The following is a 72,089-nucleotide window of genomic DNA, read 5'->3' on the forward strand; positions in this document are numbered from 1 at the left end:
ACAGAACATGTCAGCCTAGATTGAAAATAATTTAAATTTTTGACCCCACACTTTCAATCAACAGGTTACTATCCTCACTATGATTATTCAGAAGCAAGTTCCACCACGATCGAGATCAAAAAGTCTGTTTGGCTTGCACTCGCTGCACCAAATCAGCTTATTATGCCTAGCCATGTTACCGTAACACACAGTGACACGTACATCCGCAGACATCAGGCAAAAAACACCAAGACAATAGGTAACTGTACAAAGCACATACGCACCTGCAAATCTAAGCCTTCTCTAAAAGATGGCCATAAAATAAGACTCTGTTCCCAATACAAGCAGCTGCACACATTCCCTTGGCCAACCAGCTGTATAAGAAAGCTGCTTTGTTGGTTCCAGTGAATTTTCCTCACACCTTGATTTTGGCAGATTTCAGTTGCATCACTTGCATGGCAAAAATATGTGGACAGCCAAAGGGGTTGCCAAATGGAGCATCATACATGAAGTTGGGTTTCAAGTGACGACCTATACTGCTTCGTGCAGGTATGAACCGGGTGTCTGTGTTGATTATTGCTACAATTTTCTGTCAATTCTAGAGATACAATTTTTTTGATGGGGTGCTACTGCTTTCAGGATAAAGCTGAATAACTCCAATCCTCAGCGTTGTTTTGCAAACTGGGAGCTTAATGACTTCACCAAGTCTTCTGCTGATGCAAATGTTTTGAAGGATTGGGAATGGCTCTGGGTCTGCTTCTATTTAAGCCAACTGAAGATTTGCAAATGACTTCACTGGGGAGAATTTGCTCTAAGAAATTAAAATGGTCTGTTTCAATTTGTGCTGTAACAGTTTTGGAAAGAAACACACTTCCTCATCAAAGCGTGATGGTAGGTTTTACAATGTTTGCATGCTAATATTTAACTGAGAGCCACTATGGTGTAGTGGTTAGAGTGCTGAACTTTGATCTGGAAGACCAAGGTACCTCACTCCACCATGGAAGTTTTCTGGATGTCCTTGGGCCAGTCACATGCTCTCAGCCTAAGAATTTATTTATTTATTAGATTTCTGCCTTTCCCGACCAGGGTTATGTCACAGGGTTGTTGTGGAGATAAAATGGAGAAGGGAAGAATTTGTAAGCCATTTTGAGCCCTCATTGAGGAGAAAAGGATGGTATAAATAAAATAAAGCAATAAATAATACATAAGAGAGCCCCATCACAGGTGACTATATCAGTCTTTAAAATTCTGGACAGAAGCAGCTAGATTTGAGTCCAGTAACACCTTAGAGGCCAACAAGAGTTGGGGTATAAGCTTTCGAGAGTCAAAGCTCCCTTTGTCAGATAAACCGAAGCAAATTCTGGACAGAAACAGAAACTGAAATGCCAGTATGTGCTCTGAATTATTCTATAAAGTGGAGATTTTGTAAATTTTATCTTTACAACAGTCCATTTAGCTCCGCAGTGCATTAAAGGGACATAAAAATAAGAAAGGTCATCAGGTTACTCAAATATTTTGTACTTGTATCATGGATCGACTTCTTCAGATTACCTTGTACTGTGAAGAAAGTATCTCAGTAGTATAACGTCACAGTTTCTACGCAAGGACCCTGACAATCCTGTAGACACAGGAAAGAGGCCATACTATGAAAAGTGGTAAAAAGAGGAAGGTAAGAGCATTCAGTCTAGGGTTGCCAGGTCCCCCTTGGCCACCAGCAGGAAATGGGGTGGTAGGGCTCCCAGATCCAGGCTGGGAAACTCCTGGATATTTGAAGATGGAGACTGGGGAGGACAGAGACCTCAGTGGGGTACAATGCCACAAAGTCAAACCTGCAAAGCATCCATTTGCACCAGGGGAACAGATCTACGTAGTCTGGACATGAGCTGAAATTCCGGGGGATTCCCAAATCCCACCTGGAGGCTGGCAACCCTAATATGGACCAATACACACCCCACTTTTTTTCTCCACCCAGCACTCTCAGAACTGAGGTTATTCAGTTGTGTTGAACATTGCTATGTAAATAGCCATAGAGGCTGTCCTCCTACATGAGGGAAATGAGTGGGAACCTGTAACTTCCACAAAGACAACACTGTGCTGTGCTTATTTTGAGCAGGGAACACCAATAAACCTCCAAACCCTGCTAAGCTCCCACAGTGGATTGGCGGGGGGGAGGGGGAAGGAAAGAGAAAACAAATCCCCAAGTTTCGAACATCAAACCCCCCAAAGCAAACCAAGGATTCTGATCCATTCTTCCTTGCTGGAGTAAAGTCCCAGAGGGCATGCAGCAGCAGATGGTGTTCCCAGCATCTGGAAACAAGTTTTCATGACAGCTTTCCATGGAAAAATTATAGTTCTCCTAACAGGATTGTCTTTCCTGGCTTGAGCTCATGGTGGAACTGCACAGTTCCCAGCCCAATGTTTTCGTCATAATAACTGAAGGAGTGGGAGGCACTTGCAGAGGACAATTTGTGAAACGAAAGTGGTCCTTAATCCTTCCCCTGCCTACCAATTTCCTCCTGCTAATAACAACCAGACCATTTAAATCCCTCCCTTAACTAAGATAAAAAACTGGAAGTAAGCCCCGCTGAGGGAACTCTGGGAAGCCACTTCGTCAGTGGTTGTGGAAGGACCTAAACCTGCTATCTCCCCACAGATTTTCTTTCACAAATGTCTCCTCAGCCCTCATATTTATGTCTCATTCTTACTCTGGGGAAGCTGCATTTGCCAAGACTTGTAATTCCATCTTTAAATACTGGAAAACGTTCCAGGTGAGCATACATTCAGTGAAAGATGGGCTGGAGGTGAGGCCAAAGACAAGTAGCACAACACAGCCCTTGCATGCATACATTCTCCATCTCTTGAGCGGCCTTTCCAGCTAAAAATCTCAGATAACAAGTCTGATAACAGATAAAATCTCAGATAACAGGTAAAATCCTGACTGAGGCCTTGCTGTTAGAATAGACAGCACTGGGTAGGACAGTTCACAGGTCTGGCTCAGCTTCATAAATCCACATGGCCTGGCTCAGATTGAACACGGGATGCGACACTCTCAGTCATAATACTCCATTTCCATCACTGTTATGAAGCTTTGTCCACAGATATCCATTCTGTGCTCATGGAGGCAAGTTGTGTTCTACATCCCACAGAGGATTTCTGCTGATAGAAGTGAGATTTTTGCCAGTGTCTCCCCTCCTGCTACAGACCTCTGTCTCTCCCCTTATGCTGTTTTTTGGGGTGCTCTGTTCTCCAAAGATAGCATTTTGGGGAGCCTTTGGGCTACAGGAGAAGGGGAAAAGGTGTGGAAGTTGCATTCCACGGACAGAAACATAAATCATTCCATTGGCAAAAATGTGTGGTGGGATTTAAACCTATATACATTACTATATATTCTTGGTTAATGCTGCATAAAAACAGGTCCTATTGTGCTGCTAGATTCATAAACTTTGCCATAAATAAAACATTTTCTGTACAAGGAACATTCAATGGATATAGAGGAGAGAGATCATGCAAACCTCACTTTTACACTAGAGGAATGCAATAAATCATTCTCACAGTCCCACCTATGTGAATGTCAGGAGGAAATCAACAACAGGGAATGAAGGTACCCTTCAATTTAAAGAAGGTTTACTATGCTGAATTATGCAATTGCACAGTATTAATATTTTTATGATTACCAAGGAGCAAAAGGAGATTGCTGGCCAGTGGGGTAGAAGACCTCTAACAGAACTGTTTATTCAAGATGAGTCATCTCCATTATCAGGTCTCTCGATAAACATTGAAGGGAAGGCTGTATCTGAATTAGGTACCTATCAGAAGGAAGCAGGTTGGTTTGTTAAGATTTTAGAACAGGGCAAAGGACAGATAAGAGTCTGGCAAAGGAAAAAAACAAAAACACAGGCCAAAACTTCTATAGACTAATTTTTGTGTGAGTTTGGTTTGCTTCTACAGGAAATTATGGCTTATTATCACAGTTGAGGCAAAGGTTTCTCTTTTTTCATCTCCTATGATATTGTGCATCACTAATGGCACATTCCCAACAAGTAGTACACCTAAGTATGGCAGATTCCAGATTTTCACCATTCATATATTCATTACCTTTGTTAACAAATTGAAAATGTCCATATAAGTTGCTAGGACTGAACAAACGTACAGCAAATGTGCAAAGGGTTGCAAATCACTCTGATCCATAGTCGGGTCAAAGCGCAACAGATTCCTCCAGCGGTCTTTCTTGTTTCATGTGGTTTATTAATGACTATTAAAATCCTGAAGACCACACAAAGCTTGGCACAATATCACTAAGTAATACAAAATATTGTTTACATTCATTCCTACCCTCTGATTACAATCCATAGCTTAAGTGATTTGTTTCAAATATATTTAATACGTCGCTGATTGTTGTTTGTATAAATAATTCTAAGACAAGAGTTTTTGAGTTACCAGTCCAATCCTAATCATCCCACTTCATGGGAACATGTCATTCTGAAACCTATGGGATATCATAGGTTCAAATGTCATGATTAGGAATGGAAGGGGGGCTCCTGTTTTGCATAGGATTGCATCTATTGGTGTTGAATGGCCATAGTGATAGGATTGGAACACATCTCATACTCTCCTGGATGTTCAGAAAAAAACCCCTCTTGGAGTAAATATTGTGGCACAAATGCCAAAGCATGCCAAGGTGGTGAACATGTAACTAAGAGCTACCATCTTACATGTTACATTTATGTATGACGAGGAAACCCATTTCAATTATGGCACCCAATAGTTATCCAGCCAGCTTTTTAATGCAATTTCACCCATTTCCTCTCTATTCGACAGCCCCATCCCACATGCTCATGCAGGTCCCATGATACTAAGCATAGCCTTTTTGGTGATGACCCTTCCTTATTCATGACAGAAAAAGTTGGTTGGCTCCAACCCACTGTTCATTTAAGATCCTGTTTCACAGGAACTATGGGTTGGATTCATTGCAAGAGTTCACAGAAGGAGTTGGTGGAGGGGATCTTTTTCTCCCCCTCCCCCTAGACAGCCTGTTTGTCCTAAAACTCTTCTCTGAGGATGGGAAGGGCCTTGCAGCAAAATGTGCCATTGGATGGAATGTTGCAGGGATGATAGGGAATATGTCCACTTGCAGTTTGCATCAACAGAGGAGGAAGAGGGAAGAAATTTTACCTGATTCCCTCTAGTTACCACAGCAGCCTGTCCTGTGGGGCGTTGTGCTGATAAGGAAGGGAGTCTTGGGACAAATGACTGCTTAGGGAAAGGGAAGGCAGGGAAAGATCCACCCTGCCATCAATCATTTTCATGAACTCTTCTGCTGTATCAAACCCCATGCTTGTGTGTGTGTGTGTCTATATGTATGTGTGTGTGGCAGTGACAGGGATGAGTTGCTTTTTAAAATTTTTGATGAAGATTTCAAATCCCCTAAATCCTCCTTCCAAATTCTTTATAAAGAAATAGAAATAAAGAAGAAACCAGCATTAGATATAACTAAAGGAATATATGTTTAAAACATTGTTAAAAATTTCTAGGGTGACTGAGTCACGACATGCAGCCCTGAATAATATCTGGACTGAATATCCAGAGAGCCAGCATGGTGTAGTGGTTAAAAGCGGTGGTTTTGAGCAGTGGAGTCTGATCTGGACAACCGACCTTGATTCCCACTCCTCCACATGAGCGGCGGAGGCTAATCTGGTGAACTGGATTTGTTTCCCCACTCCTACACACAAAGCCAGCTGGGTGACCTTGGGCAAGTCACAGCTCTGTTAGAGCTCTCTCAGCCCCACCTACCTCACAGGGTGTCTGTTGTGGGGAGCGGAAGGTGATTGTAAGCCAGTTTGAGTCTCCCTTTAGTGGTAGAGAAATTCGGCATATAAAAACCAACTCTTCTTCTTCTTCTTCATTACATTGACCTAACAAAACCCATCAGCGATGAATTTCATTGTTAAGGCCCAGTTTGTAATATGTTGAACTCGTACTACGGAATCATCTGAAGCCGCTGTTTTCTCCAGGGGAAATGATTTAAGTCTGGAGATCAGTGTTAATTCTGGGAGTGGCCCCACCTGGAGGTCGGCCACTTTATCTGAGACAGTGTGTTTCAGGACAAGCAGATCAAATATAATTAGTATTTTATTTCTGGATACCTTGGGTATTGTTACCTAAGATATGGTGTTCAAAAATTCTACATGAAACCAGCTAGTTCTAACAGTGACTCTCACACACCAGTCTATTCCTGACCACCAAATTAAAGAGAATTCCTGACTCTCTTTAGATATTTTGTGCAATTTTAGTACAGAATGGCAAAGTCAAATCCGAAACTTTATATTTATAAAGCTTTGTGATCATTCCATCATGCTCAAGTTGTTTGGCAGGACACTGGAAAACTTAGGAGGCAATAAAAGGTTACCAGCAAGAATGCAGAGTGGCCTTCTATGGTAATAAAGTCTATGCTAGTACATATTTCAATTGTACAGTTTGCTTCTTGTATCTGAAGTTGGGCCTCCTTTGTATAGTTCTTACCATTTAAAAGACACTACAATGTAAATATTCCTTTAATAAGACAAAAATTGGTATTAAACAGCCATGAAAGAGAACAGTGAAGCCTATGGGCGGGAAAAGGTTTTGTATACTTAGTACATTCTTTGTAGATCTAAACTGTAGATCTAAATACTGGCTGGATATTAGGGGGAAATCTTTTACAGTAAGAATTGTTCAACAGTGGAATCGGCTACCTAGGGAGGTGGTGGTGAGCTCCCCCTCACTGGCAGTCTTTAAGCAGGGGCTGGAGAAACACTTGTCAGAGACTCTCCAGACCAGCGGTTCCCAAACTTTTTCAGTCATGGAGCCCTTTTCAGGAGAGAAATTCATCATGGAGCACTAATTTTCACCTAGCACCTATATACTAAACTGAATAACAGTAGTATTTTCTTTCCAGTCTCTTCACGGAGCACCAGGAGATGTTTCACTGAGCACCAAGTGCTCCGTGGAGCACAGTTTGGGAACTACGGCTCTAGGCTGATCTTGCTTTGAGCAGGGGGTTGGACTAGATGGCCTGTATGGCACCTCCCGACTCTATGATTCTAGGAAATTGTCCAAGACAAACTAGCTGTGGAGTGTGTGGTGTGGGGTGTAAGCCCTATTTAGTACTTTGACAGCCTTCCTTTCCCGTTTTACAGTTGGTTTGTGGTATACTTCCCTCCATTTTCCTCTGTGAAAGTGCCATGACAGTAGGTTGAGGGAGTCCTTGAAGTGGGAATTAATGCAGTGTCTAGGGTTGCCAGATATCCAGTTTTGAACGGAACAGTTCAGTATTTGCGTGTTCTGTTTGGGGCGTGGGGAATTGAAAAAATAACGCACATGTAAATGCCTGGTATTTTCTGGTTAAATGCCAGGCAGTTCCAGGAACAACAAGGCTGTACTTGCCCTGTGCATAAGCTCAAACTGGGAGAGCCCCACCACAGGTGTCTGTGACTCATGGAGCTTCCTCAGGCAGGTTTCCCTGCAGCGCTGCTGCTTCCCAGGAAGCATGGCAGGCAGAGGTGGGCTGGGAGGTGTGGAGAGCCAGACACTAGGGCCCTCCTCTCCAGCTGGCCCTTCCCTGCTCTGCCCTCCCTCCTTCCTGCTGCAGGCAAACTCTGCTGCACACAGCACGGAGGGACAACCTCCAGCGAGCGCTTGGTGGCACAATGGCCATTTCCAGGTGGGCGAATGGGCTCCCCACTCACTCGGAACAGCAATCCTACTTCGTACTTTCTTCGGTTTTCTAAACAAAGGCCTTCACTCTCTCTGGTAAACACAGGAGTGCTGTTAAACATTAGTGTACTCCGAGCATCCTTTATTTTAAAAGATAAGCTTTCCCCCAAAGATGTTTAATCTAACTGCACTGTTTAGCAGAATGAGGTTATTTTGAGGGCGGGAAGGTGGCATGGTTTGGTATAGCCCAATCTAGTCAGATCTCAGAAGCTTAGCAGGGTCAGTAGTCGTATGGGAGACCACTAAGGAAGGCTCTGCAGAGAAAGGCAATGGCAAACCACTTCTGCTTCTCACTTGCCTTGAAAGCCCCTTGCTGGGGTTGCCATAAGTTGGTTGCACCTTGATGACACATACATACATATAGAGGTTATTTTGAAGAACAGAAAGCTAGGGCTCAGGGTGCCAGGCCCAGACTATTAGAAGATTTTTGTACCTTTTAACAGTGACACAGATAGCAACTTTTGCCAGAGAATGCATTGCACCCCAGTTGTTAAGGATGCACACATATAAAAATCACTGCAAACAATGGCCATTATTTCTTTTTAATTGATTATATATTCCAAGAAACAGTGTTTTATGTGTAAGTATAAAGTGCTGTCAAGTCGCAGTCTCCCATCCAAGTATTAACTAGAGCCAACATGGTGATTTTTACCCATGGGTTTTTCTAAAGGGATGTTCAGCATGTGAGAGTTTCAATTCAGGCATCTGTACTCAAGTATAATAAATACTCCTCATTTATTAGTAATAGAAATAAAGGCTCAGATCACTGCCATGTGTATTGAATGAAGCTGTATAAATAACAGCATGCTTCAGAGGTGTTTCAAAAACTTAGAAGCAAGAGTAAGAGAAACTGCTCCTGTCCTTTGCAAAAAACCTACATGCCAGTCATTGGACCAAGTCCCAAGATATATCCTTTATCCTCTATTTCATACTCTCCTATTTCAAATTTGGTGCAAGGATTCCTTGAGTGAGGGTACCATTGCTGAGAATGTCATTTCAATTGTGCAAAGAATTTTTTTTTAAAAAAAATAGAGACCAAAATTTGTTTCTTATTCAAAAACACAAACATTTATGTGGCTGGAGTAGTATAGACTAGATTTGGGAGACCCAGTTTTGAATCACTACTCTGGATATAATCTTGCTGGGTGACCTTGGGCCAGTCACACACTCAACCTAACCTACCTCACAGGGTTGTTGTGAGGATAAAATGGAGGAGAGAATGTGGTAAGCCACCTTGGGCCCCTCCTGAAGAAAGAATGGTATAAATGAAGTAAACCAATAGAATATTCTTGGGAGGGCTGTAATATTAGTTTCTAAAATTTGGGGGAAAAACAGAAACATGAAAGGTAGTTTGCCTAAGCCAGTTGCTAATGAGCTGTGTGGGCAGGGTGAGGTGCTCCATTGGTGCTGGGTAGCATTCCCCCAAATCCTTGCTACTGTACAGCCTGGGGCAGGGAGGATTGGTGGGGCTGAGCACCTCTCACCCCAATTCAGTGCAGAAACTTTGTTTTAATATTTTTTTTTTCTAATTTCAAAAAAATGTAGCATTTCAGAACATGTGACTAAAACCAAAATTTTATGTACACCTCACCACTATTTATCCCATAACTGCTAGTGTTTCGTCAATGGAGACTTACTATGGAAAAGTGGAAAGCACATATGCAGTCATTTCAAAAAAACAAACCAGAAAACAAAACAAGATTTCACAGGGTTTCCACGAGAATTCTGTGGCTTGGGGGCACAACCCCAAAATTTCTGCATGTGTAAAAGAACACACTTCCCTCAAGAAAAACTTGCTGCATGCACACAAGATTGTCATAGTGGGTGTGTGAAACATTTGTCCTGTTTATAAAGGAAAATTGGGGATCACCCTCTGCACATGTATTGGAACTTCTAAAAAATGGCCATGGATTTATGCCATCAATATGGCATGATCATTTAATACTTAAATACTTGATTTGTATGAGGAGATAAAAATTTAGCAGACTCTCTTATGTAGTGGTGCCTGTTTGTACAAACTAAGTGTCTAAAAACCATGCAAGGGAAAGCGCCAAGTTGCCTGACCACCCTCATGCTGAAGTTTTGAGAAGTTATTCAGATTTCATTTGTCTTGGAAGCTATCGCCCCCTGCTGGAACAGCACAAGCACTACAGTGATCAAAAGGCAAAAAACGAATGGGTGCTATTGGAACACTCCTATAGTATGGATAAATATGTATAAACCTTCTCAGCCAAACTTGGTGACCAAAGCAACTCACAAGAGTTTTTAAAAAATGCAAATTCAATTAACATTAAACACAGAGGTTTCTCAGTTCAGCTGGGCCCCAAGAAAGATGACGCAGTGCCTGGCTGCTTCCTGTCCTGCCTCTGTGGCCCCACTGATGGAAACTAGAGGGAGAGAGAGTCATAGCTGAAACCACAGCTAGGTGTGATGGACAAGAGGATTGTACAGGGCTGGATCCAGATCAAATTAGCTATTTCCACTGACTCCTTCCTTCCCACTGCAGACCCCCTTCCTGTTGTTCCTTTGGCCCGTCCCTCAGGGCCAGCATTTTTGGAGATCAGTGCACTGAAGGGACAGGGGATAGAGGGAAGTTTTATACTGGATCCAGTTTTTCTCCTAATTTCCTGGCCTCCTATCCACATCAAGGGGGGGAAGTTTGGAGGTCTATTCTGAAAACCTGGAAGTGTTCTAAAATTGTTGCAACCTCCAAGTATACACGGCTTCAGTTTCTGATGTTACAATATCTACCAAAGATGTCATTTTAAAATAGTGTCACCCAACATTTTAGTTCTAATCTAATTTATAGCTGACTTTGTATGGGGACATGTGGGCTACGTGAAATACATAGCTATTGGTGAAACCCCACCAGAGCACTTGTTTCCCTTCCCCTGTAGTCACTGGGAGTCACTCTACCCCATATTCTACCCCCAGAAAAGACTGACAATGCAATCCTAAACAGAGTTACAGCCTTCTAATTCTTCTATGAATTTAGAAGTGTAATTCTGTTTAAGACTGCACGGTTAGCACTTCTTTTGAATGTATTATTCTCAGGTTGTGGTGGAAACAAGATAACCATGCTACAAAAATATCCTGGATGTTGCTCCTCTGTATTAGCAAATTCTTGTGTTGTGAGCATGTGCAAATTTCAATGTTTCCTGTTACTGTATATAAGACATTCAGAAAGAAAGACCAATCAACTGTCCATACAAAACATGACTGGGAGAAACTAGGTTTCATAGACAAAAAGGAGACATTTGCATCCTGACAAACCTTCAGGCAAACCTATTAAAGAAGAAGAGTTGGTTTTTATATGCCGACTTTCTCTACCACGTAAGGGAGAATCGGCCAACTTATAATCACCTTCCCTTCCCCTCCCCACAACAGACACCCTGTGATGTAGGTGGGGCTGAGAGAGCTCTAGAGCTGTGACTAGCCCAAGGTCACCCAGATGGCTTTCTTGTGTAGGAGCGGGGAAACAAATCCAGTCCACCAGATTAGCCTCTGCCGCTCTTGTGGAGGAGTGGGGAATCAAATCCGGTTCTCCAGGTTAGAGTCCACTGCTCTTAACCACTGCACCATGCTGGAAGCAAAGTCACATTCCAAACACAGAAATAATTTTTAAAAATTATACAGTTTTAAATTTAATGAATAATGAAAGCAATTTCATACAATGCCACAGCATTTAAGACTTTCTCTTAAAGATCTCAAGGAAAGCAAAAAGGCTCTAAAATGATTCACCTTTATTATGTTAAAATGTGAGCAAGCCAACAGGGTTTATTTATGGATGGATTGTACCACTTCATACTGCATTTGGGTTGCTAAAGCTTGAATGCTGTTCCACAGTTTAAAAACTTCCTGCAGACACAGATGAACATGTTGTTTGTTCTAGTTTTGCACATGTTGGGAGAGTAGTTCTTCTTTTTTTTTCCTTTATGAAAGGGATCAATTGCTTCACTACAGCATGAAGCAATACAGTCCAGCAATAGGCCCATGATATCTGTCTTGCTTCTCACGTAAAGCTTCATAATAAACTAAGCTGCATCATACCCAAATTTGGGTATCCAATGGTAGGATAAATAAGAGACTTTTTTTAATACATAGTGAATATTAAGCTTCCTACATTTGCAACAAGAAATCAAAAGCATTAAGAATACAGAAATGCTGAAGTACTAATCAAAAGCTATCAAGAGAGTAATTAAAGATCTTTGGCATTTGCCATTTAATACGTTGGATTTTGTTTAAAATGTCCCAAAATATTATACTTGAACAGTAGAAATGTAGAGGACTTTGAAGTAAGGCAAAGCTTTTGTTTCATCTGAACATTCTTCCACTTAGGACATCATCTTCTTCTTACATTCTACTGAGCAGAAGACCATTCCTTCGACTGGCATAAACTTCTGGCCAATGAGGCACTTGCTACAACAAGAGCACAGGAAACACTCTGTGGATGCATGCCAGTTAAAGTTGTTGTAGCTCACACGTTGAACTTCTGGGTCAATTGCATTGTGGCAACCTTGGCAGACCTGGTGGAGCAGACAAAGAGACCAAATTAATTATCTTCCACATTAAAAGAACTTCGGAGATCTTCCACACTCAACAGAAGGAGTTATGGCTGCAACCAGAATATCACAACAGACATCAGCAACCTGTGCCAGATGAACATTAATTCAGAGTACTACTTTTGCTGCTTTTTGGCTTGGCACCATCATTCCATATTTAAAAAACAGTTTTAAACCTGCGGCAAGTTTCAAATATCTCTTGCTCGAAATGCCTATTTACTGCAAAACTTGAAGGACTTGCTAGAAGCTTGCTAGACAATGCTATTTTTTTCTTAATTTAGAAAATTTATATGCTGCTTCTTTAGAGACCTGTTTGAGATGGCTTACAAAATGAAGCAATACAATCTCGTCTGGTATAGTGTACAAGCCTACGATCAGGGAGGCCTCAAAGAGGAGAACTTTCCAAAGGAAAGACACCACCACTGAAAAAGCCCAGGTTCTGGTTGCCACCCGCCTTGCATCTGCGGGGCTGCACTGGGATGGTCATTTTCATTCCCATTTGAAGGCAATCTGTTTATTTATAGAAAGCACTTTAAACCTTTTTGGGGAGGGGCCGTGGCTCAGTGGTAGAACATCTGCTTGGCATGCAGAAAGTCCCAGGTTCAATCCCCAGCATCTCCATTTAAAGGGACTAGGCAAGTAGGTGATGTGAAAGACCTCTGCCTGAGACCCTGGAGAGCCACTGCTGGTCTGAGTAGACAATACTGACTTTGACGGACCAAAGGTCTGATTCAGTGTAAGGCAGCTTCATGTGTTCAATCTACTTTCTATGACAGCATTCGCGCTGGTTCACCATGATATTAAAATAGCATACAACTAAGCAACTAAGCATCCCCACCCACAAGGAAACAGGCAAAAAATAATAATCAATACTTCCCTAGTTACCAGCTGTACTGCACCTGACACAAATGGAAGCACCGATTCCAAAAGCCTTCCTTTGCAGCTTGAGGAATGGCCTTCTTGAATGTGTTATGAAGACACCTACTTTGCAGAGATTTTGCAAAGTGGGGGAGTCACACTGAGAACTTTTGTGACTTGGCAGAGACTGCCTAACACCATACAGAAGGGAATAACCAATAAGGAAACAACAGGGAGGACAGAGTGAGGTTTTTCCTGCCCTAAAGAATCTTTATCCATGTGACACCACATGCAGAATAGGCAAAATCTGTGGGATTGGCAATCTACTAGTTATGCATTCAGTGTTGTCAGTCACTACAGGGAGCAATTTCAAGAGACCTCCACTTGATGGCGATAGTGTGTAAACTGGCCCCCATGTATTTCTACCATGAAGTGGTAGTAGTTCTGAAAGCCACAATCCTGTGAAGTTATGTAAAACACCAGCTGGACTATCACTGCAATCCTAATGAGAGTTACTCCAGTCTAAGCCCATTCATTTCAATGAGCTTAGACTGGAGTAACTCTCCTTAGGACTGCACTGTATGACAGGTAAATAAGGGCGGCTGAGACTCCTTGAAATTCCTACAATGCTAAAAATCAAAAAAGCCAAAGAAAATGTGCGTCGATAAGTTAATTTGTGGGTCAGGTGTTCAAAATACATGGATGTCAAGAAGGACTCTGAAATACAAAAAGCATATTTATAGTAACTGTACACAGTAGATTACATTAAGGTGCCCATTTGGGGTCGGGGGGGGGCACTGTTCTTTACTGATCAAACCTCTTGCTGGTTGAGGTGATTTCACTCACAGGGGGCCTCAAAGGTTGAGCTTGGAAACTATAAAATCTATAACAAAATAATTATATTTATTATATGGTGTACATAATAAGTCTGTTAAAAACACAGGGCCTGGAATACAGGCTACATATAAAGTCATCAGTGGAAACTGTTGCAACGATATCAAACACAGTTGATGATACACTCATTATAAATGACCAATACAAGACCATACAGGTTTTGGCCTATAGGGCCTTTCTCAGTGGTCTGAGAAAAAAGTAAAAAATCATGATTATTAAAGACACATCCGGAAAAAAATATCTTACAAGGTATTTTTTTAACTGAAATTAGAAAACCTTACATCTTGTGTGGCCTGATGTTAACTATTAACACAAACCATAGGTCTTGCAATATGAAAACTTGCTCACACAAAAAACTGGTATAAAATTACCAGTGTGTTTTTAACGAACTTATTATGTATTCACTTTACAATTTAAACCTGGGGTTTAAATCGCATGGTCAAATGTACATGTATTCAATTACTCAATGTATATATAAAGAAACATCAAGTGTACACTGTACACAGATTGTGCATGCATTCACTGTGATTTGTGAACAGGGCTTCTTCCTACTTCCTCTCTGCTTTGGCTGTGGCCCCTCCAGAAACTGCTACCCTAGGAAAGACACAGGAAAGCCCATTCATACAAGCAACTTTACACTAGAGTTGTGAGTCCTCTTACCACAGCACGGTTCTTCACATAGCATGGTTTGCAGACAGGCTTTTCATTCACCATGACATAGATCTCTCCGGCCAAGACACAGTCACAGTCGAAGCAGCAGAAATGTTTCAGATGCCAGCTTTGACCTTCTGCCTGGGTATACTCGTTGCTGAATATTAGCTGTGGGAGGAAGACAAGGTGATCAAACACCCACCCTGCATAATTATTTTATTCTTTCTGCATTTTTAAAAACTGGAAATATTCCTTTAGACAAGAGTTGTTTATTGTGTTGTCATGTGAACAGGCAAAAGCAGGTTTCACCCCTGCTCAGCTATTTTCTGCATTGGCTCCCACTTTTTGGAATAGCTTTCCTAAGCCTGTTGAAAAGGCATCCGATTTGTTAAACGTTAGGAAATTATATAAAGCAGAATTGTTTAGAAGGGCTTTTAAACAAATGATTCTTAACTGACAGCCAAATCTGTGCTGAATATATTGATAAATTTCATGGACTTCAATGTTGCCTGTGGTCTAGGACCTGACATGTTTTCAGTGGCTTTGCTTTTAAACTATTGAAGCCACGTTGAGTGCATCTGTGCAGAAAGGAGGACTACAAATGCCCTAAATGAATGAAGAAGTGCTACATTTGCCAAAAATTAACTCATTTCATCTAAAGACAATGTTTGCCAGCCCCTTCTAGGGATCTGTAAAAACCAGTGAATGGCGATGGAAGACTCTGACTAAAATCAAAGAAAAAGTAGCAAAGAATTGCCACTAGACCAATCTATTAGCAACCCCTCCCCCATCTACTGAGGAAAATAACACATGTACAGCTGACCTGTCGGGTGTCACACCGAGCAGAGGCAATATGGGCCTACGGCACACTCAAACTAAGGCAGGAGCCCCCATAAGCAGCACTTGATTTGCACTCTCACACAGCGCTACTGCCTGTACCAGGCCATCACTTTGCAAGCTTCCAAGAATCATCTGGTTGGATACTGTTGGAGAACTGGACGAAACACATCCCTGGCTTAGTCCAACAAAGCATCTCTTGTAGGCACGGATTTCATGAAATGACCTTAGGGGAGGCCAAACAAAAAGGAAATGCTACTTACCTCATCACATCCAGCACAGCGGGGCTTTTCGCTGTCGCAGTAGTGTCTGCCACAGTACAGCTTGCCATTCTTCCAGAAGTAGATCATATCTACTAGGAGTTCACCACAGGTACAGCAGACAAAACAAGCAGGGTGCCACAGCTTGTCGTAACCAGCACGCTCAGCATAGACAGCTGGGTCTCCTTCTTTCATGCTCAGCTTGCACCGGAAACAGGACTGAAAGGAAACCACCGTGTCATGCTGAGCTTTCTGGAGGAAACTAATGTATATTTCAGCAAACTAATTCTTTATACACAACGACACTAGTTTTGGTACAGTTTCAAGCTAACCTGTTTAATTTTTGTCATTAACATGTGTAGCTAGTATAATCAAACCTCCCCTAAGAGATGTTATGTTGCATTCAAAAGGTATAGGGAACCAGCTACAAGCAACAAAATGACAATATGATGAGCTGAATCCTACATGGAGCAACTTTTTATCTCACTAATACCATTAAATGCTTCAGTTATGCTAGTAATCATTATGTAGTAATAATATCCATCTATGGATGGTGGGGGGGAAGCATGTTGTTGCCACCATATAAAACTGAAGAACTATCATGACCATCACTTCGGAAGAGGAATGGGAGATGGCAGAACTCTACTGCTGCACCACCATCAACACAGACCAGAAAAACCATTTGGGCAAATGAGTCTACCACTATCACTACAATCAGATTGGTGAAGTATTTAGATAGGTGTAATGCTGTGGTTACCTTCAAGTTACAGAGAGCATTTCATGCTTCATCAAGTTACCTCACCAAGAACAGGTTAGGTGTTGAACCACCATTACAGTGTGGATATTTCTCTCAGCTCTCACTCACCACATCAACATTATGGATCTAAAAATCTCTTTAATCTGAGCAGTTAACTGCAGTACTTTTTTCTTCAAATGTTCTTGTGGACAATAACTGGGATCCAGAACTGTGCACAAGGGGCTTGTGGGTAACCATGCCCCCCCACACACACACATTGACCCCTCCCCCAAATACTGGCTCTAAAACTATTTTTGAAACTTTGCACAGTAGCAAGGTGGAAGGGAGAGATGGCATTTAAAAAAACAAGACTCTGTGAGGCCCAAGGAACTAGTTTCTTCATTTTTTGGAAATCCTGGCCCATTGGTGTTCTACAATCTATCAGCAACAGACAAACAGTTCCAGTTTTCGCTTTCAACTGACAAGTGAAGCTAGGAGATTGTGGGCTTTTTGATTCGTCATTTCATTTCAAGCACAGTCTTCTCTGCACTGAAACCTGTTCTGGGGGCTCGGCGAAAGACAAAGAATGACTGAGTTTCTCACTTTGCTTCTGTTCACAACGTACACACCATTTCTAACCAGGGAGCTTTGTTTTCCTGCAAGGATTCATCCTTTTTCACCTTGAGAGTAAAAAAACAGCACCAGCAAAAAATAAACCCACTGCACTCCTCCTCCTGGGGACTAATGGCTCTCATTTAAATATAGCATCCTCTCCAAGAATCTCAAAAAAGAAAAATATTGATCTCAATGCAGCTGCCGAACCTGGCGTGTTCTACTGATGTCTGGATAGCAGCTGCCTTATTGACAAATTAATTAAGTGGAGGAAAATAATAGATCTCACGCTCCTTCCCCCGGGTAATTACTTCCATAAATCAGAACGGTACATTTCCGAATCTATATGGAAATTATTGTCAGTGGGGAGACCAAGAAGAATTCACAGTTGCTTTGCGAATGTTAGCTCTTTAAAAATTGTGCAACTTTCAATAGTTAAAAAAGCTAACAATGAAGTGATGCCCCAAATGCGGAAAGAACATTAGCAGACTTACTATTTCATAAGTTTTTTAAAAAGTGATATGCTTGCACACCCCTTCCCTAGGTTTGTTCCTCTTTGCAGTTCGTTGAGCAGAAATAATCACAGACACACAGACTTACATACTGGGATCCCTTCTGACCAGCCAGCTTGTCTTCCATCGCCCCGACTGTGGCTGAGGTGCCCCTCTCTCCATTGCTCGGAACATTTTTCTCGCTGCCTTTTGCTTCCACTTCACTCGGGAGCTTGACATCTCCCACTCCGAGCGCCTCGTTCTTGTATTTCTTCACAAACTGCTCCATCTGCTTCACCTCATTAGGAGTCAGCTCGTGGCATTTGGAAGGATCCTGATCGTGAGCAGGCAGCTGCTTCGCCAACTGTTTCTTTCTGTACTGAGCGCCTTCTGAGCCAGCCACGGGCTGTTTCTCCTTCGGAAGCATCTGCATATAGTGTCTTGCCTAAAAAGCCAGGAAGGAGTGCCAGAATTAAGTTATCAGATGGCCCTGAAATCCAGCTTTCCAAACAAAAGGCAGATTGGTAGCATTCAGCTGAACTTGTTACTGGAATGAACAGCAAGGTGCGGATGGGGGAACTGGAGGGACAGGAGATCAATTCATTGTGAGACGGGAGCTAATTGCAGGCATAACTGAATGCAGAGGTTTTACTGTACGACGGCATGTGTTTACTCCTGTGGAATAAACAGGCTCCAATACTGTTTAGATAACACTGAATATTTTTGGAAACTTACACAGGAGCTTTCAGATTTACTAATTGCAATCTTTGCTTTTTACAGAGGAATAATATGTAATGCAGATGTGCATGTGTGTTTCTAAGGCCATCCAGCCTGCTTTAATGGTTTGAGCAAAAACCTAAAAGTGAAAGGCCTTAAATAATAAAAATTGGAACCAAAACAAGTTTGCAGGGGAACGTGTTTTTTTTATAAAGCCTTTAATCCCTAGCGATTAGAAGCCCCACACAGATCGCCAGCCTCTTCCTTCAGGTCATACGGCACAGCAGCACATAAACATGACTCCAGACTGAAACATTAAAAAAAAAAATAACAACCCAATTCGGCTATCCAAGTATTTCATCTAGAAGAACAGTTAATAAAAAGGGAGTTTTTTGTTTTGGATGACAACACTGAATTCGTTCTAACCATATACAGTAACAGAGGTATGGTGGGCCTGAGTGTTTTTCTTAGCTTTTAAACAATGACATAAATTATGCACATTTTCCAACAGTATGACCCGTTTCTGAAAGTCTTTTTAGAACAGCTCATTTGGGAATTCATAAATCATCTTAAGTGGCGGTGAACATCGCTAACACCAATGTTTAATCCTGGCCATTAACACCACCTCTCTCTCAGTGCCCCGACTCTCTCACGTCCCCCAACTACTCCCTCCCATTCAGCACTTGACAGTTTCATAGCACTCAGAGACTTATAAGATTAGACGGTCAGACCCAATTCCTCTGTGCTTACATTTACAATGGAAATCATGGCTTATGGCTACCAAAAGTCTGACTGAATGTTAAAGTTGCTTTATATCAGTACCAGACTCTGAATGATCTTTAGACCTATCTTACCCTCCTGACAGACATGCTTTCTCATTTGCCCAAACCCCGCCAACATAAATATCTCACCAGCGTTTGATTCTGAACGGGAGGCGCCCATTCATATGTCACTGTATTGATGGACACATTCTTCTTGGCTGCCACCGGATTTGTCAGGATCATGACATTGCGCTTGTACACAGGGATGCCATCAGTCTTCAGCTTGGCAATTAGGGTGGTATACTTTGTGTCCTCAAAGAGCTTCCCCACTTTACGATCATCCTCATTGCTGGTGGGAACATCATGCTCCTCTTGCCCACACTTGCAGTTTCGACATATTTTTCTAGTGGTTCAAAAGACAGACATAGTTATAAGATGGGACCACCAGGATTGTCCAGAGAATGGAAAGGCCCTGGGGCGGGGAGCAGGTAATATAAGAAGGTCCTGACACACTCCCTACAAGTGGAAAAAACAAGTGATTTAGCCTATTCCAGACTGTATGCACATTCATTTAAAACATTTATTAGCTGTCTTTTTATGTTGCAGATCTCAAGGCACCTTAGAATATAAATAAAACAACCATTATAAAAACTCATAAATGACCACAATTTAAAATCTGCAGTTAGGTCTAAAGCTAAATTAGTCAAATGCAGTCCTAAATAAAACCGTCTTCAGCTGCCTCCTGAAGATCAAAAGTGAGAGGGGGCCAGGTGCACTTCCCGGTGGAGGCTGTTCCATAATCATGGGGCTGCCACTGAAAAGGCCCTCTCTCAGGTGCCCACCAGACGAGCTTCTTTGATTGGTGGGACAGTCAATTCTCAGGCAGGAACATAAGGGAAAAGACAGCCCTTCAGATGCCCCTGTGCCAAGCCATGTAGGGCTTGACAAAAACAACACCTTACATTGGGCCTGGGAGTGGATTGATAGTCAGTGTAATTTCTGTGGTTTGGTGACATGTATCCAAACACTCTTTGACGGTAGTCTCAGGTACAGTGCACTGCAATAGTCCTGTCTAGATGTAACTAAGGCAGGGATCACTGTGGCTAGATCTGACTGAACCAGGAATCGATGTAGCTGACTCACCAAGAGGTACCTTGTCCCAGTCTCACAAGCTAACCACTACTATACCACAACTGCCCCCATTTAATACATTCAAATACATACAGGGACTTCTGGGATTTAAATGGCTGTGCAGCAGGTGAAAATTCAATAGACAAAGCCAATAACAGCTTAAGCTTTCTTCTTAGTGCTATTTTACGGCTTCTGAAAAGCAAAACCATGGGGATCCTGATCACATTATGATCTCCAAGAAACAAGGAATAAAATGTAAATGTGTGATTAAATGTTGCTCATGTTTTGTCATAGCTGCTGATTCAAGTCAGTTTCTCTCAAATGCTTTCAGCTCCACCCCAGCTTTATTCAACCTTCAGGGGGCGTAACATGGCACCGACATCTGTGCAGAGATCTTTGCACATAGCATGCTAGGGGAAAGACTAAACTGGAGATCTTCTCCCAGTCATCTAGTTTTCTATTTGCAGAAGGGTTTATTGGTTTCACTGTATTCATCTACACCCCACTTTTCTTGCCAATGGGGACTCAAAGTAGCTTACATCATTCTCTATTACTTCCTTTTATCCTCACAAAAATCCTGGGAGGTAGGCTAGGCTGAGAGTGCGTGATTGGGCTAAGATGCTCTCAGGAGGTTTGCCATTGGCTGCCTCTGTGTAGCAACTTCCTTATCCAATTACTAACCAGGGCTGACTCTGCTTAGCTTTTGAGACCCGATGAGATCGGGCTAGTGTGGCCCATCCAGGTCAGGGCAGAACAATGTTAGCTGTCCTAAATTTGAACCACATTCAACCATCTGACTTTAACAACAAAAATGTCACAATATAAACTGTTAGCAGCACTGCTATTTAAAAGGTCATCAAGCCACCAAGACAGAATCCCCTGGATCTTGGTTGCTTTGGAAGGCTCCAGGTCTCTATTTGCTCTAAGCAAGATTTTTTTTTTGGGGGGGGGATTACTGTTGTTTTAGCAACAGCTAGGACTCCCTAAGAATCTATAACTGCTTAAACTCCTTCACTTGACTTGAAATCATAGCAAGTACTCTCCTGCAGCACTTGCTATAAGAAGAAGAGGAGTTGGTTTTTATATGCTGACTTTCTTTACCCTTAAGGGAGAATCAAACCGGCTTACAATCATCTTCCCTTCCCATCCCATCCCCACAACAGATACCCTGTGAGGTAGGTGGGGCTGAGACAGTTCTAGGAGCTGTGACTAGCCCAAGGTCACCTAGCTGGCTTCACGTGTGGGAGTGGGGAAACAAATCCAGTTCACCAGATTAATGTCCGCCACTCATGTGGAGGAGTGGGGAATCAAACCCTGTTCTCCAAATCAGGGTTTCTAAACCATCTCTACACCACACTAGCTCTCTGGAATAAATTCAAGTCAAACTACTAATATGCCATTATATAGATTCCTAGAGAAGTTTTTTGCACTATTAAAGACTAGAGAGTTCTGACCCCTTCCTGCTTATTTAAGCGTGTGAGGGGCAGCCAAAAGAATCTTATTTTTGCCAGGGGCTTTTATTGATTTTTGGCAGCCCCAACTTTCATGGGCAATAATTTCATCCTTTACGGATAAATTTTTAAAGCTTCTGACACAGAGAGGAGAAGGCATAGAATAAACAAGGCACACAATTCTTAAAGTAGTTAAGGCAACTGAGACTTCTGATCTTGATACCACTAGCATGGAAAATTTGAGCCTATTCCTCTTCTGCTGGGTTGTATGGAACTCATCACAATTTGATCTGGATTATTCCATTAGACATTCCAAGGTCATGTGTGATAAGAGATTAACATCTTGAAACTTGATACAAAAGTAACATACGTACTCAGAGTGGTATGTAAAGGATTTCCACTATAGCCTAAAGCATTAAGGTTCTTAGTTACAGCAAGCTTTATTGCAACAAACGCTACACTCCCATCTAGTGGAAAAGAATGTAATTGTACTGGAGGCTCTTATGCAAAAACCAATTTATACACATTTACTATGTTCAGAGATGTGGAGCAGAATTTTTTCCATCCAAAAATTTCCAGTGCTTTAGAAATGGATTTTTTCTCTCAGAAAAGTAAATATTCATTGTTTCATTAAATTAATAACAATGAATGGATGCCATAGTTATCACAACATTAGGCAACCTTTCAAATTGTAATTAATATTGTTCAGGTGATTATCCCTAGGAATTGTGACAGAGAGTACAAGTATGTTTTGTTGATCTATAAACTAGGGGTGGAGAGATAAAGCTATGAATGCATATAGTAATAATTTAAAAAAAATCAAGCTATGATGTCACCTGATTTGCTGTGCTGCTTACATCAAAACCAAAGCTAAAATTCTCTTGCCTCAGAGACCTCCACTGAACAGAGTTAAAGTCTGACCGGACAACCAGATCTGAATCACGGCTCTTTGGGTGAGCTAGAATTAGTATGTCAATAAATTAAATGCCTTTTTTGATTAAGTGCCCCCCCCCCACATTTAAATACTCTAAAGGAAGTACATGCTACACGGTCTGAATTTTTTTTACAAATATTATTCCAGTAAAAGCTTTGAAGCTTTTTATTTTTGAAATATTAAATATAATCTTTAAACCTCACTTGATTTTCCTCCCCACCCCCCACCCCATGGTCAAATATTTCAGTTCAAACAGTTGTTTGTATTGGGACATATTAGGAACTTGAGATATATTTAGTAAACAAACTTTAAAAGTAAGTAAAAATAAACATGCTATATCAGATCATGCCCTCAGGGAACTGGATAGTTTTCTCCAAAGTTTTCCAGAACAAATTTTATTCTGATTTTTCAAAAAAAAAAAAAACCACTTCACTGATTGTGTCATGTTTAAATGAGGCAAGTCCATTTCAGGGACAAATATTCCAGATTAAGTCATCTCATATTTATTGAAAACTTGAGTGAGATTGAGAGACAGGCTTGCCTAACGCCTCCTGCAGAGATGAGTTTTGAACCAGAACCCTGCCAGATCACTCTTCTACTATACTAGCAACATTACAGTTTCATCTTTTAAGGTGAAAGTGCTGGAGAATTTGGCTTGCCCAGATATCCTGAGTCATCACAGCAGGGACCGTCTTAGCCAATGGACAACAGGGGCAGCTACCCCTGCCCATGCTCCCCCCCCAAGGATGGGCTAAAGAAGATCAAGCTCCTATCTCTGCTTGCACCTGCCCTCTATTGGCCATGACCAGCTGGCTTCTGACAGCAACAGTGGCTCCCTCCCATCTCACATGGGGAGAGCCCCCCCCCCAGCTTTGTCCCAGGCCAGTAGTGGGTGGCAGCGATTCTGGATTCCCATTCTAGACATTTTTCCAGGGCCCCAGAATCACTAAGATCAGAATCACTGAAGAAGAGAGCTGTGACTCATGAAAGCTCATACCATACCAGAAATTTTGTTAGTCTTTAAGATGCTATTGGACTCTTGCTCTTATCTAAGACCACCCCTACATCACAGTCCCAGTGTAACTCTCTCTCTCTCTCTGAAACAACAGCATACATCAATGAGTGGAAGCTATTAAAAATGTGAGCTTGTATGACCTCATAATATAAAGAAGCATTAGCATTCAATGTGCTATGCTATGACTGAAGTGGTGCCTATTTGATTACACGCTGCTCCAATATTTATCAAATTTGATATGAAAAGAAAAAAAAAACATTTGGTATCAGATTGCAGTTTTTAGTTCTTCTGCCAGAACTTCACAGTAACTGAGCGTCAAGGTGCCCCATAGGTAAGCAAATAGGAACGTGAAACCCCTTGTTGCTATGTCAGTTATAGAAGAGGCACTGAAAAGGAATGGCCGGGGATGGGCTGGGCCAAAGTGTATTGAGTGCAAGTCCTGCTGCCGTAGCAGTCACTCAGCACAGAGTGTTTTGAATTAGTCATTTCATACTCATCAGCCTGGAGCTTATTTTATTTATTTTATTCTCCCCAGCCAAGACCAGGTTCAGGGTGGGTTCCTGTGATCTCCAGCTGCTGATCCCTACCCCAAACTTTGATGCAAAACCAATTGGTGAAGTCTACGCTGGAACTTGGACTACTTTCAGCTGCACCTACATGGTGCCAAGAAAGGCATCATGCTACATTCTCCCACACCATTCTAAACATGGAAAATTTCCAGATACCGGAGGTGGGCGGAACCAGGTCCCCCCACCCAGTTTTTCATAAATTTGTTGGGGTTTTTTTGAAAGGGGGAATAGAAATCTAAGCAGACCTTGTAGAATATTAATCTGTCAATATCAGCCTGTTTTATTAGAATACAAAATCCACTTTCTGTCAACATGACCTTGGTTCAAGATAACCTGAAGATGACTTGACTCAAGATCAGGAAAAATGAGCTACTTGCAGAGAGTACAGAAATTAGGAGTTTGCAGCTGTGGACTGCCGAGTTGTACATGTTGACAAAATTCCTGATGCAGTGGGAGGGGCAGCAGCTAAATGGAAAATGGCAGAAATCACCCCTTCCCTTGCAAAAGACCAAAAGCTCACACAAAAATAGTGATTTATATTGATTCCTCATACTTTTCCCCTACCAGAGAAGCTTTTGTGGGGTGCTAGGACAGGGGAGAGATTCATTCTGTGAATTTGCTACATTGGATCCAACCCTAGTACACCACGATAATACAGAATAGGACTCCAAACCTAGGCATAATTACCTGGCAGTAAACTCTATGGAACACAGTGGAACTTGTTTTTAAGGAACATATATAGCATCATACTATGGATGTCTTGGTAACTTCATGTATCATTAACTATCTCAAATCCAAATTTAATTTCATTTAAATGCCACACTCCAGGCCACTGATTCATGTGCCCTTGAAAGCAACAGCACAGTTTAAGTATCTCTGATTAGACCGAGCGTTTGAAAGATCCACACCTTCTGGACCTGAATTTTCACTGTAAGCTTGACAGACTTCAGAAAAGGAAGCAATGTATAGACTCTTAAACAGAGCTTCATTTCTTGATTTTGTGCGTGCATGTTGTTCAAACATTTATCACATAATTTAACAATTATGGATTGTGCTTTTCATGACTTAAGTATCCATAATGTTATACTTTAACATCAAGTGAAGACAGTCCATTCTACTGGTGTGCTTAAAAAATTGAAAGAGATGGCCAAAGGCATCTACATAGTACTACTTCTTACCTCCAGAAATGTAGCTCAAATCCTTCACATTTATCTTTGCATTTCAAGCATGGGGCTCCAAATCCTTCTTCATGCCCTAAGCCCATCTGTAAAGACACAAACAACCCCCACAAAAAGTATTAGTTCTATAACAGATCTCACCCCTCCCCCAAATCACATGGTAATTTATCAGAGCTTCACAGCAGAGGTAGATTTGAATCCCGGCATCCCAGATCTTAGTCCAACACCTCAACCATCACACCACACCGGCAGAGGGGCAAGGTGCAGCTCAGCGGCGATCGGGCGCCGACGGAACTGCCCTCGCCGCCAACGTAAGTGCGTCTTGTCCCGTGAGAAGACGCACTTATGCTGGCGGCGAGGTCACGCTGCCTCCTGAGAGGATTCGCACCCCCCCCCCAGGAATGCATGGTTAGAATTTTATTTTCACATATTAACTTTGCTGGCACCTTGTTTAAGTACTATGTTTTTGCTACAGTGCCTTAGCAGGGGATTCATTTAGTATAAAAGAGCTGGGCAGCTTTTTTGAGATGAGCAATGGGCTGAAATCTTACACTGGAGTTTAAGAACAAGTCCCACTGAAGGCAGTCAATGGGTTCCATACATGCATAAATAATCTCATTCACTTTCTCCTTTTTAAAAAGCCTCAAGATCAGTAAACTTCAGTCATAGGCATATTTTATAACAATCGTAACAACTCTTTTCAACTCTTCCAAAAGCATGCATTGCAAATAGAGAAATATTACTTCATGCTGGACTTTTGTCAAATTCTGACTGAATGCCAAACAATATACTCAGAACTATAACAAATTGACTTGTGTTAAGTTTTTACAAGAGGATGGAATCAATTTCTCCATAAATGGTACTCTGGAAGAAAGCAAGATTCAGAGGCCATTCGACAAGTTGCCAAAAGAGGTTTCTGTGTGTCAGTTACTAAAAATTCTTTTTCAAAAAAGTCTGGTATTTTAAACATACTTAGCTTGATTTGAAGGCAGTCAGTGTAGAGAAACATTACAAGTATACTGATTGAAGGCATCTGTTTCACAATTCCTTCATGAGGAAATACTACTTTAGAGCCAAGTGTTTTAAATGATTACAGGCTAGTCTAACATTTGAAAAAGAAACCTTATTTTCATCAACTTGGAATGTTTCTGGGGAGTCAAAGCTATGTTTTTTTTTAATATTAGAGAGAATTTGTAGTTTCAATTTCTTTCTATGGCCACTCAAATGCTTGTGTGTGTGTGTGTGCGGGAGGTACAGATACTAGATCAGCCTAGATCCGTGTTGGTGAACCTATGGCACGCGTGCCAAAGTCGGCAAGCTGTGCCCTCTCTGCCGGCACGCGTGGGTAAGTGGCTCACTGCGGTTGCATGACAACGTCCGCCCCCTCCCAAGCCTCCCGTCCTGTGCTTCCGGGGCTCCAAAAGGCCTCCCCAGTTCTGGGCCCCTCTCTCTCTCTCAGCTGAGCTGTGGCCACAGGTCAGCTGTTCCTTGGCGCCGCTCCGGCTTGGATGGGGGAGGCTGTGGCCGAGCGCCTTGCCTCATGGTTCCCGGCGGCGGCGTCTCTTGGGCTCCGCCGCCCCTGTGCCGTGTTGCCGTGGCGTCTGGCTCCTCCCTTCCCGGCCATGTGACGCCAGGTCCTCCTGGGCTGCCACGGTCGGCGGGGCATTCTGCTTCGTCCCTTTGGACGGTGACTGCAGGGGTTCCTGCCAGGGTGCCTCCGAGCACTCAGCTCCAGCAACCTCTCGCATTCATCCTCCCCGGCGGTTTTTCTCTCTGGCCTCTTATCCTCTCAGCCCGAGAGGTCCCGCCCCTGCCCTCAATCTCCCTCCCGGAAATTCCCCAAATGGTGGGGAGGCGGAAGCCTCCGTCTCCTCCTCGCCCCATGGTGGCGTGCGTGTGGCACGGTAATTCCGGCCTCGGGCCCGCCCGTCAGCTGTTGGGCAGGGCGGATGTCTTCCGCCCAAGCCTTCATGGCGGCGGCCGGGGCCTGCACTGCCCTGGTTGCCGCGCTGGCGGCGGAATCCCCTCGTCTTCCTCCTCGCCCGTTGGACACTGCAAGGGAAGAGGGACACACTGTGGACGTGGCTGAGTGCCGACCAGTACATGAGTGGTTGGGGAGAAGGCTGGACCCCCGTCCCGGGACAGATATTGTTGTCTGCTAGCCCTTCACACTGTTTAGAAGAGAATCTAAAAGACCTTCTACCTCCCTTCCCCAAAGCTGGAGACCTGCTGGTCTAATAAGTGTAAGGGTCACAGATGGAGGCCCTTGGCTCAAATCCAGCCCCAGGAGAATTATTTCTGGTTTCCCAACTGGATCTTCTGGCAAACCACATTAGGGGTGAGGTTTAAAGTGCTAGTCCTTGAGTCCTTATTTCTTAAAATGTGGTCAAAAGATTGCCACTTAAATAAGACAAGATCTACCCAACCTTTGCAGGGGGAGTGAGAGAGCCCAGAGGGAGTGAAGGATTCCAGAGGGAGTGTAGGATCCCAGAGGGAGTGAAGGACTAACAGATGACCTGAGTGCTGCATGTGTTACTCTCAAACTTACAAAGTATGAGCCAAGGTTAGACAAATTATCAGCATGCACACAACAGCAAAAATCACATTAATTGTTCAAAAGCATGCCAAATGCAAACTTTTACCTTTCATTAAAATGTTGTTTGTATCATTGAAAGCTCTGTTATTGTGTTTTTCCTTTAAGGCAAAAGATGTGAATGTAAGAGTTGTTTTTTCTAAACTAAAACCTCAGTATTCAGGTTAAATTGCCGTGTTGGCACTTGGCGATAAATAAGTGGGTTTTGGGTTGCAGTTTGGGCACTCGGTCTCTAAAAGGTTCGCCATCACTGGCCTAGATGGTATACTACATGAAGATCCCCATCAAGTAAAATTGTATGCTCTCATTGGAGTTGTAAATAAACAAATGGGTACACTTGGAATAAACCCGAAGACACTGTCACTAAATATCATCTATAAATCACCATGGTGGCCAGCACATTAAATACAGCCATGGAAACAACAGCAGCCATATGGCAGGATTCCAGTAATGAACCAAGGGAAGCCGTCTGAGGCACTAGCAGCATGACGGCCTCAATTCTTCCCCAGTGTATATGACCAAGTCTATTCCTTCTCCCTCTTTTGATCGATGGCACAGCAACATTTTGTCAGTACACACTGCGGTGCTTTTTAAAAAAATATATTGGGCACAAAAGCTTGTCTGCCTCTCACAACCAGATTTCAACAGCTGAGAGCCAGCATGGTGTAGTGGTTAAGAGCAGTGGTTGGAAGCAGTGGACTCTGATCTGGAGAACCGGGTTTGATTCCCCCCACTCCTCCACATGAGAAGCGGAGGCTAATCTGGTGAACTGGATTGGTTTCCCCACTCCTACACAAATGAAGCCTGCTGGGTGACCTTGGACTAGTGACACTCTCAGCCTCACCTACCTCACAGGGTGCCTGTTGTGGGGAAGGGAAGGTGATTGTAAGCCAGTTTGATTCTCCCTTAAGTGGTAGAGAATGACTTGTCATCAGAATAATTTTACCTCCTGCATCATATTCACCCATTAATGAGAAACAAATAAGAAGCAAATACAGCTGCACTGCTAGTGTACAAAGCAAGTACAGCTATACTGCTCACTCAGAGATGTCCAAATATAAAGGACAACAAGAATTAATGGGCTTCTATTCACAACTGACAGTGTGACGTAGTAATCAGAGTGCTGGACTAGGACCAAGGAAGTAAAAGGTAAAGGTAGTCCCCTGTGCAAGCACTGAGTCTTTACTGACCCAGGGAGTGACATCATATCATGACCTTTACTAGGCAGACTGTGTTTACGGGGTGGTTTGCCATTGCCTTCCCCAGTCGTCTACACTTTCCCCCCAGCAAGCCAACATGGTGTAGTGGTTAAGAGAGGTGGTTTGGAGCGGTGGACTTTAGTCTGGGGAACCCAGTTTGATTCCCCACTCCTCCACATGAGCGGTGGACACTAATCTGGTGAACTGGGTAGGTTTCCCCACTCCTACACATGAAGCCAGCTGGGTGACCTTGGGCTAATCACAGCTCCTATAGAGCTCTCTCAACCTCACCTACCTCACAGGGTGCCTGCTGTGGAGAGGGAAAGGTGATTGTAAGCTGATTTGATTCTTCCTTAAGTGGTAGAAAAAGTCAGCATATAAAAACCAACTCTTCTTCTACTCATTGTACTGACCTCAGAAGGCTGAGACCTGGATTCAAATCCCCACTTGCCATGAAATTTAACTGGGTGACCTTGAGCCAGTAATTCTCAGTTAAACAACTTCACAGGGTGGTTGTGAGAAGCCAGGAATATACTACACTGAGCTCCTTGGAGGAGATGCAGGACAAATGCACTAAACAAATTGCATGCGACCAAGCTCTTCTCCAGGCTATCACACAAGACAGTACCAGCAAGGATGGGTTGACACTGGCCACATCCTTCAACATGGCCTGAGGCATTTCTAGTAGGGGTGAAAGGTGGGGACATCTTACTAGTAGCAGTTAAATAAGATATTGGCTGAGCTGGTTTCTCCTCTGTCTGTAGGCATAAATCCTTTGATGTGGGTAGAACTGGGAGCCTTTTGGAATTCTGATCTTATTCATTATTGGTTTATTAAAATACTTATATCCTGCCTTCCCTTGTGGTTCAAGGCAGCTTACACATCTCACCAAAACAACCACACAGATACTCCATCCCCCAAAGATGCCTGCAGTTTATACCCCATTTATGCTGATCTTGGGCACAGTGGCTGTAGCCTAATGCTCCATGTGTGCTCCAATGCACACACAACATTACAGTACAAGTGGGCTTCCCCAGTCTCTTCAGACTCACATACAATAAAGATCCACATACAGAGACAGTGAAGAAGCCTTTATTCACTCCAGTATCTTTATTGTTAGATTCAAATACTGTTTTCATTCAAATGATATCACATTACGTAATCAGCTTACTGACCAACCTATTCAGTCAATCGTTCTTGCAATCCACCTTGAGTCCCAATGAGAAAGATGGACTACAAATGAAAATAAAATAAACTCTCGATACACAGTAGAATTCCTGTGCCTGCAGAAGGTCTCAGGTTCAGTACCTGGTATCGCCTGCTAAAGGGCCTCAGATTCCAGGGAAAGACCCTTCTCTGCCCCAAATCCTGGAAAGTCAATGCAGACAGTGAATAAGGCTGAGCTTGATAGATGCTATTGGTGTAAGGCAGCTTTCTGTGTGTGTATGAGCTGGTGTAGCATAGAGGTTAAGAGCATGAACTATAGCCAGGGGTGGGGGAGGGAAGCCTTCAAGTCTGAGGTCAACTATGAGTTCACTGCATAACCATAGGCAAGTCTTCCTCTTTCAGCCTCAATTCTCATCTGCAATATAGCAGCACTGTGTCTTTGTCACAGTACTGTTGTGAGGATTACTGAAATAATATATATAACAGTATTACAGATATATGAAAAGATAATTTATTGCTATTAAATACAAGGTAAATAGAAAAACACAGAAGAATATCTTTAGAACTACAGGGCATTAAACAGTCCATGGTTACCTTGGCTTGTAAACTAAATAATTGATTTCTCTTTAAGAGGTACTATTTCAACATACAGATTTAACTGAGTCACTTAACACCTATCTACTAATAGCGAAGTAGCCCAAATCTGAGGATACTTAAATCCAGTGATTGGAGCTGTTAACTGTAAAACAGATTTTTCTACAAATCTGAAAAGGGCCCCAGGTTTGCAGAAAGATGTGAAATCTAAAAACACACACATGGGGGGGGGTAAAAACCACAAAATGATAAAAGGAGCACCTGAAGCTTTAAGAAACAGATTCCCTCAGTGGCCATTGCTACGAAACCACAGCTTTCCAGGCTGGGTTTCTGTGAATAAAAAGGCAGGGGGAGAGGGCAGGATCCTTTCCAGGGCTGTTTTATATATTGTTTCAATTTAATACCCCGCTCTCCCCAGCCGAGACCGGGCTCATTGGGGCCAGGCCTGACTAGGATTGCCATCTCCAAGCTGAGAAATTCCTGGACATTTTGGGGTGGAATTTGGGAGGAGAGGGTTTGGGGAGGGGAGGGGCCTCAGCCCAATATAAGGCCATAGAGTCCAATCTCCAAAGCAGTCATTTTCTCCAGGGGAACAACGCTCTGCCACCTCGAGATCAGTTGTAATTCCAGGTCTCCAGGCTCCACCTGGAGGTTGGCACCCTAGGTCAGGTAGCAACCACTGGGTGACTTTGATTCCCTCAGTGGCCATTGCTAGGCAACCATAGCATTCCAAGGCTTGGTTTATGTGAGTAAAAGGCAAGGGGAGGGGGACAAGGCCCGTACCAGGGCTGTTTTGGCTTTTGAGGGAAGACTCATTGAGCCAGGTCTGAAAGCAATCACCAGGTGACTTGATACCTTCTGACTGCATGATTCACTTAGGCTTGGCTGCTTGCTACTCTTCAACAGCTGCCACCCTAAAGCCAATGTGAAGTAGCAGACAGACCATCAGAGTAGGGTCTGAGAGACCCAGGCTCAAATCCGCATCTGGCTATGGAAGCTCACTGGATGATTTGGGGCTAATCACATACTTTCAGCCTGTCCTACCTCACAGGGTTGTTGTGAGGATAAAAAGGAGGAAAGGGGATTAATGTAAGCTGCTTTGGTCCCCACTGTGGAGAAAGGTTGGGTGTAAATAAATACTATAGCTGAAGATGGATGGAAGGTAGATAAAAGGTAGGTTGGTGAATGGCTGAAAAGGTGAGAATGAGGCAGGGAAAGGGGAGACCATATGGGGGTTGCCAGGAGGCAGGAAAGAAGAAATGGTGTGGGCAAGGGGATACAGGGCAAAGTGAAGTGTCCCCTCACAAGCCCTTGAGGGCCCCCTACCATGCAAGTGGGCCTTGCTCAGTGGCTGGCACCACACAACTGAGCTATAGTTTTCCTAGGTAGAGGCTACTGACAGGAGGAAGATGGAAAGCTGAACACAAAGGGGCAGATAAATATATGTTAGATGTTGGGTGGGAAGGGGAGATGGAAACAGGAAAAGGGGAGAGGCTATGGGGGCCTTCATAAAAGGGAAAGAATAATGGGGGAAGATGAGATACCTTCTGCAAGTCCTTGTGGGTCCCCACTTGTTTTTTATAACATTCATTTAAGCTGATTACTGGAATTATTCCTCCCAACTACCACCTCACAGAAACATCATACACAGTGCAATGCTTAGCAGAGTACCTTTTTCTAAGTCCACTGAAGTCAAGGGCTTAGAAAAGTGGAATTCTGCTTCAGATTGTGCTGATGATTGCCTAGACCAGCCTTAAGAGACTTCCCAAGGGAATGCAGGTTTATACTGCTAATCAGCAAGGCTGACTATAATGTAGAATAATCTTACTCATACAAAATGACCTGTGTAGTAAAGAATTTTGAAACTGGTGTTACAAAACAGACGTTTTCCATTTTAGCCTTCCTGTAAAACCATGAAATTCAATCTGCTATTAACTGATGAAAACTGGGATCGGACTGCAGTTTTCTCTTTGAACTGGTTTCCAAGACAGCAGCTGCAAAACACCAAGCATTAGGAAGGGCACTGGCACATGCAAATGCCAAGTGGCATTTTGCAATGAACAGAAGGAGAAACTTTGCTTCAGCATGTTAAGTATTACTTGCGGTGCACCATTTTTACCAGCTTGCCTCTCATGGAACTTTCCTTTTCTTACTTGCATTATTCAGCTGCCAACCAGAATTTAAATTTCATATAAAGACAGATGCTCACAATTACTACTAAAAGAACAGCCCACCAATTATGTCTCCCCCTTCCTTTCTCTGCAACCAGAAGAATGTTTTTACAGAGACCCAAATTCTGTACAGTTAACGTCTATGAGATGCTTCAATGCCAGCCTCTCCTTGCCTCCAGCAAGCTATGAGATCACAGCGTGCAACAGAAAGGCACGGCTGTGACCCAGTGACTCATTTATAGAGTTCACCAGTGTCACAGACAGGGCAAAGCCGATGCTAGATTAGAACAAAAGCTTAACTAACAGGGGTTTAATAGAGCACCAATGGTAGAGCCTCTCTTCAGCTCCATGGTGAAGTTAATGGGAAACACAGACACTAGGGAAAAATTATAGCCTCTGTCAAAAATATACAGTGCATTAGGCTCACTGTATTGTCTCAGAGCCTCAGAGACTAACAAACTCCTGAAATACAAGTGTTAGAAAAGGTAAATATTTATACCCTATTTTTCCTCCAATGGGGGCCCAAAGCAACCTAACAATACAGTATCATTCTCCCCTGCTCCATTTTATCCTAACAATCATCCTGTGAGGTAGGTTTGGCTGAGATTTAGTGACTAGTCCAAGGTCACCTTACAAGCTTCCACTACAAATTGGGGATTCAAACCTGGGTCTCCCAGTTGCTAGTCTGACATTCTAACCACAAATCCACACTGTGTGACCTGGGGGCTATAAAGCTTTGCATGCAAGAAAGATTTCACTAATTTTAAAGATATTCCTAACACATTAATACTCTCCATGAATTATTATACTAAGTATTGGTAATTACCAAGTCTCGAATGCTCAAACTCTGGAGACGCTCCGGACTTTGTGAAAAAGAATTCTTTTTCTCAGAGATTATAGATCCAGGGTTATCATCCTCAACTTTTACACATGACATGGAAATCACACATGGCATGGAAATCACAGGACAACACCCGGGATAAAGTCCTACTTCTTCCTACTTGCCACAAACTAGGTACAATATTTTGAATTACTGTTCACTGTGGTATTTATCTGTAGACCCCTCTGGAGACCCTCATTTTCCACTCTTTTACATGCTTTGAACCTCTATCTAAGTAGGGAAAGTAAGCTTTTACTGAGTCTGAAGTGGTACATCCTATTTTCCATTTCAAGCTTGCTGAAAGAGAGAGTACTACCCCACACCTTCCCCAGCAAAGCCAGCCCGGTGAAAAAAGTAAGTAACTTTCATTCCTGCTTCTTCCTGCTTCCAATTGAACCCTGGACAAAAAAAACAACAAGATACATTCAAGTAAATTTAAAAGCTTCAGTCTAGTGCTATATAAGCCTTAAAGATACAGAACACATGAATGCTTCAGTTTGCATATTAAGCTTGGGTCCAGCTTTCCTTAATTTTCCCCAAAACAGGCATGCAAGGCAAACACCAGCTGCTTTATAAACACCATAGTGCTTAAGATCTCTCCTGTCACATCATTCTTTCACCTGAAGTAATATTCTATGAAGCTAGACTCAACTCAATCACTGAAAAATGGGAATGGCTGTGTACATTAGCAGAATACCTGCTTTGCATGTAGCCCCCACCACACTCATCCCAGGTATCTCCAGCTAAGATGATGTCAGGTAGAAAGAGTTGGGAAAGACCCTTCTCTGCCTGAGACCTTGGAGAACGGCTGCCAGACAGAGTAGACAATACCGAGCTAGCCAGTGGTCAGACTTGGTTCAAGATAGTTTCAAATGTTAAATCATTAGACACCTAGTCATTAAATCATTAGTCACACATGCTGACTTAATGACTTTCAATGCACTGTAGCGATGATTTACTAGGGGATTTTGCTGTTTCACACAGTAAAATCCAGTAAAATCCAATGTACATTGAATGTACAGTATTCAGCATTTCTGAAAGCTCCAAAATTAGGAAATAAATGCACGTAAGTATAAAATAATTTGTAAAACTCAAACTAGTACAAGAAATCCTTCAGATTCTCTGGGGAACTATGAAGACTATGCAATGTGTTCACTTAGATAGGTCTATGTGCCCTGCTACTGAATCTCCACCATTTGAAACACAGCATAACCTGTTCACCATCAGTTTGAAAAGACTGACAGGAAATAACACTCCCATTTCTCCCACACGTATACTACCTTCTTCCCACCAACTAGAGATTTTGAGAATCCAGAGGCGAAGTTTTGATAAAAGGAGACGTGTGCCAGCTCACATTTATTAACATTACCAATCTTTCTCTGTAGTGTCATATTGTAAAATATGCATGCCGTATAAAGTGGTGAAGAACAGTTTTTAAGAAGAGAAGAAAGGTGTTGCTTTAGTCGCCTTACATAATTGATGGTTCTGAGCAAAATCAAAGGTTGGTCAAGCCACATATCAACTCATGACTTTTATATGCAGAGATCTGCTTTGTAAAGCCTGCTTGGTTTTAGAGTCTAAAATAGCAAATAGAAAAAGCAGATTTTAAGATTGACTTTTTCCATGGGCCTTCTAATTTTGGACAGGGTCAAAAGACTGGAAGGCCTCCAGCCTTTGAGATTTATGTCCATCATTGCATCTGGGACCCTGAAGTCTCAGAGCATTCAGGTGCTGACGCTGGAATGAACTAATCACATTACACTTCTTGTACTATGGATTGCAGAAAACAGACTATTATTACAGTTATTCATGCAGAAGAATGAATAACTCATGCTTCCTTACCCAAACCTGCAGATTCTGAGATTACACTGTTACTTTGAAACAACGTACTGTTTATGCTCATGACGGCATACTGTTTATCTTTACTGGATTTTATATTCTCCTAGAACTGGATCTTTTAAGCCCTCCATAAACATTTATTTCCACTTACTTCTAAACAAAGGCCTTTTGGATGGATGTATTCAAAACAGTGAAGGTATCATTCATAAATTTCTATTCATGGCAAGTTCTGCCCCCTACTACCCACCACAAGATACATTTCTTTATGTATCTTGTGAGCAAACTTCAAGATGTCCACTGGAAACATTTTTCATGTTTTCAACACACTTACTGAAGTGACAGATGCAGGATCATTTTCACAGTCTCTATTGAAGTGTTCCTATTTCCTAGACAATTCTAATAATGCACTGCCACAAGGGAGAAGAGGGTCTCTTCCTCAAAATTTGTTATAGGGACATCATAATTAATGCAGGATGGAAAATACATCCAAATCTTTAACAATTAGTGGTCAAAATATTACAAAGAAACAGATGCATTTCCTTGTGAAAGTTGTCTGCATGCAGTTTTTTAAAGTGAGATTTTTATTCCAGCCTTCTTCCAAAAGGAGCTCAGAGTAGTGTACCCCCAGTTTTATCCTCTCAACAACCCTGTAAAGTAGGCTAAGCCAAGACAAAGTATCCCAGGACACCCAGTGAGCTTTTGTGGCAGATTGGAGGCTTGAATGCAGCTCACCCTGGCCCTATTCCAATATCACCAGCTGTGTGTAAAATGAGAGAAAGAGCTACGCTGCTCAACTATCACTTTCATCAGCAGTTTAAATGGACTTTAAAAACAACCTTTTGGTAATAATCCGATATTCCCACACGGAGTTTAGCAAAGCGTCTGATCAAAATCTGGCACAGAATCAGGTATAAACAGAAAGCTGCATGTGAGCGCGTCAGTAATATTCCCGGAGTCTGCTTTCATTTTTTAGTCACTAGCAATTATTTCATACCCCTTACCTATACTATATGAAAAGTTACACCATCTGAACAACTAAGAAAAGTCAGAATATAAACAGATTATAAATAGTATAAATGGAATTCCCTGATTCTATCTCCAATTAATATGCCCTCTTGAAAAAAACAATTTGAGATAAGAACAGCATTATTTCCCTTCTATGCAAAATATCTTTCTTTTCTGGCATTTAGAAGCAGATTAATTCTGAAGATACTAAATTCTGATCAGCGAAGAGATGGAGAAATTACCTTCATTTCGCTTTTTTGATGCATTACTTTTCTCCTTAGTGGGGACCTAAAGAGGCTGATATCATTGTTCTCCCTTCCTCACAAAAACCACCCTGTGAAGGAGGATTAGGTTTGAGAGAAACTGACTAAAGATTGCCCAATGAGTAGCCATGGCAGAGTCAGGATGGATTTGAACCCGTGTCTCCCAGATTCTGATCTGACATTCTACCCACCACACCACGCTGGCTCTCTAGTTTATCACCAAGTTCATTACTTAAGATTCCTTCTGTAACTCCAACTTATTTACTGATAGTTCAGAAATGTAACGGTTGATGTTCGTGGACTGTGCACAAGAGTATCATGGGATGGATAAAGGGTTAATTTGAACCTGGCATTTATGTGAAAATGAAACATGACGCTCACTGGGACTGTAATCATATGCCTGTTTTCCTGGGAGTAAGCCCCATGTAGGACTTACTTGTGGAGCAAAACATACATAGGTATGGAGCATCATCTGGCCTACTTACAGTGCTTCCACAAGTTGTGCTCAGAACTTGTGATCGTTCCTGAAACCATCAGTCTTCCAGGGCAGAAAACAGACACATAATTTGGTATTTAACCAGTTCCTTTACCTCTCCTACTCTCTCACTAGCTCACTGGTTCCCAACCAGGGGTCCGTGGACCCGCAGGGGTCCGCGAGAGCTAAATTAAGGTCCACGAAACAAAGTTATAAACCCATAATAAATTAATATTTTCAATTAAAAGTTCTCTATTATAAAAATATATATTAAAATATTATTCTAAGCTTAATGTTTAACTAACAGTTATGATTAAAGTTTATTTTCAAATTCTCAGAATTTTTATTTTGAACCTTGGGGTCCCTGCACCAAACAAAAAAGTCCTTGTGGTCCCTGGTCAAAAAAAGGTTGGGAACCACTGCACTAGCTGGATCAGCACCAAGTAATAAGGAAGAAATCTGTGCAAATGGGCTCTGAGTATGCAGCAGTTAACATAATCCATCCTGGTGTTCAAACAATTCATTTATCTGTCCTTCCTCTCCCACTGCTCTTTGCTACAACTGTGGCTCAGTGACTGAGCAGCTTTTTTCATGAGGAAGATCACAGGTTCAAAACCTGGCATCTCCAGTTGAAAAGATCAGATAATACGTAATGTGAGACCCTGGAGTGCAGACAATATGGACCTTGATAGACCAATGATCTGATGGTATAAAATGGTTTCATATGCTCAACTACAATCCAGTTGCTGCAACAGGGAAATAAGTGAACTATACCAGCACAGGGTCACAAACTTACTGTTGCATGTAGTCTTCCTATATGGAAGCAATTCAAACAGATTGACTGCAATCTTACATAATTTTCTTTACCTAGAACCTTTGTGGTCTGTTAACGTGTTTTATATTTACAAGGCAATTTACACTTACAAAGCAATGATGTAGAAGAAGAGTTGGTTTTTATATGCCAACTTTCTCTACCGCTTAAGGAAGAATAAAAGCGGCTTCCAATCACCTTCCCCTCCCCACAACAGACACCCTGTGAGGTAGGTGGGGATGAGAGAGCTCTAAGAGAACTGTGACTAGCCCAAGGTCATGTAGCTGGCTTCATGTGGAGGAGTGAGGAAACCAACCCAGTTAACCAGATTACAGTCCACTGCTCCAAACCAACACTTTAAAGAGAGCCAGTTGGTGTAGAGAAACCCAGCATGGTGTAGTGGTTAAGAGCGGTGGTTAAGAACGTAAAAAAAATCCAGCTGGATTAGACTAATGGTTCATCTAGTCTAGCATCTTCTTTCCCACAGATGCATAGCAGTGACATATCCGTCCCAACCCCAGCCTCTCATTCAGAGATGTAGTGCTCCTAAGCATGGAAGTTCCATTTAGTCCTCTGGCTATATTTAGCCACTGATAGGTCAGTCTGAGAGCCAGCCTGGTGCAACAGTTCAAGGGCCGGACTAGGATCTGGGAAACCCAGGTTCGAATCCCCACTCTACCATAGAAACTTGAGGGGTGACCTTGGGCCGGTCACACAATCTCAGCCTTGACCCTGGCAAATATCAGATGGGAGACCTCCAAAGAATACCAGGGGTGGGCCTTGGAGGCAGGCAATGGCAAACCACCTATGAACTTCTCTTGTCTTGAAAACCCTATGGGGGTCACCATAAATCAGCTGTGAATGGACAGCAAAAGAAAGGTCAATCTACCATTAATTGTGTAAATGAGAGTAAAGATCATAGAACAAGATAAAAATTACTTCACAGGAGGAAAATAAAACTAAACAGTTTCATTGCTTAAAAGAAATCATAAGCCTGCCTTTCTCCCAATTTTTTTTTATTTAGTAGAATGAACTTGTTAAAAGTTTTTTGGTCCATATGTGCTACTCTCCCCACACATCATAAAATGACCGATTAATGTACATTATTAAGATTAAAGCATGTCTGGAATAGAATTTCACCACCTTCAGCCTTATTCTGGGACCAATGGACACCATGACGAAAATTATAGCTATATCGTTCTCTGTAAACTTAATTCAGCTTCCTGGCAGCTTACAAACACCACTCCAGGTCCCACCTTCAGAGATGGCCAGCTCCATAGCAAGTCTTAAACATAAAGAAATAAAACTCAGATAAGAGAAACTATACAGAGTCATTGGTTTTTGTAGGTTATCCGGGCTGTGTAACCGTGGTCTTGATATTTTCTTTCTTGATGTTTCGCCAACAGCTGTGGCCGGCATCTTCAGAGAAGTAACACTGAAGGACAGTGTCTCTCAGTGTCAAGTGTGTAGGAAGAGTAATATATAGTCATAAAGGGGTTGGGTTTGAGCTGAATCATTGTCCTGCAAAAAGTAACAAAGGTAATGTGCTAACCATGGTCCTGTAAGTATCAAGATAATGTGCTAATGAGGGTGTGGTATGTTAATATGGAACCATTGTATCCTGAAGTGATCTGTTAATGTGTGAAATCCAAAGCTAATCTGCATGGCTATTGTTGACTGTAGTCTTTGTTAGTCTGGTGGTTTTCAAGACAGGAAGCCAAGCCTTATTCATTCTTAAACTCTCTTCTTTTCTGTTAAAGTTGTGCTGATGTTTATGAATTTCAATGGCTTCTCTGTGCAATCTGACAAAATAGTTGGTAGAATTGTCCAGTCTTTCAGTGTCTTGTAATAAGACCCTGTGTCCTGTTTGTGACTATATATTATTTCTGACTTTCTGACTATATATTACTCTTCCTACACACTTGACACTGAGAGACACAGTCCTTCAGGGTTACCCCTCTGAAGATGCCTGCCACAGCTGCTGGTGAAACGTCAGGAAAGAAAATACCAAGACCACGGTTACACAGCCTGGATAACCTACAAGAACCAATGAACTCTGACCGTGAAAGCCTTCGACAATATTTTATACAGAGTCACTCCAGCTGAAGCCCATTCGTTTCATGGGCGTAAACTGGAGCAACTCCGCTCAGGACTCTTGACAGCTGTGTTTCAAATAGCTAACTCCCCCATTTAGAGTAGGAGTTCCCCAACAAGCGCAGATCCAGTGAAACCTGGCAAGGGGCAGAGGACACAGCCGCTTCCGTAGGAATCGCTTCCCCCTCCAGAGATCTTGTCGGCACATGTGCAGCAGCTGTCTGCCACTGATGTGGGTGCCGGCTTGGGCTTCCTACAAAGGGAGGGAAAGAACAACGCCGGGCCAAGAGAATCCAGGCGTTGGCCAGGTAACTTCCCAAGAACCGGTCAGGAGTCAGCCGCCGCCACCTCTTTTCTTACCTTCTTCACTTTGCTCTCCAAATCCATGCTGGACGCCTCTCTGAGACGCGCGCACCACGCGCAGGGCCGAGCCAGGCGGCGGCGGGGGCGGCTTTTTCTCTCCCTCCGCCCGCGTCGGGGAGGGGAGGGGACGGGAGGGGGCTCCGGGTCGCGACCTGCCCTTTGCGCGTTCGCAGCCGCCGCTCCGCCGAGTCAAACTTCCGCTCTCTCTGCGGCAGCCTGGAAAGGAACAAAGGAACCCCCTGCAGCCAATCAGGGCTCAGCAGCTCGCAGGTCTGGGAGCCAATCGCGACGTTCTCCCCCCCCCCCCGAATAGACCTCTGCTCAGCCGGGCTGCGGGCGGGGAAGGCAGCCTTGGGCCCAGGTGTTGGCTCCGCCGCGGCCGCTTGGAGAAGAGCCTCCCGTGGTGCAAGCGACGGCGGGCCCTTTTCTGCTTCTCTTTCTCGTCCGGACCTTTTGGCAGGGCTTGGAGGCATTCCGTGAATGAGGCGGGCCGTCCGGTCGTGGCAGAAGTCTTTGCTGACGCAGCTCGGCCAATTCCTCCCCCTTTGGCGAAATCGTTTCTTTCTGCCTTGGGAGGAGAGCCGGCTATTTATTCGTGGAAGGTTTTGCCTTGGGGTTGCCACTCTTCAGATGCACTTTTTCCCCATTCATAGTCTCAAAACTCAACAATAAGCCCCCATGCAGAGTTTTGAGAATCCAGATGGGGGAAATGTGCATCTAGAGAGTGGCAAATCGGTTTTGCCTTGGATTTGCCACTCTCTAGATCAGTAGTTCCCAACCTTTTTTTGACCAGGGACCACTAGGACTTTTTTGTTCGGTGCAGGGACCCCAAGGCTCAAAATAAAAATTCTGAGAATTTGAAAATAAACTTTAATCATAACTGTTAGTTAAACATTAAACTTAGAATAATATTTGAATATATATATTTTATAATAGAGAACTTTTAATTGAAAATATTAATTTATTATGGGTTTATAACTTTGTTTCGCGGACCTTAATTTAGTTCTCGTGGACCCCTGGGGGTCCATGGACCCCTGGTTGGGAACCAGTGCTCTAGATGCACGTTTCCCCCATCTGGATTCTCAAAACTCTGCATGGGGGCTTATTGTTGAGTTTTGAGACTATGAATGGGGAAAAAGTGAGCGCGTTGAGGAATCCCTTTCTTGCGAAAAGTGCTCCTGCGGGTTCGGTGATTCATTAGAGTCTGGGAGAAGGAATTCCCTTCCCCTCTTTCCCGTTCTGTCATTGTACAGGAACGTCTTGTTTCTCCTCGTGCTTCAGCTCAGGCTTGACCGTTGATCTCCTCTTCCCCAGTGAAGCCATGCGGATACATCCTAAGGACATAAGAAAGGCCCTGCTGGATCAGACCCAGGCCCATCAAGTCCAGCAGTCTGCTCACCCAATGGCTAACCAGATGCCTCTAGGAAGCCCCCAAACAAGACGACTGCGGTGGCGGCACCATCCTGCCTGTGTTCCACAGCACCCAAGATAACTCCATGCTCCCCCCTGACATGAAATGAAAGAATCTTTGACCACTTAAAAATAATTTGTTCTTAAATATTTATAAATATACAGCATTACTGAGCAATGTGCTTATTTCATGGGCACTTTGCACATCAATGAGGGAAGCCTACATTTGCCACCATTCAACCTCCTCTCCCAGCTCATCCTGGTTCTCCCATTGCCTCCCGTCATCCTTCCCCCCCCCCCAGCCAGGAAATTGCAACCCCCTTTTGGATCTTGGCTGACATTCTGAACCACTGGTTTAAGCAAATTCACTTGGTATTAAGACCCACTGAAATCTGCATCTTAATTCCTAGTAAGCTTTCACAGAATTTGGTGTTTTAATTGCAAGCAAGAGTTATCAAAATTTGGGATCCAGTTTGGGTGTGGATCAGTTTACAGACTTCCTGTTTAGGCAATGTGGGTATAAGAAATGAAACTGTTCTAAGTTCAGTTCTGTTTTCGGAAAGGGTGGAGTCAAATGAGATTGTTTGCCAGCAAGTTACTCTTTCACTAGAACTGATAAAAAGCATTGTTTTAAAATCCAGAATCTGGTTTATGACAAGCCAAACAGTAAATTTGTCTTTCCGCAAGTGGGCATATGAACAACTAGTTCCAAACATGAATATTGTCAACCATTACAGCTGCAGCATGTTAAATAAAATATCCTGACGTGTCTTTTCCCCTCCCCCCACATTTTAATACTTCCTTTCCAGTTGTGTTGGATGGGGACAGTGACCCTCCTCCAGCTGACCAGGAGCTCCTGGCTTGGCTTCATGGGGGAAAAGTTAGGATAGCCTCCATAATGCCCTTTTCCAGGACTATTTTGACTTCCTTGTCTGTCACTGTAAATCACTCAAAGTAGGAATGGCATGTTGCAGTGCACATATATCATTTCTTGGGACCCAGTACAAGCTAGTAGAACCAGAGACATACATGTTGCAAGGTTCAAACCCAAGCATCTTCCTATTGTGGAGGCAGCTATTTCTGAATGGGTGCTGCCTGCAGACACAAAGGTGATGTCTCCCAGGTTCTTCGGAAGCATCTGCTGTTCCAGTGAGATGGGGGGAAGACAGGGCGTGCTCTTTGTTTTGATGAGGAGAAGCTTTGGGGGGAAGCAAATGGGCACCAAGAAACACATTGGTAGGTGCCCACAGACAGACACCATGTTGGGGATCACTGTTGTAGTTTTTCTCTCTCAGCTCATTCCTGCACTCTGCAGCCTTAAATCTCAAAGCTGCCACTCATTGGTAGAAGCCAAGACAATAGGTGTGGATAATGGGGACCACTCAAGGCTGTAATCCCCTCCCCCTACCTGGCAGCAGCTTAAAGTGTTACAATTCACAGGGCACTACTCTGGAAATTACACGTTCCATGTTTTTTTGTGATTGCTTTAAGCCATAAAACTTTCTGCTGGACCTTGTGCTATGAACAGCAACACAAGCATACCAGCAAGACACTGGTAAGTTAGTGGTTAGCTTAGATTGCCTCCGAAGTCCTCTGGAATAACCATGATTTCACCATGGGCATCAAACTGTGTTGGGCCCAGACAGGCTTCTCTTGGGAAGGGATCCCATAGCTGAGGTGCTGCTTCTGTAAGTCTGACTTACATGCCCACCTGCCATCTGTCAGATGATGGAAGGATACAGTGCTGAGTTCTGATGTTAGTCTGAAGGGTGTTCAGTATTTGAATTGTCCCAGCCCCCAGTTAAGTTGTGCTTTAAAGGTCAGAGCTCGCACTTTGAATTTGGCCTGGAAACAAACGGGCAACCAATGAAGTTGAAACAGTTTCAGAATGTTGCTCTACACACTACTGGTAATAAATACATCATGGCTATTCTGCAGAAGAGGTCTGCAGTCTATCCCACGTATTGTTTTCTTGAAAGTCTGGCTGTGTTCCATGGGAAAAACGCCCAAGAATATGTGCATTAGTTTGCAGCCTTATGCAGTGAAATCTGTAGGATTTGCAGGGCCATCCTGTTGGCTTCACTGGACGAAGAAAGGTGTAGCTGCGCTTAGGAGTGTACTGTCAACAGCTGTTTAATGGGATCTGGACTATAGCTATGTGAATTTGATTATAGATAATTCAGTTGTAGGCTTGACCCAGAAAAATGCCTGGAACCTTGGGAATTTTTTAAAAGTTCTTTGGATTAATGTACACCAAAAAAAGTGTGTATGTAAAATACCTCAAAATATCATAGTAAGATAGTTAAAGCAAATCACCACAAAAACATAACTTCATTATAATCCTAGTTCCAGTGCTTGTTTATGCTTTGATCATATTTGTAAACTGCCTAGCAGGCTAGGTTGAACCTTTATTCGTGTCATCCTAGTGTTCATGTGTCAAGGGAAAATAAAACTCATGAGAAAATAAAAAATATTCAACTCCCTAATTGTAGCCTGAAGCACTAGTTTAGGAAAAGCTTCACCACCTGATTTTGAAGACCTTATGAGCTGATCATAAAGGTTCCTAGGGTGGCTGATGACTTTGAGAATTCTCTTCTGAATGCAAATAGCTGCATTGAAGAGAGACCCATTAACAAACACCCCTTTCCCCCATTTGCTCTGTGATGTGAAAAGCACCCTTCTACCCACCTTAGCACAACGTTTGACTTACCACTTTTGAATAAAATGCGAGCTCCCTCCCAGCACGGCTGTAAACTTCAGAATGCATATGGAAGATTGTTAACTTATTACAGGCTCCGCTGCTTTCTCATGCACAGCACATGAAATGCTTAAATTTTGCCTTTATGGTGTTTGATGCCACAGTGATGAATGTCCTATTAAATAAGCTGACAGATAGATGCATTGCTGTGATGGGGAGTTAAGATAAAGGTGCATGTGAATCCTGCTAAGAGGCTCAGACAAGATGAGGTCATGAGATATGGAAAAAGTTGAACATTCTTTCTAGCTAAAGTGATATTTATTCCTAAACCAAATGTTGAAATTGGATACATCAAGTGTCCTGTGAACTTAGAACTCAGTTCCCTTGGTTATATTGTTTACCTATAGCTTCATATGTTATGGTTTAAAAGCACAACACTGTCATTAGGGTTTTTAAAAAAGAGAGCAATCTTAAGTGTTAATATAAATACAGAAGTCTGCTTTACCTCACTGGAGATTGAAAGCATTTTTAGGGCTTTGAAAAGCCAGTTCAGACCCAAAAGGGTTGCATTTTCTGTTTTATATCTGTTTTAGTACCACAGTTGATGCAATATCCCAAAAAGCAGAAAGAGACCTCAATAGTAGGCACCTCAATCACTTTCTTTAGATTCCAGTTTGAGCCCAAGAGCAAAATCAAAACATTGACATATTTAACATTTCCTACAAAAATCAAGGTCTTACGTGTGTTATAATTTGGGCAAACGTGCCAAGGCAAAAAAAAAAAAAAAAAAAACCAAATAAGGTCAGATATATTTCTTGGCTCTGTGGAGGGAACATCAATTGCACAATAAGTTATAATGGTATTTTTCTTGACAAGGCAGAGGAAAGTGCCATCTTGTGAGAAATTCAACTTGGTGATGGACATTAACACTAATATTTGTACAAGTGCTTCTTGTTGCTCCCGCTAGTCCTCTACTGTTACCATGTCCCCATTGCCCCATGTTCCTGCTCTGCAGATAATACTTAGCAACCAGCTACCAAAACCCTCTGGTACTGTCACTGTTTGCAGGGTTAATGCCCAGGGGAACTCTATCACACATATGTGATTACTGTATTCTCCTCTATTTCCCCATGCATTGTTTCCCTTCTGTGTCTGGCTGTGGTGTGGTGCGCAGGAAAGTTCAAGCCTTTCTCCCCGTGATGTCACCCTGAACATAAATGGTTCCGTGGGGAGCTGCTTGTCCCTTTACAGAAGACCACAGGACAGGCCACATGGTCTTCTGCATTTGTCAGATAATTCCTTCTTTGGACCATTTCTGTTTAAGGCAACAGCACAGGGGAAAAGACTGAATCACCTTATCACTGTGCTGCAGTCAGGCCCATACTGGGAACTGTGTGAGTGGGAAAAGAAGAGAAAACAGAAATCACATATGACTGCATTAGAGTTCATCGGTTGGATCCTGGTCTCATGGAAACCAACCCTCAGATGCTCTCTGCTGCCGCTTTGATTTGCTTCGTTGCCACAGGGGGAATGAGCTGCTTATTGTGTGCTGATGAGACAGCTTGTGTGCTTCAGATAGCTGAGAACAACTGATTCTCAGCACTTTAGTCTTTTCTTTGTACTGTTGGTGGCATAGGAACTGTTTCAGCATTTGGAGGGAGCTAAAGAGTATGGAGACCATCTGGCAATGTGGTTCCTTCCCCTGTCCAACATGGCCTATTCATGAGTTTCATGGCATTTGTCTGATCCACGTGGCTCCCCTTTGCAGTGTATGATCAGAAGAATGGCTTCCGTATGGACTATTGATGCAAGATGAACAAAGAGAAGTATGGTTAGGCATACCAGACACATTCCTGCAGTTCCCACCAGCCTTAGGGTCATGACTGGTGAGTGGGATAAGGTAAGGGCAGCAGGAAGGGTATGGAAAAGGTCTTTAGAACTGTGACAGCGTAGATCTGAAATTACATTTTGAATATTCCAGTGTCAAAGGCTTTTAAATAGTGTAGTAATTCTTTTAATTTGTACTTTGGACGATAGTCAATATTTGGTTTAATGTCAGGCACTACCAGTTTCCAAACAACTGGTTGGTTTGCCTGGTGAATTATGAGCTCTTTGGCTGAGAGCAGAAACTGTAGTCCTGAAACCATCAATAACACCAGAGTATTCTGTTAACATCAAAGTCTTTTAAATAAATAAATTCCTAATTCTTATTCTGTAGAGCTGCGCTCACTATGCTGCAGTCAGGCCCAGTTCCATTTAATCATCCTGGCTTTGATGGCCCTACCTTCAATGATAATCTCCTTTAAAAGCTATGTAATGACCATAACTCCACTCCATTAGAATTAATTCCATTCAAATTCTTGAGAATGATTCTTAAAGTGCCTAGGTGCATTCCTTCTATGGCCCTCAGATTAGAACAGGGGGGGAATGTCAGGCCTGGGGGCTGTTTAAGGCCTGCAAAATCATTTGGTCTGGCCCTTTGTGGGTCTTGGCAGATCTCTAGCTCTGAAGGATCTAAGACTGGCGATCTGTCCCCTCCCACGGACAGGAATAGCCTCTATTCAAGGCGGATATGAGTTTGTTTTGCTGAGAAAAGAAACCTTTTTTCCCCCTTGCAGAAGAGACGTAGGCTATGAAACTGCTAGGAATGCCCAAGAAACTGTGTTAACCCTTTCTCACCTGGGCCGTGGAGAAACGTATTCCTCTGTACTTCAAGAGGACTGGGGGAGGAAGTGGCAACAATGGAGGGGTTAAAGGGGACAGGGTGAGTTCTTAGCCAGTGTGTCCTCATTTCACCCCTGCAGGTGGAGGTAGCAGGAGCCGGCTGTAGAATTCTGCCCCAACCATGCGGAGCAGGAGCAACTCCGGCATGCGGTTGGACAGCTATGCCCGGCTGGTGCAACAGACCTTCCTGGGGGGTCATCTAGGGCAGCTGCCTGCTTGGGGCTTGGTCGGCTAATTTTTAAGTTGATAATTTTGTATGGCCCACGAATGATGTTATAAATATCCAAATGGCCCTTGGCGGAAAAAAGGTTCCCCACCCCTGGTTTACAACTGGTCTTATATGACATATAAATTTGGCGTGACTAGCAGCCTTCAGATTTAGAATCCCAATTTTGTTCATCAGTGATCAGAACAATTTTCGTCATAAAGCCAGATCCTTATACTCCAATTTACTTAACCCAATGGATGAGAAACTGACCACTTTTGGTCTTTCCTCTTGTTTTTAAAAATCCACGGGGCTAAGTAAAGCTAGTTTAACGACCAACGACCAACCATATGAAGGATATTAATTTCTAGGAAACATTGGCTAAAGCCTATGGTGTGTGACCTCCCCTACTATTCAATTTAGCCCCAATGATCCCACATCAATATGAATGTTATCTGTCTATATTAATTGTTCCAAGATATCATCATGCGTTTACGCTAGCTAGATTTAATGTACTACCATCTGCACCTCTGACAAAAGGACACAAAAACATTCCATCAGATTGTAGATATTGTCCTTGCTCTGTTAACCTAATTGAAACATTGATTCATGTATTTTTTCATTGTAGTTCTGTGTACAGGCCAGCTTGGATATATTGGAACCTGTGTTGGCTGATAAAAAACTGTTCTCTGAGCAGAAGACTCTCAAAATCTTATTGGCAGGGTTGGTCAAAGAACTACTGTTTCTGTTCTCCGCAATGAAAATACAGACAAAAATTAATGTATAATGTACTCAGATTCTAACCCTTAAACTGTGAGATATATTAGGATGAATGATGTATGCTGAAATACTTGTAGATAATTAATTTTATTAAGCAGCACCAACAGGCTCTTGACATTCAGCTGGGAGATGTGGGTGGGGTGGGGGAGAGGAAAAAAAGAGGCGGGTAAGGTGAAGCTGGAGAAACAGTAGTCGGGGCGCCTGCTCCCAAGGTCCTGAACCCCTGCCGAATACAACACAGAAAGGCCATTCGGGCACACCTCGGCCTCCCTGGTCCCGTTCATTCACCAATTCATTCCGTCTTTGCCTTCCTGTCTATTGTCACCCCCCACTTCCCTTTAACATAGACAGAACTCATAATTCCTTATCCCAGCAACCTCACATCAAGATTGTTTTTGTGTGACTCTCTACCAATACACCTATGCATTCCAGTGCATGGGTAAAACACCACACAAAAGAATAATGATATAACCATATGTACAATCACATTCAGATTGCACTTGCAGTGATTTAGAAAAAAGATGGCTTCACGGGGAGGGGTTGGATGAGGGAAGGATGAGTGGGAGGGAGGAAAGGTTGAGTGGGAGGGAGAAGTGAGAATGGGAGGATGGGGAGACAAACCCAAAGTTAAAACTATGCACAGAAGTGGCAGTCGATTTGGGCTCGATGCAGATGTTAACCTCACAGTAAAACAGCATCCAGAAAACATGGTGAAAACGCAATGGGGAGAGCGAAGTGACTTTTAAAGGTCAGGAAAATCGTGCATAATTCTAATGAAGCCACAAAGTAGGCTGAGGGAGATTGCGATGGAGGGAGGGAGAAAAAAGTTGTATCTATTCACTTTAATTCTTCCAGATATGATTTTAGGAACATCCCCCAACATGTCCCTTCCTCCCAGTTACCTTTTACTTAGTTAAATGTTAGTTATAGTTGTTAGCAATTGGACTGTCTCTCAATAGGATCGGTGCAAGTCTGCCTGGCACACACTGTGCCCATCACCAACCACCCCCCCCCCACAGAAGATCTTGCTGCAGACTGTCCTATAACTCATAGTTCATGGGTTATTTTTTAAAAAAAGATCCCTATTTTCTTGTAGTTACTTACCTGGCAATAATGTATATAAATGATTACGCTAATGTGACAAGTAAGGATTTGTATAAAATAATGGAGGAAGAATGAATGGCTCTCTAGGTAGCACGGGAAATATCATTGTGTTGACGTAACCAGAGATCTGGTATTTCCAGTGTTGAGCACGAAGGCATCCGGAGACACTAAGGATCTCTCTCGTCTCAGCCCCTGCCATAGAGACCTCTCTTGCGAAATGATGCTTAAAAGCAGAGAGGCTTTTTATTCCAGACAGAATAAGCTCCTTTAATACACTCTCCTGCTCAGCAAAATATTGAATTCTTCGAGTGCTATTAAGCTTCTCTTGGGGGCTCCGGAGTGGATACATTTCTCCACAGTGAGCAGCCTAAGCTGCTTATCAGCCTACGTCTTAGTCTAGCCATGTCATTTGGGATGATGTTTCCATTTACTTTTGTGTGTAGATGAATGAATTAAAAACCTCCCTTGTGTTCTTGTAAGCAGCGTTCCTATGAGCTCTTCCCCCTTCCTTTTTAAAAAAGTTGGCTTAGTTCCCTGCAATCCTATGCATGCTTACTTTCAAACCAGAGGGGCTTGCTTCCGAAGAAATCTGGTCGCAGTCACGTATTCCTAGTTCACAGGATATGAGCCGAGGACAGGTTGCTGCATATTTGATGCTCTCACTTAAACATGCTTACTCATGAGTTGATCCCATTGAACTGTGTGGGACCAGAGTTTAAATGCACAGGATTGTACAATAAAGCTGAAATCTTAGAGCTGCTCCTTGTGATGGATGTTGAACTTGGTTTCCAGTAAATGGGAACAAAATGTAAGCATGTTCTCAATTCATCCCTCGCCCTGCTTGGATTGTTGTGTTTCAACTGTGTTATTTCAAAAGCAAATGTGAAAATATATTCACGCATATGCCTTTCATACCTGATACCATACAGATGTTTTTTTTCTACTTGGATATCAGACTCCAGGTACAATATGTATCCTTAGTTGTAATCAGGAACGGATTCTGTTCAACTGCATTCATATGAAATCCTCTTGTAATCATGGAACAATCCTTTCATGGTTGGGGTTTGGACTAAAGCTGTAATACTAGAGACTAGAAGCTAAGGGCAATTTAATTGCTTTTAGCAGAACATGTGAATGGTGTCAGGTGACAGAAAACTGTCTGTGATTGGGGAGGGCCCAGAGGTCAGTGGCAGCGCGTTTGCCTTGCATGCAGAAGGTCCCAAGTTCAACCCCTGAGCATCATTAGCCCTGTTCACAAGTTACAATGAATGCATGTACAGTTCGTGCACAGTGTACACTTGATTTTTCTTTATGCATGCATTGAGTAATTGTTGTGTTACATTCAATGCATGTATAGCTGAATGTTTGATTGAAGGAGCCACTTGGGGATGTGAAGCTAGGGTTGCCAGGTCCCTCTTTGCCACCGGCGGGAGGTTTTTGGGGCGGAGCCTGAGGAGGGCGGGGTTTGGGGAGGGGAGGGACTTCAATGCCATGGAGTCCAATTGTCAAAAAGGCCATTTTCTCCAGGGGAACTTATCTCTGTCAGCTGGAGATCAGTTGTAATAGCAGGAGATCTCCAGCTACTACCTGGAGGTTGGCAACCCTATGTGAAGCGGAGGAGCTATGTGGAGGAAGGAGCTCCTGGTTAGGCAGTGCCAGCCTCAGTGCAGTCAGGGCAGCCAAAGGGGCTGTTGGCAGCCCGAAGCTGGGGGCCAGGGGGCCACCCGCTGTGGCACAGATAGGGTCTGATCTCGGACACAGACCAACATGGCTGCCTTTCTAGAATGGGAGGCTCAGAGACTAATGCCCTACGTTCTGGTCATTTTGTTATAACAGCCTATGTCAGTTGCCAACAATTTTGTCTTGTGCTTCTTGTAGCAAACACCATGAAACTATGGAGTGGCACTTCCTGTCCTTAGACTACGTTCCTCTCTTGTTGGCAGCCAGACCATAATTGGGAATCTGGTCCCCACTCTTAGCCTGACATCCTTAAAATAGCTTAAACTTTATGTTGGTTGATGACAATTTCTCATATATATTTTTTGCTTCTATTAGTGTACCAACTATTAAAAGAACACTTCAGAGCTGATATATTGTATTTTTAATAATCTGTTTAAAAGCATGTCAAAAATACATATATTTGCTAATGGTGGGAATGTCTTCTCAAGCTCGTACACATTTCTTTTTGTTATACAAGCAAGACATTTTATTTCCCAACTTTCCTGTAGCAATTAATGTCTTGCTTGACAAGAGAGATATTTCTTCCAAGTTTTTTTTTTAAAAAACCTTCATGGATAAACTTTTTTCCAGCAAAATAAAATTAGTTCTGGACTATCCAGTTAGGTACTTTAACAGGTGTGGATCATCATCTCTCTTTTTTTGGTAACTTTAAAAAACATGTAAAGCAAAAACAGTGGTGCTTTATACATGACAAAGTAAATAATGGTTATAATAACCCCCTGAAACAGACCAGAATAAAAACAGATGGTTTTGAGTACTCTTCTCAGCAAAGAGCAATTTAACTTAATTGGTGAGCAGGGGAATGACTTTCTATTTTGTTCCCTGCACCATTTCTGCACCTCAGTCTTTGTCTTCTCCTCCCCGTTCACATCTATTATCTTTTTTTTTTTAAGTCTTCCTGTGGAGGCTGTGTATCCCATTCACCCATTGTTTATTGAACAGGAGGAAGTGGGACACCAGTAGGAGCCCCGAGCTACATAAAAACAGGAAAGCAATAGAAATCAAAGTGTCGGAAACACCTGCGCAAGAATCAGGAAACCATAATTTTGCCCCCCTGCAAAGAAAAGAATGTTGTTCTGTTTGGTAGGCTAGTTCATATGTGACCTTTCAAATGTTGAAAGTGAACCCGTGGCATTTTTTTCTCCCCTCCATAAAATGAGAAGATCCATACCATGCAAAGCTGGTGTGAGTGTTTTGTTCTTCTTCTTGTTGTTGTTGCAAGCACAGAGGCTGCAAAGCTGGAGCAGGCTGACCCATGTTAGACCCATGTCAGAACCATGTCATAAGTAAAGAAGCTCTTCTAATATTTTACTTACTGGGGACAATTATCTGTTTCCGTCATGGAATTCAGGGCAGTATGTGTAGGATACTCACAACACTCACCCAGGCACTAACCATACCCAGACCTTTTAAACTTCGAGTGTGTTTTAGATCTAGGGCTAGGGTTGCTAAGTCCTCCCTCTTCACCAGCGGGAGGTTTTTTGGGGGGGCAGGAGGGGTGGTCGCATGTGCACTCATGGCTGTGCATGACATGCTTCTGTCACTTCCAGGTTTAGTCCCAGGAGCACCGTATTGCGAAGGAGCCCTTTGCCACTCAAACCTGGGGGCTCCTTCATGATGCAGCACTTCCAGGATTAAACTGGAAGTGACATAAACATGTCGTGTGGCCGCTGCTCCAAGCAGGCTGCTGGATTGGCGGGCAATTGCCTGCCAGTTCCAGCAACCTGGCAAGCCTACCTTGGGCAGGCAACCATTTTGCCTTTCTCTCCTGCTCTTTCTTTGTGCATTTTTATCCTGCCCTTCCCCAAGGAGTTTGGGGTGGCCGTCACAAATCTTCCATTTTATCCTCACAAAACCCTATGAGATAAGTGTGGCTGAGAGAGAATGATTAGTTTAAGGTCACCCAGTAAATTTTATGGCAAGTGGGGAGTTGAACATGGGTCTAACTACTACACCACACCATTGGCTGTCTTAGGCACCAAACCTCCCACTATTTCCATCTGGAAGATGTGCTAGCAACCAGTACGGGAGGTGTGTGAATGGGTGTGCGTGTGTGAAAGTTATACTTGATCAGGCACATGGGGACAAGATGGATCCCAGCAATCCCAGGGTTCACCTTGCTCAGATCTGAGAGGTGATGATAACCATCCCTATCATCTCCCACACTATAAGCCCCAGTTATTGTTGTCAGAGCCTCAGGACAAGGCCAGTGTTAAGCACACCCTGAGGTGGGCAGCTGCTGGGTCCCAGGGCATTTGGCAGGACCTACTGCCACCTTTCCTGCTCATTTTCTTGTGAGTGCTCCACCATCCACGCTCCTGGCTACACATGCTGCCAATCCCACTAGGGCCGGGCATGCAAGTAATGTACAGTGGCGGTACCTCCAGGCAGCCACAACTGTGGTATTCCCAGCTGTACTCATTGCCTGGTGCCAATGGGGAAAGGGTGTGCATACAGTGTAGGGAGGTATGATTAAGTGTGGTAACAGGGCTTACAAACAGGCAGGAGACATGCTGGTCTGTGGGTAGAAAGGGGGCAGGGTGGTAGGCATGAGGGGGGTGGGCACTCTTTGTTCAGGGCTCTCCAACACCTGGAAGCAGCCCTGCTTCAGGGTCATGCCTCTGTTACTGGGGCAGAGAACTGGCCCAATGGACTAAGCAAAATGGTCTAGCATGTTGCTTTTTTCTGTGGCTGCCTATTGCTTCTATATACCCTATCTTGGTGTTTTGTGTTTAGCCTTTTGTGTACATGTGTGTGTTTTTTAGACACATGCTCATACACTCTTTGTTTGTTGCAGTAATAAAGAGACATATTCATAACAATGCCTGTTCCCTTTTGGCATTTTTTGGTATATGTTTTTGCATGATGGATTTCATGGCTTGTTTTAGACCACAGTTCAGTAAACAGAAAACTCATGATTTGAAGCGCCATATTCACAGCCAGCATGGTGTAGTGGTTAAGGTGTTGGACTAGAATCTGGGAAACCCAGGTTTGGATCCCCACTCAGCCATGGAAGCTTGCTGGGTGACCTTGGGCCAGTCACACACTCTCAGCCTCCACCCTGGCAAGTATTTGGGTGGGAGACCTCCAAGGAATACCAGGGGTGTGACAAGGAGGCTGGCAGTGACAAACCACCTCTGAACATCTCTTGCCTTGAAAACTCTTGCATTGAAAATGGGGTCACCATAAATCAGCTGTGACTTGATGGCAAAAACACACAAAAATGCATTCACATCATACAGCTAGCAGAACACAGCAAACAGTTTTAATATAGCATTTTATTACTAACAAGATAACTGATTAATAGGAAACTGGCTTTTTTTTTATCCTTAGAGAAATGTCAGAATTTCAGTTTATCAAGAACCCCCATCTTATTTTCAACTGTAGACTGGAATGAATTAAACTGTTGCATCATTTGGACAGATCTCACACCGTTGGTTCTTGTAGGTTATCCGGGCTGTGTAATTGTGGTCTTGGTATTTTCTTTCCTGACGTTTCGCCAGCAGCTGTGGCAGGCATCTTCAGAGGAGTAACACTGAAGGACAGTTACACAGCCCAGATAACCTACAAGAACCAATGAACTCTGACCGTGAAAGCCTGCGACAGATCTCACACCATTTCCAGTTCCCTCCAAGTTCACTATTTAGCTCATGTTGCCCCCTCATGGATACTCAGAGAAATGTCTGCTTTGTGCTTGGAGTTACAAGGAGGAAAGATGATGTTGCTATTAATTGATTGCTTAAAAGGCCACTGTGAATTGGATCTCATACTTTTGTCTGTACAATTTTTTTTAATAACTTCTATAACTGTAGCCAAGATTATGAGCAAATCGTACTTTAAACCTTTGGTTAAATAAGGAATTTAACAACATCTAATCAAAGTTAGAGTCTCTTGTTTACATTTTTACTGTTTAACCCCACAGCTAGTTTTTTTTAATGCCATAATGGTGAGTTTGGGTCCCTCTCTGCAGCTCTACCTTTTCTACAGAGAACCCTGATTGAATGCCATCTTGTCTGCAGATGGGAAAAAATGCCTAGGGTCAGTTGTGTCGTTTAAAATCCAGATATCAACATTTGAGATGCATCACTGTCAATTATAATAAGCTGAAGTCTTAAGCCTTGGCATATATGGTTTGTAAACTGTAACTAGTCACAGACACCAGTGTTTCAAAGAGTGAACCCTAGATTTGCTTACCTTTCAGAATGGTACGTGGCCTTTCTCAGAAGATGGTGAAGTAGACCAGGGGTGCCCAACTCTTTTGAACCTTCAGATACTTTGGAATTTTGAGAGGGGGTAGTGAGTGCCACCCAAAATGGTGTCAACAGGAGGCAGAGCCAAGCCTTAAAATGGTTGCCAACTTGCCACAAATGCAATACCTACCTCTTTGCTTTGTAAAAATAAAATTATACAGCAACCATGCTGAACCCATGAAACTGATTTATTCAAAATCCGGCCAGTAATCTATCAAGGTTAGTATCATCTGTACTGTGGTTGGAGCCATGGTCCAACCACATGGTCCAACCACAGCTAGCCTGGAGAAGGAGGGGGCAGCCTTCTACTCCTGAATACCTGTTCCCTCATGCAACAACCCAGCTCTGTGGATCTTAAGAGTAGATCAAAGCTTCCTCTCTGCTTTGCAAAAGAAGATCGTGGCAACAGTCAGGCAGGCCTGAAGGGGGTATGGAACCACACACTGGCTAAGGAAAGTCTGAGTGCTTACCAGTCCTCTTAATCCTCCAATGGCTATAACTGCTATTGCAGCCATAGAAAACCATTTCAATTGAATGAGGGCATCCAACTACAAGCCCTGCCAGAAGCAGATTCTCTGGAAAGGTGGGATAGAAATTTTATAAATAGATACATATTTGGAGTTACTCAAAATAAAACCAATGGCTTAAAATTAATGGGCTTAGACTGGAGTAACTCGAGTTACTGGAGTTGCCTTGTGAGTTACCTAGCCCTGCTTGACTGATAATTCTGTCTCTTCTTGCTTTGATCTATGCACAACATTCTAGAGAAAGCGCTTCTTTGCTACTAAACACTATTTAGTATTAAAAATTGCATTTGCAATCTGATCCAGTTTGGGGAGAGCTTTCACTTATAGATTTTTTTTACTGGATTGTGATCCATACCCACAAATTGAATGGGGATGCATTGCACATAGAATCGTAGAATCATAGAGTTGGAAGGGACCACAAGGGTCATCTAGTCCAACCCCCTGCACAATGCAAGAAATTCACAACTACCTACCCCCCCACACACCCAATGACCCCTACTCCATGCCCAGAAGATGGCCAAGGTGCCCTCCCTCTCATGATCTGCCTAAGGTCACAGAATCAGCATTGCTGAAAGATGGTCATCTAGCCTCTGCTTAAAAACCTCAGGAAAGGAGCTTACCACCTCCCGAGGAAGTTTGTTCCACTGAGGAACCGCTCTAACTGTTAGAAAATTCTTCCTAATGTCTAGATGGAAACTCTTTTGATTTAATTTCAACCTGTTGGTTCTGGTCCAACCTTCTGGGGCAACAGAAAAGAACTCGGCACCGTCCTCTATATGACAGCCCTTCAAGTACTTGAAGGTGGCTATCATATCCCCTCTCAGTCTTCTCCTCTTCAGGCTAAACATACCCAGCTCCTTCAACTTTTCCTCAAAAGACTTGGTCTCCAGACCCCTCACCATCTTTGTTTCCCTCCTCTGGACATCTGGGTATGTATTTGTACAGCAATGTGCATTTGGACCTTTTGTCACATCATGTGGAAGACAGGATTGGACACCCCACACTGTAGTAGGAATGTGCATCTATAGCCTGTGAGCTGGATCCCAAGATATGCATGAGTGGGAAGGAAGCCTGTGCAAACGACAGTGCTTTAATTTAATTTTTAATAAAACAACAGCGCATATGGAGCAAAGGAATGTAAAACAGATGGTTCATATGATTTCATTTAATTTGGTCTTGAAAATTGTATTGAAGAAATAACTTGTTTTATGTCACACATACATAGAAAAAGATAGTGGGAATGGAATCATTTTTATTTAGTGCAAGCAGACAACAAGGAGTAATTTTAGTGAGGACTGTTGTGCATACAGAAATCTTCCATGAGATCCAGTTTTCTTGTGCAGCACACAACAACCTAGCATAAGGTTCTATAATCTTGGATTAGTTTGCTGAAGTCTGATTTGACTACTGTAATCGGTGCTCCTGTGAATGTGAAACTTTTAAAATCCTCTCTTTTGTTGGCTTACAGTAATGTTCCTCGCAGCTTGTTATGCAGATGGCAGCATGGTTGCTTCCCAGTCTAGGAATCTATGGTACTGGCTTCTTAAGCTGCATTCTTTATACTGGATATCCTTGGTGCTCACACTGAATGTAAGACTGCGTCCAGTTGTGTTCAACAGGGTAGATCTTGGCTGTAATTGAAAGCAGCTTCTGGAATCTGGCCTTGGTGACTTACTATAATACTGTCAGATATGGGGGACTGATTCAGCCTGAGATAGACTACTCAGTATGGGATATCTTCCCCAAACATTTATTGTTGTTTCTGCCTCTTCTTCGAAAGATGTTATCTTAATCTTTTTATGCCTATTGTTGATTTCAAGTTAATATATCTTCATCATCTTCTTGCCCTTCCACCCTTTTAAATTTAAGTTTCAGATTGGACTAGTTAGTGATTTTATTGAATTTTAGATATGATGTGAGGTAGTTTGAGGGTCAAATGAATTTTTTGTTATTTTGTACATCAAGTTTCTGCAGTGTACTTGTGGAAAGAGGGACAAAAGGTAAATTATTTACTGATAAATGATAGATATAATTGGTGGAAAATTTTTGTTTTCTTGGTTGATGTTAATCATCTGAATTTAAGGTGTTGTTGTTTTTTTGCTGGAAAACACCTTTATATAAATCCTGATTGCTGGGTTTTTTTTAATTTAGTGATTTTAAGTTATTTAAATAAATATCTAATTAATATAATTTTAAACTGCATATAAGGGAAATTTAGCCAAAAGTGAGATAAATCAAACTGGATTGTAAGCAACTTAATGTTCTATTCTATGTATGCTCAATTTACCTACAAGGGGCAGTTTGGATGTTAATACAATCTTCTGAAAAGAACTAGTTAGTAGAAAATGCTATATGTGGTGAGCAGTTTTTTTAAGGCCATCACTGCTGGGTTTGGTTCCCTTTAGAGGAGAGAACATTTTAAGCATAAATGCAGACCACTCCTACAGAGCACCGCATCTGCTATCCTAGATCACATTCCCCAGAAAGAGAGATCTTATACCCCAAGGGGTTTCAGCCAGTTAGAATAATAGAATCATAGTGTTGGAAGGTACCACCAGGGTCATCTAGTCCAACCCCTGCACAATGCAGGAAATTCACAACTACATCCCCCACACTCCCCAGTGACCCCTATTTCAGGGATATGTTTGCTTTCTTCTGTCTGCCTCAAAATTCAAAACCTCATATACACACGGACATACTTCAGTAGGGTTGCCAACCCCCAGGTGGCAGCTGGAGATCTCCTGGGGTTAGAATTGATTTCCAAATGACAGAGATCAGTTCCCCTGGAGAAAATGGCTGCATTTGAAGGTGGTCTCTATAGCATTATGCCCCACTAAAGTCTCACCCTTCCCCAAACCCCACCCTCCACAGACTCCACCCCTAAAATCTCCAGGAATTTCCCAGCCTGGAGCAGAAAACCCTAAACTTCAGGCCCTCTCAGAAGTTTGGTGTGGCCCAGGAAATTTCCCACTTTTGAGGTCCCTATCCCTAATAAAAATAAAAAATTGCTACACAATGACACCACCGAGATAAATGGATTACCCCAATATTGGCGAGAATTCCTGCCCCTATAACAAGAGACTAAATAGTCCCCTTTTTGCTGATGGATAGAGATCCAAATATAACATTGGCTGTGGCCAAATATCTCTCCATCATATTTCCCTCTAAGAAATAACTGCTCAGGAGCTATGGGTCATAGGAGCAAAGAAGGAAAGGAAGCTACACAATGCATAAAAGAATATGTTGTGAAATGTATCAAATGCCAAAAAATCAAGAAATGTCTAAATGTGAGGCCCCTTTTTTGATCTTGAGCCCCAGACCAAATGGCCCTGAGTGGCTTTGTCTCCCCTGCCAAGAGTGGCATTTGAACCAAGCCATTGGGGGACACTTTCCTAACACTAAATTCTCATTGAGAAACTGAAGTTCTTTTCTTTGTGGGCCCTGGCTCCCACCAGGTATGCTACCGACATTGACAGGCTCATTGGCAGTAATCAATGAAATATTTGGCTTCAAAGCATAGCCACCAGACTCCCCTTCCATCCACGTACACACAAATCTGCCAAAGCTGCATGTGTTAATCATGACATGATTGTTGTCCTGAAGAAATGTCGGTCAGAGCATAAATCAGCTCAGGCAACATGTTTAAGGTAATTTTCCAAATGTTTTCTGCAATCTCGTTAATGGAGGAAAGCCATTGTTAAACAGCTTTAACATATTACTTAGTGTGTAGTACCTACTGTAATATCAATTTTGATCGTGTATTAAAGCTGAAAATGAAGGGGGATGTCTTCCTTGAGCAATTAGTTAACTGCTCCTTATGTATACAGATATGACTTTTGTAGGAATGCTAATCTGGGTTTATAATCATATTATAATCGCCTTCTCCCATATGAATCTACCCATCCACGCCAGTCGTCATTGTACACCCTGCTTTGGGGCGCCCCAGCCATTTGAGGCTACATGGGTGGCAATCCAAGAAAGGGCCTTTTCAGTTGTGGCTCTGAAACTTTAAAATCTCTCTCCAGGGAGAGTAATCTGTCTGTCGTTGCCTCCCACTGGTGGCTGAATACTTTTTTTGCTTCATTTGCCATACTCCCAATAACTGTTATTGGCCCTTCTCCCTAGTTTTGGTATAATGTTTTTATATGTTTTTATTGCATTACTTCATATATTATTTTAAATGCTGTTTTAATGCTCAACTGTTTTATTGTTTCATGTTTGCTGCTTTCATGACCCTATTTGGGTGGAAAGACAGCATTAAAAGTTTAAATAAATAAAGATTTGACATTAAAACGATCTCCTACTTAAAGCTAATAGTTCCTGCTAACTGAAAGGCACATAAAAGTTTGAAAATCATGATTTGAAGTTGAAAATAGCTGCATCACGTAGAAAAGCCCTTATTTTCTGCTGCACAAATTTTTTCAGGCGATCTTGCAAAAATGCCTGTTTTGTCTGGGGTGGTGAAACTGGTGATTGAGGAACTGTCACACTTCCAGGGAAACCTTTTCATTTTGCTTCTAATACGATTAATTAGGGTGATTAGGCATGATGCTTTTTTGAACTGTGATTTCATTCAAAGACAGTTTAACCATTCTGGAATGGTTATTTTTCTTACCCAAGAGTATACTAACCAATCAAATCTGCTAATCATTGTCCCCTCTAACTTGTGTGTGTGTATAAAGTGCTGTCAAGTCACAGCTAACTCTTTTCAAGGGTTTTCAAGGCAAGAGACCCAACAGAGGTGGTTTGCCAGTGCTTTCCTCTGCATAGCAACCCTGGTATTCCTTGTCGGTCTCCCATTCAAATACTAACCAGGTCTGACCCTGCTTAGCTTCTGAGATCTGACCAGATCGAGCTATACCATGCTGCCTTCCCTCCCCTCTCTAACTTAGTCTGAAATAATTTGTAACAGGTTTGCAATATAAGTAATTTGAAGCTTGTGTCTTTAAAACCAGGATATACGTTCATGCTGGAAATCTTGGGAAGAAATGGCTTTTTCATTTAACCCCTCTGAAGAAGATTATCCTAGCTCTTTGAACTCTGTTGACACCTTTCTCTTTGGATAAATCTTGAGTTGGTGCTGAGAATTCTGTGATTTCTTGTATGTATATATTTGTGGCCTAGTTAGCCTACCTTCCACCCCTTCTTGAACTCAAGGAGGGTTATGTTTTATTGGTTTCAATTAACATTATAAGCAACATCCTTAATGGTGGACAGTGCCATCCCCCGCTGACTTATGGCAACCCTTAGGGATTTCAGGGCAAGAGACATTCAAAGGTGGGTTTGCCATTGCTTGTCCCAGCACAGCAAACCTGAACTTCCTTGGTGGTCTCCCATCCAAGTACAAACTTGAGCCAACCCTGCTTAGTTTCTGAGATCTGACAAAGATTGAATTAGCCTGGGCCATCCAAGTCAGGGCAAACAACATTCTTACAATAAAGCAATCAGCTAAGCCTGGCAACCTGAGACCCTGACCACAAACTTGACCATTAAAGTAGCAAATATTAAAGTGCTAAAATATTAACTGCGTGCAGCTCCAGTTTTGGTCAGGACAGAGACATGCAGGAAGAATGGTTAACTCTTCCCCACAGAGCAATTTTCTTGACCTGAAATGGCCCTGCAGACCATCCATTTGGCCCAGCTGGGGCAAACATACAGGTTGCTCATGTCTTTGTCTCAACAAAACAAATAGCAGTATTGCTAGGCTGTTTCTCTGGAGAAAGGGTTAGTTCACCTCACCAATGCACATGATCATGATCAAACAAAGAACATGAGTCAAGCTCTGGCCATGCCACTCCCAGAGATTTCATTCTACTTGATTGAATTGTTCCAGTCTACTAGATTTTGTAGCACTCCTATCAAGGTATTTTATTTACATAGTCTATAAATAAAGCAACTGTATAAACAAGAGTTATCAGTGGCCAAGATACAGTTCCACCCCTTCATACTAGCATGGCAACTGCTTCCATGCCAATTGTACTCTCTGGCTGCATCTGCTTACATTATACTGAAGAACCAGATTATAGCTCATATGTTTTAGAAAGCAGAGAAGGCTACAATGGAAAGAGGGATCCAGCAAAACCCTGTTGGATCTCACCTATGTTTTATTTCACCATTGCTCAAATGGATCTGCTTGAATAATTTGTTGAGTAATCTGCCTTTTTTCCTTTCTTTCTATAGTGGTACTTTCTTAAATCTCCTTTCAATGGCTGTAGCAATAAACTCTGTTATGCAAAAGTGAGTCAGATTTTCTGAGGAAGTGCAAAAAACTGATTTAGATTTTTGTGTGTGTGCTTAAAGAGCAGTCTGTGCTGTATGTGAAAGATGTATCTAGCCTTTTGTCTTAGAAAGTAAGGGTAGCATGCATTATTCTCCCTTCCTCCATTTTACCCTCACAACAACCCTGAGGGTGACTTCCCCCAATGTCTCTCAGTGGCCTCATGGCAGAGGGGGGATTTGAATCAGGGTCTCCCAGATCCCTGTTCAACATTGTAAAAATTACAAAACACGTTCCAGAGTTATTTGTGGGGACATTAAAGTGGAAGAAAGAACAGGTGTGGTGGAAAAGTTCCCATTGGCAGCTGTTTCTTTGGATGCTAGCAATTTAAAATACATACCTAACCAACAATTTATATGAACTACAATGAAGCTATAGTATGAAATATACATTAAAAATCTGTTCAGCAGCTTGCAGAAAATGCTGTCCAGTTTGTCAGTCAATAGTAATATAGAAAAATCGGCCTATAGTAGTGTTGCCAGCTCCGGGTTGGGAAATATCGGAGATTTTTGGGGCGGAGCCTGAGGAGGGCAGGGTATGGGGAGGGGAAGGACTTCAATGCCATAAAGTTCAATTGCCAAAGATCTCCTGCTATTACAACTGATCTGCAGCCAATAGAGATCAGTTCACCTGGAGAAAATGGCCACTTTGGCAACTGGACTCTATGGCATTGAAGTCTCTCCCCTTCCCAAACCCTGCCTTCCTTAGGCTCTGCCCCAAAAACCTCCCGCTGGTGGCAGAGGGATCTGGCAACCCTGCCTACCCAGTATTGTCTATTCTAACAGCAAGGCCTCAGTCAGTTCTTTACCCTCAGTCTTGTTATCTGAGATTTTTAGCTGGAATGACCACTCAAGAGACAGAGAACCTATGCATTCTAAGGTTGTACTGTGCTACCTGTCTGGGCCTCACCTCCAGCCCATCTTTCACTGAGGGATCTGTCAACCCTACCTGTAGGCCAGACAGTGGGCTTGTAGAAAAGGCAAATTTTTTACAGCGGCTGCTGTAAAAAAGGCAAATTCTATGCTGGGCATAATTAGACGAGGAATTGAAAATAAAACTGCTGATATCATACTGCCCTTGTACAAATCTATGATGAGACCACACTTGGAATACTGTGTACAGTTCTGGTCACCACACCTAAAAAAGGATATTACAGAGCTTGAGAAGGTGCAAAAAAGAGCAACCAAAACGATTAGGGGACTAGAGCAACCGTCCTATGGGGAGCAGTTAAGACGCTTAGGGCTGTTTAGCTTGGAAAGAAGGCGGCTAAGGGGAGACATGATAGAGGTCTATAAAATTATGCATGGTTTGGAGAGAGTGGACAGGGAGAAATTTTTCTCCCTCTCCCATAATACTAGAACACGGGGTCATCTGCTAAAGCTGGAGGATGAGAGATTCAAAACAGATAAAAGGAAGTATTTTTTCACACAACGCATAATTAAATTGTGGAACTCCCTGCCCCAGGATGTGGTGATGGCTGCCAGCTTGGAGGGCTTTAAGAGGGGAGTGGACATATTCATGGAGAAGAGGGGTATTCATGGCTATTAGTTAGAATGGATACTAGTCATGCTGCATAGCTATTCTCTCTAGTATCAGAGGAGCATGCCTATTATTTTGGGTGCGGTGGAACACAGGCAGGATGGTGCTGCTGCAGTCGTCTTGTATCTGGCTTCCTAGAGGCACCTGGTTGGCCACTGTGTGAACAGACTGCTGGACTTGATGGGCCTTGGTCTGATCCAGCAGGGCCTTTCTTATGTTCTTATGTAGAAAAGGAAGGGGGGAATGTTGTGGTGCATGTCAGAATCCATAGCATTAGGAAAAGTATGTACATGGAGTTGCAGAAAAAAAATGTTCGTTGCTAGGCTGGATATGTGGAGTCAGGCATGCATAATAGAACGTTGCTATTTATAACAATAGCAGCTAAGTGTGTAGAGCTGGCCAGGAATGTATATGCCTGCTCCGAATATATGCTGAAATGTGATGTACAGAAACTCCTGGGAATGATTGTATTTAAAGGATAACATTTTAATGACTAAAAATCTACAGAGAGTGATGAAGCAGTTTTAGAGAACAGTGTGTAGAATAACATGCTCAGAAACTATTGATTTTTCAGGATTTTAGGTACTTGCTGTTTGGGACTGATGGACAATGAACTTTCTTTTTTATAAGACTGCAGCTACCCATTTAAGGTTTGTTTGGTGCAAATCTGTATTCAGAGGGAAGGAAGTGCATAGTAAGTGCCCCCTTTGCATTCCCCATGCATGACTTCTACTGTGAAGATGTCCTCTGTTCAGTTTGAACAATTTCCACATCCTGTGGCATGAACAGACACGTGGATTAATGTACCAAGAAGCCACAGGTGTATGTTTCCATACTGAGTTACATGTAGACCACAATTCAATGCCACTTCAAAATCTTAGTGCAGCTATTCCAAAATGTATGGGCTGGTAGGTGGGGATTCATTCTTCTAAAGTTTTTTCCCTCAAAATGAGCCTCATTCAAGGGAACAATGTATTAAAAAATATAATATTCCCAAAAGAGATAAATGTTGATATACTCACAGAACCCTTCCTGGAAGTTAAATCCCCTGACTAAAATGGGACCTACTTCTGCTTCGGAGTCTCTCAATCAGCCCTCTGACACTACAGGGTCATTCTGTATTTAATATTTTAGCTCACGCCTTTTGCAGAGATGAACATGAATTGGAAAGGGGAAGCTGCTCTTCTGGTGATACCGCTTGCTCACTTAAAACTGAGTCATGTCCTATATGTGTACAACATACAGGGACAATAACTGCTTCAGATCATATCCAAGAGACATTACTATGCAGGTAACTTCTAAAATTATATTTCATTGCTAACTTGATTTTACAGCAATTAAAAACAGAAGGGCATTAATTACCATTCACCACCTGCTGTTTGGGAAGCTTGGCAAAATATTTCTAAGCAGCTGTTTTGTGTAACAAGTAATATTACTATAGCATGCACTAAGGCTGCTACTCCTACTGTAGCACTAAGAGGTTTTGTGGAAAACACTAAATTTTAGTGGAAACAAAATAAGACATAACAGATCTGTCACAAATGTTAAGGACTTTACAATGCAGTCCTTAAGCAGAATTACCCCCTTCCAACCAATTGGTGCAAGTGATAAGGATGCAGATAAGGAGATCATATTTGTTTCGAGAGTATGCCCCTTCCTATTTTTATATGTGTGCATGTGTGTGTATGTATGTAGACAGACATATATAGATACATATTGAGAAATGTGAGTGACTTAAGTACAAATAACTTGATTGAATAATGGAAGCAGCCAATGACACCAATAGCCTCTAGGGGTATTTATATAGGCCACTGGCAGTCAGTAGCAAGAAGAACATTGTCTATCCTGGAGCCAGCCAGCAAAGTTGAGAATGAAAATTGGAGGACTGACCAATGTGGTCCCATCTCAGTCTCTGAATTAGTTGATGCTTCTGTCTCTTCCATAAATCCCTCTACAGATGCTGAGTACTTCAGACATTTGTCTAGTATCTCTCCCCACAGAAATCTTTATTCTTCTACTTTTCTGGAGTCTGGTGAAGGTGTCTCTTATTACATTGAAAAAATATGACTGTCAGATATTCTCGTTTTGTAGTGAGGAACATGCTAAACAAAGCCATAGTGAGAGTGTCATACTAGGTAAGTCTTAGATATATGCCATGTAAAAGACCTATTGGGAGGGAAGGTAGCATCGTATAGCCCAATCTTGTTAGATCTTGGAAGGTAAACCGGGTCAGTACTTGGATGGGAGACCATTAAGGAAGACTTTGCAGAGGAAGACAATGGCAAACCTCCTCTGCACTTGCCTTGAAAGCCCCTTGCTAGGGTTGCCATAAATTGGTTGCAACTTGATGGCACTTAGATACATAAAAGCCTCATTGCTTCAGGGAGAAAAAAAAGTGGATTCCTGGTTGAAACATATTCTGTGATAATGTATCTGTGCCTTTTACACCTCTGGCTTCTGCTATATGAATGTAGGCAGGATAAGTGTGATGTGGGTGACAGAGAGAGGTGGCTATAATAACATTCCCTAATCCTCCATATCTACACAGCCTTATAATGCCTCAGATTTTATGAGAAAGGAAAACATAAAGACTTTTAATAATGTGAACGTGTCTAATGAATGAATCCGTATTCAACAAACTTACCATTTAAGAATTTTAAAATTCATATGGTACACTTATACGTAAGTCCCATAAAAAATTTTTTGAAGTCGGCACGCATTCTAATAGCACTGGGTTAGAAAGATGCCAGATAAAAAGAGTCAAAACTCTTTCACAAGTTGCTAAAAGCCTAGGAAGTAAAGATGACAGATTAGATGACAGATTAGCAAATGAGTATTGCACTGGAGAAAAATAACATTTTATGGAATGCCAGTTAACAAGATCAGCTGTTGAGACAGAGATACCAGTTTAAATGGAGAAATAATCATTCTGTCCAAATCTTTTAAGACTCAGCTTGTTCTGGCTGATCTTTAAACCCAATACCCATGCTATGGTTTAATAAATGCCAGTCCTTTTTGAGACACCATGTACATTCTGTTTGTAAATAGTCCATTCACACATTAAGTTGCCACTTGATGCTGTAATTATAAAGTTAACATGCATTGTTGAAACAGCCCTAGGATTTCCTTCCCCCCCCCCCCTTTGGCTCAGTACCTTAAGAAAATTATGTTTTATAGTGGTGAGATTAAGACATAACAACTAAACCATATTATGTTGTTATCTTCAAGCTCAGGAGCTCCTTTCTTGTGCATGGCTAGTTATTAAAGACCTTTGCATTAAGAGTAAATCATAGTTGGTCGTTGCACCTGAACCACCATGTATGCTTTATTCTTTTCCCTCCAAATTAGGTTTCTAGCTGTGGAATCCTAACCAGAATTTCATTCTTCTAAATCCATTGACTTTAACAGACTTAGAACGGGGTGACTGATTAAAATTGAATTGCAAATTACAGTTTAATGCTTTTTTGGATGAAAGATAATAGAATAGACCAGGGGTTCCCAACCATACTGAGCCTATGACACTTATGGTAATTTGAGAGGTGTGTGAACACCACCACAAAATGGCTGCCATGGGACCTGGGGATAATCACAAAACATTGGGAGGCTCCAAGCCAAGCATTCTTCTGCCATGGTGATTATGGCTTCTTAATGGATGTTCTCTACAGACAAAAAAGTGATGCTACCTGAGGGTCTTCTGAAGCATTTCTTGCTTCAATGAGGTGGAAAAATGTCAGGATGGCTTCATTGCCCTGAGAATGAAGGAAGTGGTATTAGGAAACATATTGGTGGGTACCGCTATGGCAATAATTGGATTAGACCATAGATGTGCTTCAAATATAGTGAAAAACTAAGATTTGCCATGAATTTTCAATTAAGTGCCCGTGCATTAAGGGAGGAAAGAAGTGGGAGGACTTGTGTGTGTCTGAGGATCTTCTAAGCTTCTTCATTTAATGGCAAATCATGATTTTGTTGATACATCTGAACTGTGCCATAATTTTAATGATAAACTGCAAGGGATTAGATATCAGCAATGGTCATTTTGCCATTTTATCACAGTATGTTAACAATTTAGCATGACAATGATGAAACTTGCTTCATTCATACTTCCTGCTAAGCCTACTTCCTAGTTTCAAATGTCACTTGGATAAATTTTAGTTATTCTTACCATCAATGTATTATGAAAAGTTATAAGCTGTGTTCTTACAATATATTGTACATTGCAGTGGGGACAGGCCAACACAAATTAAGTAATGCTTATATTTCTTTGACCTCAGTGGGGCTTAAGCATCTAACTGTTCATTTTGGTTCCACTGATTCTTCATGGGAATTAGGTCTCATTTTCATGTTACACTAGCCAGAAAAAACTCCCACCAGAGTCAAAAGAGTTAAGGGGACCCACAGACATGCACCTACAGCTGATAATCTCCTGGAGAGAAAAGCCTCTGTGCTGCACTTTACAAATAAGACAGAAGAAAGTATCTGTTGTGGGCGGGGACTACTTGTCCCACAATTCTAGAGATCAGCAAACAAGGACTCCATGGTCCATAAGAAACCAGTCGGCATTTTATTCCACTGCTCGATTACAATTACACTCTGGCTGCCTGAACTGATGCTGGAAAATCTGGGGAGTGATTTGGAGTACACTTACTGGAAAGTATATGTACTTCCACAGACAATATGATGGACCTTTATGTGGAAGTACAGACAACATTACTCTCTTGAGGAGGATTTATACCCCCCTTTAAGGCCCAGGATAGCCCCATCTAGAAAGATCTAGAAAGCTAAGAAGGTTCTCTCCCTGGTTAATACTTGGATGGGAGACTACCAATGAAGTACAGGGTTGTGACACAAAGGCAGGCAGTGGCAAGTCACTTCTGAAGTTCTCTTGTCTTGAAGTTCTCTTGTCTGTGACTTGATGGCACTTTCCACCACCACCATTGTGCTGTGCATAAACCTGAACTGAAAAAAAGCCATTTCGGTAAATTTCGGGTTTGGGTTTACCAAGTCCTTAAAGCTGGGGAGGATGGCAAAGCTGAATTTGCAAACCTCAGCTCCCAGGGAGGATTTTTGCAGGTAGAGCCTCCAAATTTTGAGCGAGGCTCCAAGGGACCCTTCTTGCAAGAACCCCCAAGTTTGGTAAAGATTGGGTCAGGGGGTCCGGAGTTATGGGGTCTGGAAGGGGTCACCCCTATCCTCCTCCATAGAAAAGAAATAGCGAAGTGGCTGCATTCAGATTCTTTAGTTGGACCTTCACTATGTATCTCTATGGAGGAGCCGGGCTTTGAACCATGGGAAAATTTGCCCTGCTCCTCCATAGAGATACATTGTATCTAGATCTATATACATCCTGCAGGTACACTTACATCTGTTTGTAAGAAAGAGCCAACGTGGAGTCACTTTGCAGTTGAAACCAGGAACCACTACCTGGATAACTTTGGGGTTTGTATCACATGTTCAGTTGTCCATGTTCTGACTGTAATATGAGAATTTCTCAATGCACATACAAGGAACAATCAAGTGTACAAGGCACATGGATTGTACATACATTCACTGTTACTTCTGAACAGAGCTTTCTCTAATTTGTCTGCTTTCTCCAATAGTCAGATTTCAACTGTCATTCCTCTTCTCTGTCCTTAACATTCCATCATATCCCTGGAAGTTGATTGGATGTAGTCACAGCTTTGAAATCTACTCAGGCCTTTGCAGGGCATTGGTAGTTTGACCTCTAGGGACTGGACAGCCTCCTGTCTGTTACAGGTGGCAACTGTAATGGAATAAAACACTGCTCTGATCCAATGCTGCAGGTCTAAGTGTGAAAACTGTGTTCTTCCATTCTCAGCACTAGAAAAGTGCTTTGTGAATGCTTGGCTGTTAATAGGAATCTGATGCATGTGTAGGACTGTGGATTGCAATCATTAGCGTACTTTGATATGTATTTTACAAAGACTGCCGTGGTAGTGAAAAAAAGACTGCCGTGGTAGTTGCAATATCTTTAAAGTATGATCTTGAGCTATTGAAGTCAATGCTTTTGTAATCCCTTTATTTCTCTGTTTTATTTAGGCATGTATGCTTATTCCCAGAGGTTTCTTTTTTTCAAGTCTAGCTTGTCAGAGTTGCCATTCTAACTCTCATTCATAAGAACAAACAGGACCTATTTCTTTGCATCAATAGGCACACTGTATAAGCTGCATGGGAGATTTCCATTTTTAATGGATTTAATTAGCATTTATGAAAAATGCTGGTTTCCTATGATATAAAGTGACAGATTTAATTTGTTAAGTGGCTAGTAATAAAGTGTGAGTTGATTTGTTTCACTGTAGTTTAAAAGGCTTCTGCTCAACAGGGCTTCCCTGTTAATTCATTAAGCACGCTTTGGACCTTATGGATTTTTTCCCTCTTTTCGGTAGATTTAATTAACACAGATCTAACTCTCAAGAGACTTAGTGTCGTCTACAACTGTATGTGACAGAGACTGTCGTTTAAAATCTGTCTACGTCTTTTTGTTCATTGACTCTAAAAGGGGATTAAAAATATGAAACAAAATGACTGTATTTGCCACAGTTCAGAATTAAGTCTCACACCAGATATGAAGTGAGAAGGAAGAAAAACATGGTGGCAAAAGCAGTTTCTTGTGGATAGTTCCAGGGGAAGAGAAAGTAGGAAAACTAAGTGATGTTTATTTGCTTGGTACTTGCAGAGTTCTTAGTCCATAATATAGTGTGGTGTAGGGGTCATAATAAAGGAAGCCACAGCCTTCAATTTGCAAGATCTGAGCAAGGCTGTCAAAGATAGGACATTTTGGAGGACTTTCACTCATAGGGTCCCCATGAGTCAGAAGTGACTTGACGGCACTTAACACACACACACACACACACACACACACACACACACACACACAGGGGTCATAGTGTCAGACTAGGTTCGAATCCTTACTCTGCTATGGAAGGTTGCTGGGTGACCTTGAGCCAGTCACACACTCTCAGACTCTTACATTTTATGCTGTCTCTCCAGGAACCTTGTCAAGGTAGCTTACAAAATAAAACAACAAAACTTTAAAAGATGTGAATTAAAATCTACCATTAAAAAAGCCAGCCCACTATAAATACATAGAACATAAAAAACAGACAATTTACAGTTTCCAGACTAAAATAGTGTTAAAAATGAAACCCTTAATTAAGAGCCTGAGTGAACAGAAATATTTTGGCTTGGCACCTAAAAGATAGCAAGATAGGTGCCAGGTGACCCTCAAGGGGAATGGCACTCCATGTAAGGTGCCACTACTGGTTGCCTCGCCTCTGAAAGTGGGGTCACTGAGAGCAGGGCTTGTGAACATCTCTTGCCACACTCTGTGCCACTGGGCTCTGGGATCGAACTTACTGGACTTTATTTGATTCCCAGTCCACGTCTCCATAGTAACTACTGCCAGAGTGAAGAAGGCAGTTTTGAATAGAGAAATCTTGCTTTAAACATTGAAAGCCAGTGGTGGTTTGGAGTGGTGGACTCTGATCTGGAGAATCGGGTTTGATTCCCCACTCCACATGAGCGGCGGACGCTAATTCTCGTGAATTGGATTTGTTTCCCCACACCTCTTAGAGCTCTCTCAGCTCCACCTACCTCACAGGGTGTCTGTCATGGGGAGGGGAAGGGAAGGTGATTGTAAGCTGGTTTGATTCTTTCTTAAGTGGTAGGGAAAGTCAGCATGTAAAAACCAAATCCTCCTCCTCCTCCTCCTCCTCCTCCTCCTCCTCCTCCTCTTCTTCTTCTGCTTCTACAAAAATAATCATCTCTGCTGTTCCAACCCAGCTACACTGTTTATTCAATAAATAACACAATAGTTCAGAAGCATACTGCCTATCAATAGGTTAACTGCCAACATCACTTATTTCACTTGGAATCCATAAAATATATTAAAACTAATTGTGAAGCCTTGCTTTATTTTCTGTTCTTTTGGCACACAATCTGTTCCATGCTAACTGCCATGATAGAGTGATTT

At 42.4% G+C, this 72,089-nt stretch overlaps 1 protein-coding gene across 1 annotated transcript; it reads right to left on the reverse strand.

The window, feature by feature from the left end:
* Positions 1 to 11,827: 11,827 nt before the first annotated feature.
* On the reverse strand, positions 11,828 to 40,864 carry TES (testin LIM domain protein). Its single transcript, XM_056846164.1, has 7 exons — positions 40,840 to 40,864; positions 25,389 to 25,474; positions 19,261 to 19,513; positions 17,742 to 18,077; positions 15,797 to 16,012; positions 14,706 to 14,864; positions 11,828 to 12,257 (listed from the first exon to the last, which is right to left on the reverse strand). The coding sequence occupies exons 2-7, from the start codon at positions 25,472 to 25,474 to the stop codon at positions 12,066 to 12,068; spliced, it is 1,242 nt and encodes a 413-aa protein (XP_056702142.1). The 5' UTR covers positions 40,840 to 40,864; the 3' UTR covers positions 11,828 to 12,065.
* Positions 40,865 to 72,089: the final 31,225 nt, after the last annotated feature.

Source organism: Euleptes europaea, chromosome 3 (assembly GCF_029931775.1).
Source record: "Euleptes europaea isolate rEulEur1 chromosome 3, rEulEur1.hap1, whole genome shotgun sequence".
NCBI classification, from domain to species: Eukaryota; Metazoa; Chordata; class Lepidosauria; order Squamata; family Sphaerodactylidae; genus Euleptes; species Euleptes europaea.

Excerpts from the sequence above, each read along its gene's own strand:
- TES (XM_056846164.1), bottom strand. The coding sequence starts at position 25,474 with ATGGGCTTAGGGCATGAAGAAGGATTTGGAGCCCCATGCTTGAAATGC. Across the intron at positions 18,078-19,260 it reads CCGTTCAGAATCAAACGCTG|GCAAGACACTATATGCAGAT; the intron begins GTGAGATATTTA and ends CTGGCTTTTTAG. Across the intron at positions 12,258-14,705 it reads ATGTGAAGAACCGTGCTGTG|GTCTGCCAAGGTTGCCACAA; the intron begins GTAAGAGGACTC and ends CTGCTCCACCAG.